Raw genomic sequence first — 72,089 nt, 5'->3', positions numbered from 1 at the left:
AAAATAGCAAAAGCGATAAGAATAAATATAAACTGGCAATAATTTGAATACTATGATAAGACTCTTGGGCACGTGCTTGTTGCTCCTTCAATGGAACCATGTTCTCTGCAGTCTCACATTCCTGGCTGCACTGGGAAGTCATAGCTGACCTCATTGCTGGTGCTTTCCTGGTTTTAAGATGCCAAGAACATGGCATTAGAGCAAGCAAGGGGTGTGATTAGGGGTGCTGGAGGACGTGGGGGAATGACAGTTTGCTTACAGGCCTGGGGGAAGGGAAGAAGGTGAGTTCATGTTTGGGGCTGTAAGTGCCTGCCAGGTCATGGCCAATTCACAGTTAAGAACAATCCACTGATGCAAAGTGGGAAATGGATCTCTAGGCACCACTTAACTGGAAACTTTGAAAGGATGGAGAGAAACGAGTCACAGCAGGGTTCTTATTTGTTCCAGAGAACTTTCTGAGTAAATGTCAGGCCTGCACTGGTCCCACAGGAAAAACAGTTCAGTTTTTCTGGAGAAAGTGAATTTTCAGTTTTGTGAAGCACGTATTATTTTTTGGAGACTACTGAGAAGGAAGTTATCAGAGAGACCAGCTGTCCCGCTCTCTTTCCGTTTTTCCTTACACAACCTGGTCTGGGAGGTCGGAGGCATGAACTTTGAGTGCGTGTGTCACTGGCTTGCAGAGTAAACTTGGGCAAGTTTCTGCCTTTTCTCACCCTCATTTTCCCAGTGGTTAAAGAAAAGTACATTGATTTTATTTGTCTGGAACGTCACAAAAATAGAAAGTGGTCACGGCATTGGTGGCTGACCCTCCGAGAGGAAGCAGCTTTAGTATCCAGAGGTAAAGGTTTGAGGCGCCTTCACCTTCTCTATGCTCTGAACTACATTTGCTGGTGGTCCAAAGTCCACAGGATCAGCTTTGGGAATTAAAGAGAAAGAAAGAGAGAGAGAGAGAACAAAAAGAAAAAAAAAAAAAGAGAGAGAAGAGGGAGGGAGGGAGAGAGAAAGAGAGAGAGAGAGAGAGAGAGAGAGAGAGAGAGAGAGAGAGAGAGAAAGAAAGAAGAGTACCTTCATTTACTTATAGATTGTTTTTAAACTAGAAATTTCAGTTCTGGGGAGATGGCTCAGTGGTTAAGAATGTTTGCTGCTCTCACAGAAGCTGCGAGTTCCATTCCCAGCACCCACGTGATTTACAACTTCATCATTACAACTTAAGTTCCAGGGGATCCGATGCCCTCTTCTGGCCTCCAAGGGCATTAGGCAGCCATGCAGTATACATACACACATGCACACAAAACGCACATATAAAGTAAAATGCAGAAATCTTTAAAAATATCCAGTTTCTTCTTACTGAGGTGTGATTGATGAATAAAAATCACATATAAGTAAGCTATATGATGCTTTACACCATACATACCAATCGACATGTAGATTATCTCACATAGAATTTTATGTGTAGTTTCTTAGCATATTTAGCAACAGATATTAACTATTTAATTATATTAACTAGCTAATTATATTAACTATTAACTATATTAACAACAATATTAACTATTCATCTTATAACTGTAACTTTATGCATTCTGTCCAATATTGCTGTTTGCTACCTACCTTTTATCCCCTATAAGTACCATTAGACTTTGTGACTGTGAACTTGGCTTTTTTTTATTAAATAAAGTATGTGTCACATATAAGTGAGATTACACAGCATTTGCTCACCATTGTGTGTCTGGCCTATTTTGTTATAATATTTTCACAATATGTCCATATTATTTTTTTTTATTAACTTGAATATTTCTTATATACATTTCGAGTGTTATTCCCTTTTCCGGTTTCCGGGCAAACATCCCCTTCCCCCCTCCCCTTCCTTATGGGTGTTCCCCTCCCCACCCTCCCCCCATTGCCGCCCTCCCCCCGACAGTCTAGTTCACTGGGGGTTCAGTCTTAGCAGGACCCAGGGCTTCCCCTTCCACTGGTGCTCTTACTAGGATATTCATTTCTACCTATGAGGTCAGAGTCCAGGGTCAGTCCATGTATAGTCTTTAGGTAGTGGCTTAGTCCCTGGAAGCTCTGGTTGCTTGGCATTGTTGTACATATGGGGTCTCAAGCCCCTTCAAGCTCTTCCAGTTCTTTCTCTGATTCCTTCAACGGGGGTCCTATTCTCAGTTCAGTGGTTTGCTGCTGGCATTCGCCTCTGTATTTGTTGTATTCTGGCTGTGTCTCTCAGGATCGATCTACATCCGGCTCCTGTCGGTCTGCACTTCTTTGCTTCATCCATCTTGTCTAATTGGGTGGCTGTATATGTATGGGCCACATGTGGGGCAGGCTCTGAATGGGTGTTCCTTCAGTCTCTGTTTTAATCTTTGCCTCTCTCTTCCCTGCCAAGGGTATTCTTGTTCCCCCTTTAAAGAAGGAGTGAAGTATTCACATTTTGATCATCCGTCTTGAGTTTCATTTGTTCTAGGCATCTAGGGTAATTCAAGCATTTGGGCTAATAGCCACTTATCAATGAGTGAATACCATGTATGTCTTTCTGTGATTGGGTTAGCTCACTCAGGATGATATTTTCCAGTTCCAACCATTTGCCTACGAATTTCATAAAGTCATTGTTTTTGATAGCTGAGTAATATTCCATTGTGTAGATGTACCACATTTTCTGTATCCATTCCTCTGTTGAAGGGCATCTGGGTTCTTAAGAATACAGTTGTCCTTATTTTTTTAAGGCTGAAAAAAGTTGGTGTACATTCTTTGTCTATGCATGTCTTTGGTGGTTATCAGGCTGCCCCATGAATAGTTCTGCAGTGTTTCCAGAGATATCCATTTGAGCTCCTGCTTGGTTCAATGGCTATAAACTTTGCCCAGAGATCAGCACTCTTTACCCTTGGGTCTGAATGAGTGATTGCCTCTGCTCCCAAGAGATGTGATTTGTTAAGTGCATTTCCCAAGTGCAAACATTTCATGCAAGCCACCGGCATGGATCAAGGACATTCGGATTCTAAGTGTATTTCCCAGTGAAAAGGTCCAGATGGTCTCTTTTCTCCTCCACTTCCAGCCCCAATTCTTAAAACCGAGTGGTGATGGCCAGGAGTTCAAGTTGCTACAAGCTGTTAGGGGCCAGCTCTAGAATCGAGACTTTGAATTTGGCTGTGCTTTGATCCTTTAGCTTTGTATTTCCTGTGGGACCTGGTGTGGGTCACCTGCCTCATTAGCAATGCTCTTATGAATGGACACTGTAGAATGTGTGTGTAGCTCCATTCAGCAGGATGTATGCAAATACACAGGCCCAGAGCTGACTCTCAGAGATTCTGGGTCACATAGGTAAAAAACAAGTTGTGAGTCACTGTTCTGGACCTATGGCAGCTGCAAATCTAATCCTAGATACCTTCCATTGTGTGGTGTGGCGCAACTCACCTACCCATGGAAATATGAGGGAGCCTTGGGCAAGTTTCCTCTTGCATAGGGTTGTCACTAGTTTCTAGGTCTGTCATGCCTAGTGGGCCACAGGTTCTTCTGGAAGTCTTCTACCATAACCAAACATGAGCCCTCTCCTCACCTTTTAGGCTTATGGCATCAATTGGTATCTTTGTATATGGCTGAGAGCTGCTTATCTTCTATCTCAGCTTGGGCTCTGCTGGAGGCAAAAGTTAAGGCAAAGACTGAGATGAGATGCTTCTCTTGATGCTACAGGAGTAGAAGAGTGGGAAAGGATAACTATAAAGAATATGCTGTTAAGTTGGCCATTCTGTGGACTGCAGGGTATTTATTCCCTTTGGGGAGCTTCTGTGAATTCGTGGAGCTTAGTGGGTTCAACCAGGAGTGTTTTAGTGGACAATGTATGGAACTATTTTGGTTGTCAAAACTGGGAGAAGCTATCAGCATGGAGGCCAGGCATTATGGTAAACATCTTCAGAGGGTACAACATAAAAATAACTGGCTACTGTGGCAAGCTGAATGGGCACATAAGTGTGTTAGTCAACCAAGAAGGAGAATGGAATGATGGTATTTGTAGGACAGTGGATGAAACAGGAGGATGTCATGCTGATTTATACAATCCATATACAGAACCAAAAGACAGGTGTTGTACATTTTCTTTCATATGTGGAAGAAAGAGAGAAAAAAGGATGTCCTGAATGTAGAAACATGATTCAGAGGATGGTAACTAGGGGGCAAGAAAGGGAAGAAGCTGAGAGGATCAATGTTAAAAGCATGATATATTTAGGTTTGAGAGTGTCATTAATTTTGGCCTAGGGAGATATCTCAGTGGGCAAAGTATTTGCCACATAACCACCCTTGGACCTGATTGTCAGAATCTATAAAATGCTAGACAAAGTAGCTTGCGTTTGTCATCTGAGTGCTCCTATTGCAAGATGGGAGAGGGAGGCAGGAGATTCCCTGGAGATATATGTAGTATCAAACAAGAGACCCTACCTCAAATAAAGTGGAAGGTTACAACCAACCCCTGCAGTTGTCCTCTGACCAACATGTATGTCCTAGCACATGCTTGCTTCATGTCTAACCCTTCCTCTCCCCCTCACTCTCTTACATACACACAGATATACAGACACACCGCAAGCATACACACAAAAGAGAAAAAAGAGATGCCATTACTTTTCACAGTTACTATACATTAAAATTAGAATGGCATTTTCTGGTCTATAATATCTACTGTGCTAAGTCTGAGAAATCTAGAGAAATTGTCCTCCTGCTTTCCCAGGATCCTTGAGCATCTGTCAAGGCTCACCCACCTTCACACAAGGGTCCACTCTGAGGATGCAGATGCCTGGACACAGCCAGGCTGCACTTACATTAGAGATGATCAGGCTTCTGTGGTCTTGGAAAGCTCACTGAGACAGAAAGCAGAGATGCTATGACACACATCAGTGGGACAACCGCCAAGTGCTTGCGATAGCTATGGCATATACTAAAGTCATGTCTGTGCCAAGTGGGTGTGGCGGGTATAGTTCTTGTAGTTGGGTAATGATTCTGGGATGCTGTAGAGTTTTGGTACAACTGAAGGTCCTGTGGGACAAAGCTAGTTTAATTCTGGCCGTGGATATATTTAAAGGCTGAATATAGGGTGGAGTGGCTATCTGCTGAAACAACTCAAAGCACCATCTCTAGGCCAAGATGAAGTCCTGTCTCTAGTACTTCACTGATGCTTTCACTGAAGTAATGGATCTTTTCTGTCTCTGACTCTCATCATGCAGAAAGTGGTTTCATAATGGTTTTTATCATATAAAGTTCTTATGAGGTGTGTGTGTGTGTGTGTGTGTGTGTGTGATGTAACATTAATAGTGCCTGATATTTAGTGAATATTAATTGACAATGACATCAACTCAGGGCTTTTGTAACATAGGTTGACTTTGTTCTCACCTCCTCACATTGGTGATAGGTGCAGGAGTTTCAATTCGGTTGAAAAATCGTTGTTGAGCTCATATTGTAAGGGGCTGTGGTAGGCTCCTGATCAAGATCTCAGTAATAATAGGAATCTTCTATTTATTTTCCCTGCAATTTCCTCTGTTTACCCACTGTCCTTTTTGTTTTTTATTTTTACGAAATGTAAAGGAATGTGTGTGAGCTTTAATTTTTTCAAAGCCTACTTTCAATGAAAGTTCTTTGTAATTTTAATTTTTATGATGGTTCTTTTTTTTTTTTTTCGGAGCTGGGGACTGAACCCAGGGCCTTGCACTTGCTATGCAAGCGCTCTACCACTGAGCTAAATCCCCAACCCCTTTTATGATGGTTCTTAAATGCTTTAAAATCTCCCTTCTAGCCCACTTCTCACCAAAGGTAGTGAAGAAGGAAAGATACAGGGAAAGTGGACCAGTTTAGAAATTGTTCTTTGGAGCAAATCCCACCTGCATTGTCAGGAAACCTGCAATTCAGATCACAGGAGTCAGCAGCGGCAGCTCGAGCCATTCACAAACACTTCACAGATACAACAGCAGCCAAGTTTAGTAGAGTAGGGATAGCAGCAGCAGGGGCACAACCTAGTCTCAGGCATGAGTCAGCAGGGACATGAGAAGTTCTCAGCTGTGCCTAGCTCAATGGAGGGAAGGCCAGCGAAGACTCGAGACTAAGAAGCATTGCAGAACTAACTCTACCAGCAACCCTCTCTCACAGTCCTCTGAGTCCTATTTATACTCCCTCTGAACATCAAGTGTCCTCCCCAGGTCTTACCTCACGACATGTCTTGCCTCAGCAAGTGAGTCTGTCTTAGCAAAACTCCTCTTGAGTCTGTTATCAACTGACATCACTCTGCCAATCTGCCTGAGGGGCAGCAAGAAGCCATTGGCACACCACCAGAAGCTTTTTGGTGCATTACTCTCTAATGACTCCCTACAAATGGAGCTCAACTATGCAATGTAAGACAGATTTAGCAAAGAATCCCTCATCATATATCCTTTGACATGCTTGCTTTAGCAAAACATTCTTCACCAGTGTCTGGTTCAGCAAAACATTTCATGAGTCTGCCTTAGGGAAACATTTCTTTCACCTGTATCCACTTCAGGAAAACACTCCTTCACGTGTTTGCCCCAGCCAAACACCATATGACACAACCGACTCTCCAAAGAACCCTTACGTTTCCACTTCAGATGTGTATTTGTAACTTCCAACCTTGGAAGGTTGACAAAGGAGGACTGTGAATTCTAAGCAGCTTGGGCCATATGGTAAGACCCTGACTCAAACAAATGACAATTAATAAATAAATATAGGTGGAGAATAAAAAATATAGGGGTTGAAGAGATTAACTTTGTTGTTAAGTGGTTGTAGATTTTGTTTTCCTTTTATGTCTTCACACTTACAGAATGAATGTAATTCACCACTTCACTATGTGGTTTGGGGTATGAGTATATCAACAAATATTCTAAGACTTGATAAGTGAGCCAATTGTTTTATTAAGATTCAATGTTGTAACTCTATGTGGGGTTTTCCTGGGTTCTTTTTACATGATTACTGATGAGCCTGGATCTTGTTCTGTAACCACAATTTATGTTTTATAAGTGTCGTACTCTATGCTTCCAACCATGATGTGAACAGCCTCTACCATGTGCTCCTCCTTCCATGAGCATGGGTTTTCCGCCTTGGGGGATAGAGACCTTCTTAATGAGACAAAATAATTCTGCCCTTCACTGTTTTTTTTTTCTTGTATGATATTATGGTTCCAGTAGCATGATAATGTTTAATATGGAGAAATGTTTAAAGAATCAGTAATTTAAAGAAATGTAGTATTGATACAACCAGATTTGAGAAGCACTAAATTCTGTTGTAAACATAATGAGCAGGGAACATACCTTGCTATGTTTTGCCATCCCAATAGCTAATATATATCCTAATGTAGAATGTGATCAATAAATGTCTATGGATAAATTAAAGGTCAAATACTAAATCAGAGGACATTTACAGCACACAGGAGTCATCCTTTTGCCTTAGGATACATACTTTTATTAGCCCATCTTTCTTGTGTTGAAATGCTTGTTAGTACCTGAAGTATCTGAATTGATTTATACCCATGATTATAAAACCTTGTATTCAGAATAATTTTAAGTGACAACATTTGCCCTTTCTACAAGGTTGTGTTGAAAATAAAGGGAATGCTACATTTAAAAAATTTAGTTACAACTTCAGCATGGTGTAGACATACAAGAAATTAATAGAATTTATAAAAATTCTATATGAGGACAGGAGAATTGAGGCTAGCCTGGACTACATAGTGAGACACATCTGGCCCAGATAGGGTTTGCATTGTTGTGAAGAGAACCATGACCAAGGCGACTCTTATAAAGGAAAACATTTCATTAGGGCTGTCTTACAGTTTCAAAGGTTTAGTTCATTTCATGGTGGGAAACATGGCGGTATGTAGGCAGGCATGGTATTAAAGAAGTAGCTGAGAGTTTTACATCTTGATCAGCAAGCAGACTTGACACTAGGCCTGGCTTGAGCTGCAAGACCCCAAAGATATCCTTCTCCCCCCCCCACACTTTGACCAACAAGGCCACAGATCTTAATAGTGACGCTCCTTATGGGCCAAGTAGTCAAACACATGATTCTGTGGGGGCCATTCCTATTCAAATCACCATACCATCTCAAAAAAACAAAAGAAAAAGAAGTTGATACAACATATTTAGTTAGTCTTTGTAGTCACAGATTTAGAACTTGTGCCACTAACATGATTCAGGGGTCTGACTTAAAAAAAACACACTTATAGACTATATACAGAGAGGCCAGAGGAACAAAAGGTAGGGCATATGGATCATAGTTAATAGCAGAAAGTAAAATTTAAAGCATAATATAATTCTAATGAATAGTTCAGAAGTGACTACTTTATGATTTGCAATGGAATGCACACACAGGTATGCACGGATAAACACAATACCAAAGATAGGAAACAAGAGCTTCAGAAAATTCTAGAAAAATGGATAAGAATCAAAATGTCAGCAAGTAGTTGGGCATATGGCATAGTTCCATTATCCTATCAATCTGTACATTGTCTGTCATATAACCAAACATTGATGAAACTACAATGATGATGAACAGAAAGCAGGAGTTACTAAAGCCAGAATTCTAAAGATACAGCTGTTGGGTTTATATGTTTGGTTGGTTTTGTTTTACTTTTGAGGTCTTATATAAATCACATGACCTTTCCGGGTCTCTTTGATCATCTATAGAATGGGAATAAGAATGCATTGTGTTTGAGGGCTCACAAGCAATGCAAATAAGCTCATGTCCTCCTGGCCATTCCCAGCATAGACAGTGGAAGAGAAAAGTTTAGGATATGAGGGAAGTGGACCTGTTTAGTAATAGTTCTCTGGGGATGAGCTTATGAGCTCAATGTTCTTTGTCAGCAGTTCAGTCCTGCACCAAACACCAAATATGAATCAACAGTTTCAGTCTAGTCTTCTGGGCAGGCAGACACCATACTTAAACCAGCAGCTGTAGTTCAATCCTGAAAAATTCACAAGACTCACCAAGTAGCCTGAGGTGAGGCAGTGAAGCAGCAGGCTACTGCAGGAACCTCATGAGTAGTTAGTTCTTCAGTGAGTTTTTCTCAATTGTGGCATTACCGCAACACTATGCAACCTGAACCAATACATGCGTGCGTTAGCAAAGAATAGCAAGGTGGAGAAAAGCAAACCAATGCTCCTCTCCCACTGCCTGTGGGGTAATATTTGTTATTCCTTCATCATGCGTCCTTTCATGTGTTGGTTCCAGCAAAAACATCATTTTACTTGTGTCTGCTTCAGGCAAAGATTCTTTCACATGTCTTCTTTAGCAAGACACCCTTTCGCCTGTGTGCCCCAGCAAAACATCAGCTGATAGAACTGACTTTCTAAACAAACCAGAAGTTTCCACTGTCACTGTGTGTGTGCGTGCGTGCGTGTGTGTGTGTGTGTGTGTGTGTGTGTGTATTCTTTGCATATGTGTACTTGAGTTCAGATGCCAGAAGAGGGCATCTGATCTTCTGGACCTGGAGTTGCTGGACATGTGGGTGCTGGGAAATCAGATCCTGTTCCTCTGCAACGGTACTTTCAACTGCTGAGTCGTCTCCCCAGCCACTGCATGGTATTTTTGTTGACTAGAACTTCTGTAGGCAATATTCTCTGCAATGCATTATATTTACAAACAATGTAAAAAGTATAATAATCCCCAAATTTCAAGTAGAAATTATACAAAAAGAACAAATTATATTCTGTGTATTTAAAACTTTCTGAGATGAAGGAAAAATCATATTGGCAATGCCAGGCTGTTTAGGGGGTAAATCAGTGTGCTGGTTACTTTTATGTCAACTTGATAAAAGATATCAGAGAGGAGGAAAACTCAATTTAAGAATGCCTCCATATAATTTGGCTGAAGGCATGCCTGGAGGGCATCTTCATAATTAGTGATTGATGAGGAAAGCTCAATCCATTGTTGCTGGTGCCATTCCTGAGCTGGCAGCCCTGGTTTTTATAGAAAGCAGGCAGAACAAGTCATGAAAGCAAACCAATGATCAGCAGCCCTCTATGGCCTCTGCATCAGCTCCTGCCTCCAGGTTTCTGCCCTGTTTGAGTTCCTGGCCTGGCCTCCTTCAATGATGGACTACAATGTGGATGTGTAAACCAAATAAAATCTTCCCTCCCCATCTTGATTTTAGTCATGGCACTTCATTACAGTAATAGAAACCCTAACTTAGACATGTAAGTAATGAAAATTATACATTACAACATAAAATTTGCCTAGAGGAAAATTAAGAGCCCTAATTACTACATAAAAAATACAGAAAATAAAAATTATACTCAAGAAATAAGAGAAATAAAGAATCCACATTTTTAGAGTTCTTTCAGTCAAATTTGGGTAAGGATGTCCCAGAGTTAAATTTCCTCAGTAGCAAATACCTCCTGTAACTCAAAGATGTGAGCTTACTTGCATTGCCTGTGAGCTCTCAAACACAGTGCATTCTTATTCCCATTCTATAGATGATCAAAGGGACATGGTGAGGTCATGTGATTTATATAAGACCTCAAAAACAAACCAAACCAACCAAACATACAAATCCAACAGCTGTATCATTAGAATTCTGGCTTTAGTGGCTCCTACTTCTTCTTGTTCACCATCACTATGGTTTCATTGATGTTTGACTATATTATAGGCAGTCTATGGATTGATAGGATAATGGTTCAGGGTAGGAAAGTTGAGAAGTCCAAATCATTCCGTCAAGCTTGATTTGGTGGGCTCCATGCACTTGCTTTAGTTTCAAGACTAAAGAATGGGGGTGAGGGCAGCAATGAGAGGTATAGACCAGCTTTCCTGGTGTGTAGGTTACTGGCTTCCGTGGAAGAGGGCCAACAATAGTGTGACATGTGGTCATATGTTTGTAAGACTCCATTAAACCTCCTGACTTAAAAAAAAAACAAAAAACAAAAAACCAAAACCAAAACCAAAACAAAAACCTTAAGCGTTAGAGTATCCAAGTAATCCCAAGACTGTCTTCACACTTGAACACTAAGACTTCATTAGTTGCAAATCAGACTCCACTGCTATGTTCTTTCTTCTAAGAGAAAGGGGAAATCCAAAGAAAGTCCACCAAAAATTTATGCTTCAGAATTTTCTGGCGTGTTGAATCTATCTCATGCGTATTTTCTAGGTGCTGGCCCCAGAAGCAGAGTTATCAATAGTATCCCTGTCTTTGGGAGCTATGGGAAGACTGTCAGTTAGTCTTTTACCTAGGTCAATTCAGAAGTACAAACAAGTAGCTTAACTCAAGAATATAAACTCTGGGGATCTCAGGAGACACCCCTTGACCTGCTGTACAAATCCACGAAGAAGAGAGAAAAATAGAATGTCAGTCACACAACTAGGTCTTAAAAGATGTATGGTTTATAGACACTGGAGGCTTCAAGATTTTCTAAAATACTATGCAACTACAACCACTGACTCAGCTACCACCACCAAATTTCTCTTTAATAACAATCATATCTGTAGAGACTTGGGTGCTATGCTGAACACTTCCTGAGTCCAGTGATCATCTAACACTTGGATTGGTTCATATTATCGACTCACTTATCCAGTATTTACCATTTCATTATCTGTCGATATTTTACTAGATGAGACTATATACTTGGCAGTGAAGATGAAAAGGAGGAAACCTGTAAGATGACTTTAGGAGGGAACACTACTGCACTGACTTCTTGCTTGGGTGTTGGGTATTAGTGAAGATGACATTCATGGTTTGGTCAGTAAAGCTGATGGTCATGAAAGTTAGTAAAGAAGGCTTGAAAAAGGGAGGCAAAGGGTAGAAGATCCTAAAGTAATGAGTTATAGAGTTATAGAAACTGAAACTTTGAAATGGCAAGAAGAAAATGTAACAGTACCATTCAGAAGAGAATTATCTGGATTAGAAGGTGATGAAGCAGTTACTGAACATATTGATGTCATCAGGGACCTAATGATTATAAAAACTTTCCAAAGAACCCTAAGTTGGAAAAGAAGAGGGGTCAGGATACTAGTCACATGGATGTTGAAACTGGGAATGCTGAGGACAGCTAAGTCATTGAGAAAAACATCACAATTAGGTGTCTGGAAAAGTCAGGTTATTGTAGGGCTGAGAATGATGTATGTGGAAGTTGAGACTAGAGACTGAGTAATGAGGACAAGGGGTACTCACTGAGTTCTGAGCCATGGAGTGTGTTGGCTGATGATGTGAAGGTTGGTTGGGTAGTGGCATAAAAGCTAGAGTGATTGAGAGTAAAGGGATAACACTGAAGTCCCCCTTTGTTCCACACTTCTATTTATGTTCTGAAGTATTCCACAAAAGTTCTCTCTGCTGTGTACTTTTGTGTGTATATTTTTTAATGAAGTAAGACATAAGTATATCTGAGAATCCATTTCTTCCCATTTAAAAAGTTTTAGTATGACATGCTACATTATGTAAATGAACATTAAGGGAAAGTCTTAAAGTAGGTTTAGCCTCAAAGCACATTGTATTGGGAGGGAAAAGCAGTGGAGTGGTAGGGAAGGAATTAGAAGAGCTGGGTTAGGGAGTTAGTTTGATCTAAATTCATTGATGCAGGTGTGAAATTCTCAAATAATAATAAGAACTTAAGTATGGAAACATACTTATTTATTGATGAGAGTGAATTAGAAAAGGTTAGGGGAAAACCGATCATGTTTCCAGACAGAAATAAAGAAGAAATATGATACAGTTTTTTAGAAGGTAGGGAGGAACCATTGAATGGGGTTTTAAACCTTAAAAGACATTTAATCTTTATTAGGCCCAAAGGACGCTTCCTCTGTCACACAGGTTAAGAGATGGAAGAAATGACCAGATACTGTGGACTTGGGTATGGGAGGTGAGACATTGCATTGTGAGTTTGGTTCTGGTAATGTCTACTTTTCTCAAGTATGAGGCAAGGTCATCAGTTGAAACTAGATGGAGGAGTTGGTGTGAGAAGGGAGGGGAGAGGAAAGTTACTTACTTAGTAAGTGGAAAAAAATAGCTTGCCACAGAAAGATGGCCATCTTTCTGGTGATAGTGAGAGGCCATGGGTCCTTAGAGAATTACGTGACTAGGAAGCGCATCATATTCAGCTGTGGAGTTGTATTCTCTATTTATTTAGCATCATACAGCTGATTTGGGCCAGCCTTAGAGAGAGGGGAAGTGTTGTCGCTGATATTTTCAAGTGCACGTGGTGAGAGGGATATGGATGAAGGGACATGTGTTAGGAAACATTTTACATGATTATAAATGAGATCTGGCAAAGTTCAAGAAGGGAGAAAGAGTCTGGAGAGGCAGAGGGGTGGTGGGAAAATGATGGAGTTTAGAGGGTAAGGTCAAATAATTATAATTAAAATTAAGGGTGGGTGATATCTCGAAGCTTAGAATCGGGACTAATTGGAGATGTTAAGCCAGGAGAGGAAATTAAAGTTGATCCTTCACGGATACTTGTTTTTGTTGGTTGGAAGGTCCAGAATGTTACTGTGAGAGTGGGCATCACAGGATCGGAGGAGGAGACCCTGGAGCAGAGTGCTCAGGATGCTGAGTGTTCGTTTCCTCACGTGAGTGTCAAAGCTTGAGATGTTGAGGATGGGTGTAGGGATGAAGAAGGAAACTGAATCAGGTCTTCAAGATCATTGAGGAATTGTCAGGAAGTCACTAGATTATAGTAAAAGGAGAGTGCTGCCTGACTTTCATACTTTTTCATCTCAGGTAACTCATTTTATTCACCAAAGTTTAGCTTGTCAACTAGTGTATTTTGGGGCAATGCTTACAGGAATGAGTCGAAGGTGGATGTATCAACAAAGGCCCACTCTGAAACACTTATTACTTCCTTTTGATTCTTCCATGACATCCCCTGGGCTATGAAGGAAGATGATAGAGATGTCTGGTTATTTTTCTCCATTTATGGCCATGGCAGGAGTCACTTATTCTCAGGAGTTTGACTGCTTATGAGTCTTTATAGTTAATACTACTCCCTTGTAAAAAAAGGAAGTTTCTCTCCATGACAAAATCTGAAAGTAAGCAGTAATCTGTGAGTATAAACACAAATGTTAGAATGCCATTTGATGGGCATATTGTATCATTTATCATAACTACAGTGTACTCCACCACCGTAGGCTTTTATCTTAGCTCACAGTATCAAATGTGTCTACTCATACAGAATGAGATTTATGTACAATGAGAAAGTCATTGGTTATAATGGTTCTGCTACTCCTTCATCAACAGACATATCTTGCCTCGAATGTTGGTAGTTATGCTGGTTAGTTTTTATTATGTACTGATATAATAACTTACGGTCACCTGGGAAGAGGTAACCTCAAGCAAAGAATTGCTTCGATTAGAATAGCTGGTGGTCATGTCTGTGAAAGTTGTCTTCATGGATGATTGAAGTTGGGGTAGGCAGCCCACTATCCCTAGGGACTTGAGCTATATAAGAAAGCTAGCTGAGCATGAACCCATAAGAAATGTTCTTTTATGGTTTTTGCTTCAGCTTCTGTCCTGACTTTTCTCAGTGATGAATTGTGACTTAGGAATGTACGCCCCATAACTCATCCAAGTTGCTTTTGCTCTGAATATCTTATCGCAACAATAGAATCAATCTAGAACAGTATATAACATACAAGGCCTATAATCTAGCAAAATTGTTAGTGATAATTCTGTCCCTAGCAATGTGCATAGTGCCTTCTGGTACTATGGAATATAGTTAACAAAGGAGGAGTTCAGTTGCAGCCTGAAATTTACATGTGCAAAGTGAGTTGTGTCTTCAACAATATGTCCTTATATTATGTAGTTCTGAAATTTATCAACCACAGTAACAATAGCCTCATGGTTTGGGTGGCTTCACCGACCTCCCCAGCCAAGGGATTTTCCTGAAGGAACCTTCTTTCACCTCACAAATGCCTTCATTTATTAACCTGTGACACCCAAGGCTTAGAATAACATAAAGAAACCTTTTTAGAGAGCGTGAGGAGCTCCTTACAGGGCACTTATGTCTACTTCAAGTAACAGTCATTTGGTCTTGGATGGCTAAGGAGATAATAAAGAAGGATCGTTAGCAAGGTCCAATACACCATGAAAATATCCCATCACTTGTATAAATTGTTTCATCAAGCAAGTAATGTTGGACACAATAGCATGGATGGTGACACTGGCTCATCTAGCAGGCAGTGATCTATAGTCAATATCCATGAGCCAAATGGCCTCCTTATCCTGGAATGCTACTGTTGCCATGGGGATGCTGCATACTCTACTCTTCACAAGAGTCCTGTCTTGATGGTCTTGATGAAACTGGCTTTTACTGTTTGGTCTGGCTTAGGCCCAAAAGGAAGCAAGTGTTTGCTCTGCCTTTTTATACTTGCTATAGGCACTGGTATCCCAGTTCTGACAAGCAGTATGGTGCTTGCCTTTCTATCAGATTCATCTAGATCTTGAAAGTCCTGGTCTGGGTAAACGGTCTCTAGTAGCACTTTATTTTCTTGCAGGGGAGAAAAGTACACAGCTTGCTCTGGGGTAGTAATTACCCACCCCTGGAGTGAGCTTTGTCTTCTGATTTTTGTCTGCTCTGTTTTATCATTTCCATCTTCTGTGAACTGTTGCTTAGGGCTTGGAAACTTCTGAAAGCACACCACAATTACTTTTTGTTTTCTGTTAAATTTCCACCTATAAATCAGCTCAATACAAATCTTGTCACATTTGCCTTCGAATGATACCTTCTCATCATTTTTCCTCTCTAATCTCCTTGTGATTGCTCTATCTATACAAGCCTGATTTAAAAAAATAGTTCTAAATCATTCAGATTTTCCAAAGCCTCTACTGTCTCATAAAGATCCCTCCACAGGGCTCAGCAAAGACACTAAAACTCCATACCAGTTTTGAGGTCCCTGATGAATCAAGTTCTTTTAAAACTCTCCTGTGAGTATGATCCTACCTAGTCCATGGATCATTAAATATTGCCCCTCTCATTCCAAGCTCCCTCAGCAATGTTTGTCATTCCTCTACTGTCTTCCCAGTCTGATGTTTATGAGAATCATAAACATGTATCCCTAGGAACTTGTATAAACGAGTCTATCAGGGCCTGATTTTCCTTACATCTCTGCAGTTTATGCATTCATTGTCTCTAGGGGGCAGAAGTTACATTGATCAGTTTCTCTGCATGCACAACATTCAGTCTAATTTCATCTGTCTCTATGTCCCTTAGCCACATAAGCTAGGGCAATAGGAGGCTCTTTAATTCCTGGGTTAAAAGTCTTTCTCAGTTCAAGAAGTTCAGGTGCTAAAGAATGCCATAGTTTCCTGGACCACACTGTTATTAAGACCCTTTGTCTGCATGCTAAATGCTAGCTCACCTTTCTCTGTTATAGGGGCAGATGGAGTGCATCTAATTTACACTCCATTGTATTTGGCTTTCTGTAAGAAATGGCAAGCCAACACTAGATCTCATTCTCTCTTTCCCACTGCCTCTGAAATCAGAGACCACTGTGGAGGAGAGTGTCTACAGGCCTTTTCCCCATTGCAATCACTCACAAAGGCATTTTCTTTTGGGAAAACTGTAGTGACAATTCTGGAATTTTAGTTTTCCTAAAAAACACCACAGAAATATATTTTCATATTATAATAATGTGTTTTCATTTTGATCCCAGGTGTAGGATATAGGGCTGCTTCAGATTGTCTTCAGAAGATGAGTATGATTTGTCTCATGCTCTAGCAGGGATGTGATTTTTTTCAACTGCAGGTAGTTTCTGTGACCAGGTGACATTTGGAATTCTAGGGACTTTTTAGAGGGCTTATAAATGTTCTAGGGCCTTGAGAAGTTGGGTGGATTGTTGGTGAGTCGTTGGAAGAAAGAAGAAAGAAGATAACATTAGATATTCTGATGGTGAAGATCAAACTTGTCTCAAGGAACTCAATGTCTCAAATCAGCAGGAAGTAACCTAACAATAATCCCCGCCACCCATTTCCAATTTCAGACTTTATGGGTGGATTTCTTTTTGTCCTCTCTATTCTTTTTTCTCTTATCTAGTGTTAAGGGGTTGAAAGGATGGAAGAAAGAGAATAGAGAAAGGCAGAAGAATAATCCATGAAGTAACAAAAGGCAAGCTACAGGAAACAGGCAGCCGTTCCATACCTTATCACCTGGAATAAAGGTCTCACAATTAACCACACAACTTGCTTATAATCCTTTTCTGTCTGTGCTACTTTCAGAGATTGTAATGTATTTTCTAGCCTACTGACAGTTCTGGGGGGATCTCCACACTTTTATGGTGAACATCACTGCATGCCACTCCATAACAAGTAGAAGAACAAGAGGATCCCCACCAAGGATGCTCCACTCTCAGATGGCTTTGTCTTGATCCCATCTGTTGTCATGCATCACCGCACCTCTACAATAAGAATTCACACCACCCTTTACTACATGGGAGAAGCAGCCATCTTGGGTCAATCCACATAAATCAGTGTCCATTACTTGTTTCATAATCCATTGTAGCAGCTATGTAGACACTCTTCCCCAACTCAGCTTTGCTTGTGTTAGCTCCTGTTTGGGTATCAGTTGTGTATAAATAAAATTGCGCATAAATTTAAAAAGTGCCCATTCACTCCAGCTAAGGCACTGATGACAAATGAGATGAGCAATCCTATCTATTTCTGGCTTAGCAAAATGGTGAGTTTCCTGGGGTTACAAACAGGCTAGAGGATAAGGAGTTACTTATGCAGTATGGGTGATCTTAAGACATCTAAATCACTAAAAACATCCATCATTTGTAACATGCGGTTGACTCATGGAAGTTGAATTCCTAGAGCTACTTGCATAATTGTGAGGCAGCTCAGTGGGCCAGAGACTCCTCTCAGCTGCAATTGTTGCTATTTATAGGACTGTGGGGGAGGTTACAAATCTTGTGAATTTCACGTACTTCTCAGACCTTGTGCGTTTCATTTACTTCCTGAGTCTTACAAAGCTCCTTCTTCCCTCCAGGAAGAACTATTTTAATTTGGAGGAAATAGCTGTACAACTGAACGGATGTGAGTTTACAAGAGACTAAGACACCATGACCAAAGCAACTTATAGAAGGAAGTTTATTTTATTTGGGGCTTACAGTTTCAGAGGGTGAGTTTATCATGGAGAGGAGCATAGCAGTAGGCAAGGCAGGCATGGCTGGTGCTAGAGCAGTAGCTAAGAGCTTGCATCTTGAGAACTGAACAGTGAGGATGGGGAAGCACAAGCTGGGAACGCCATGAGCTTTAGAAACCTCAACCTACCCTTAGTGACAAACCTCAGCTAAACCTTCCTAAGTAGTTTCACCCCCTTAGCATGCAAAGTCTACGGGGGCCCTTCTCATTCAAACCACAAAAGAACAGGAGAAAAGGCATGCAAGGAGGACACCACTCCCATCTCAAGTCTTGTGGATACGGGAGTTTGAGAAAACAAAACTCTGAGAAGGCAGTAGCAACAGTAGTGCCTGAGACAGTGGTGAGAGTTCACTGAGGCAACGATGTAGAAAAGAGCTCATGAAACCACACTGAACCGTTCTCCAAAGCAGTTTTCTATGCCCACATCTTGGTATTTGTCCTGGCAATTCCAGCATTTTTGATCTTCTATTAAGGCTTTCAATCCATTTTGAGTTAATTTTGGTGCTGGGAGCAACATAGATACAATTTCATTCTTCTGTGTGTGGCTACAGACCTTTTGTTTAAGAAGCTTTTTCTTTTCCAATGTGTGTTCTTGAGACTTTTGTCAAGTGTGTGTGTGTGTGTGTGTGTGTGTGTGTGTGTGTGTGTGTGTGTGTGTGTGTGTGTGATAGTACCATTCTCCAATTTGCAACAGAGGCAGAGTCATACATAGCAAATAACGGATGAGTGAAGAGACAAAGATGAAGAACCTTTTTTGGGTCAGAATTTGAAATTACAGTTCATCGAGGTATGAAAGCTGTCAGTAGGAGCCCCAGGCAGCTGGCTGCATTGTGTATGCAGTCAGGAAGTTGAGAAAGATTAATGTTAGTACTCAGCTTACTATCTTTTAATTCAGTCAAGGGTCCCAGCCAAGGGGACGGTGCTACCCACAGTGAAAGGTGAGTCTTTACGCGGAAGTTAACCCAGCTCAGAAGCTCCCTTCCCAGGCATTCCAGAGATTTGTCTTTTAGGTGATTACAGACATTGTCAAGTTGACAATCACTATTAACTATCACAAGACTGTGAATGAAACTGTGACAAGCATGCCCCTACCTGTTCTTTGGTGTCCATGTGACCTGCTTTGTTGGTGAAATGAGCCTCGATGTGGAGTAGTTGGATCACAAGGCAAACACGGGTATTGGTTTGGTGGACCCTGTTGGACAGTGCAATGGGATGACTGTACCGCTTTCACTTCCTCCAGCAGTGAATAAGATTTCCAGTTGTTCCACGTCCTCACCACCAAGGGTTGAGTATTGGCAGTAGCTTGATTTCAGTCAGTTGGTGGGAGTGTAGTTACACCACACTGTGGTTTTCATTCCCATTTCCTTGATGTCCTAGTAATACTGTGAGGAAGTTATTAACACCCCAGACACACAGCAATCTCTCTATTGAAGCCTTGTTCAAAGCATTAGCTCACTAGACATTTGAATGGATCCAAAATGTTCGTAAGGAAGATGATTTGTCTTTTCATCTTGGCCACTCGAGGATTTTCAGATTGCGGATGTAAGACTTTTGCCAAATAGCAAGGGTCTCCCCAATCTGTGACTTTTTTCAATTCACTTATATAGTGACAAAACGGTCTTCATTTCAATAACTGCCAGTTAAAAGATTTTATTCTCTTATAGCTCGTATCTTTCATATTTTGTATGCCGTATGCTTGTTCTCTTGATATCATGAAGATATCTATATGTTTTCTTACTGTTTATATCCATGAATATAATCTGATTCTAATTTTATGTATGATATAAACGGCATGAACCAATGATAAATTTTTATGTAGATAACCAATGGTTCTGACACTTTTTACTCAAGAGAATGTTGACAACTTTTTTAATGCTATTCAAATAATCCTCAGTGTTTGATTTCATTCCACTTATCCATTTTTTCTTCCTGTGTTAATATCACATTATTTTAATTTTCTTTGCTTTGTAATAAGTTGATTTCTAATGATAAGTCTCACAGTTTGCCCATTTTCTTCAAAGCCATTTTTCTTGTTTGAAGTTCTATGTATTTCTAAATAGATTTCACAGTTTATCAATTTCTTTTCTTCCACCTTTTTTTTTTTTTTTTGTGGTGCTAGGGATGAGATTCATGGCTTCATACATTCTAGGTCAAAACTTTGCAACAGAAAAGTTGGCACACCTTTAAGCAAATTTGCCATTTTTTTGTTTTCTTTACTTTTGAGAATCTCCTATGTACACATAATGCATGGTGATTATATTAACTTGCATTGCCTGTTAATCTCTCCTTTGATTTACAGCTCTACCCTTCTTTCTACTCAGTCCCCAAGTAGCCATGTTAGAAAAAAATGACATCTCAAATTAGTTCCTTTTCTATTGATGTGACAAAACACCATGACCAGGGAGCTTATGAGAGAAAGTATGCAATTTGTCTTATGGTTCTAAAGGCTTAGAGTCCGTGATGCTGGAGCAAAGGCCGAACAGCACAAATAGTTGAGAGCTCACATTTTGATCTGCAAGTAGGTGGCAGAGAACATTTGGGGAAAGACCTGAGTCTTTGGAAACCTAAGTACGTCCCCAGTGACACAACCCTCCAACAAAGCCATACCTTTTAATCCTTCCCAAAGTTTCCATCAACTAGGCACTAAGTTTTCAAACATATGAGCCTATTGAATTGGGGGCATTTTCATTCAGGCTACTAAGTATCTCCCCTCCACCAGCCGTTAACAACTATTATTTCCTAAGGAAGGTAGGGGACTCATGGGTTCTGCTTTTTTTTTTTTTTAACCATCAGTTTCTCAATTTCTATTAAATATCTCTCTCTCTCTCTCTCTCTCTCTCTGTGTGTGTGTGTGTGTGTGTGTGTGTGTGTGTGTGTGTGTGTGTAAGGTTTTTATCGTTTCTCAGAGCTATTTTAGAGTTGGAAGAATCTTTGCAACTTTCATTAGAATTTACTCTTATATCAGTGAAATTTTGGAGTATATTGTAATTGGTATACTTCCCTGAATCTTATTTTCCAATTCCTTGCTGACAGTTTACAGGATAGAATTTATTTGTAGATATCCAGACAGATTAGTGGGAGGTGAGAAAAGAGTATGGGGGATTAAGATGAACAAATGAGAGGGAAGTAAATATGGTCATAGGACATGATATGCATAGGAACTTTTAAAGATACTCAGTACCATGAACAATGAACAGACACCAATACAATTCTTCATAAATCTATTAATTTTAATCTATTCATATATTATCTCAATTCAAATTCTTATTTCATACCTTTTTTATTCATTTATCTTACCTTTTTATTCTGGCTAGTCCCTCAGTTTGATATTGAATAGAACGGATGATAATGGGAAATCTTCAGTATTTTACCATGGAGTAAAATTCCAGTTATAGGTTGTTATAAATATGGCTCCTTTGTTTCCTGCCATTATTTTAAAGGGCAATGAATGTAGGAAGAACACTCACATTTCTCAGATGTTTCTTTTACACAAATGAAGCAAAATGCATGCTACTTCATGTCTCATTCTTGCTTGGCTCTTATTCATTCTGCCACAGGGACGGTGGGCTCACTTCTCTCTTTGTGCCTATACTGATCAGTTTTATGTTAATTTGACACAAACTGGAGTCATGTGAGGGGAAGGAACCTCAATTGCCCCCAGAAAACATGGCTTGTAGGCAAGCCTGCAGGGAATTTTTTGAGAGATTAGTAGGGAGGACACAGCCCATTATAGATAATGCTATCTCTGGACTTGTGGTCCTAGGTTCTATAAAGAAATAGGGTGAGCAAGACATGAGGAGCAAGTTAGTAAGCAGCACCCTTCTGCATCAGCTCCTTCCTCCAAGTTCCTGCCCTGTTTGAATTTCTGTTCTGATTTCCTTCAGTGATGAACAGTGATGTGGAAGCCAAATGAAACCTTTCTTCCCCAAGTTGTTTCTTGTTATTGAGCTCATGCCAACAATATTAACCCTTTCTAAGCCAGTGACTCTGGGAGCAGTGAGAAGGTTTCTAATTTTCTTGCATTACTTTTCAGTGTTTAAAAATTAAAACGTGGGGGCTGGGGATTTAGCTCAGTGGTAGAGCGCTTACCTAGGAAGCGCAAGGCCCTGGGTTCGGTCCCCAGCTCCGAAAAAAAGAACCAAAAAAAAAAAAAATTAAAACGTTTTATTTGGATTTTGTTATTGTTATCCTTTTTCCTACTATCCTTACTCTTATTACTTGGAGTGTGTGTGTGTGTGTGTGTGTGTGTGTGTGAGAGAGAGAGAGAGAGAGAGAGAGAGAGAGAGAGAGAGAGAGAGGACAATTGTACTGTTGTCTCTATAGTTTCCATGGGTTTTGGGATCCAGTCCAGGTTTCCAAGGAAGTGTCTTTAACCTACTAAGTTTTCTTACCAGTCTCCCTCTAAGTATTTTTAAATAAAATAAGCTTGTCACAAAGAATTTGAAAAATGATTCTGTCTGAGCAAGGTGATCAGAGTATGAGCAAAGTAAGATCTTTATGGGTTATTGAAGTCTCCTTCCTCGTTTTCTGGCCCTTCCACTTTCTCTTCTGTGTTCTTCCTCTTCCAGGTCTCCTCCATCCGTCCTATATCACTACAAAGCTATGGTGGCCCTTCTTTCTTCCACAGCTGATGGGAATCAACAGGGTTGCTTCTTGACTCCTGGCCTAAGCCCCGCCCCTTCATTAGACCCTTCTCAGGGCCTTGGTGGCTTCTTTTGATAACAGGAGCAACCTCACAGAAATAAGATGAAAAGAGCTCTTTAGATGCAAAAGTTCTTTGTCAAGGGCCTGGCTGATATTAAACTCGTTGTACATTGGCTATTGTCATTGGCTGGTACGACATTTGTGGGCTTTAGCATACATCATCAAATACTCTTAGCAGAACGCTTTGTGTACCTGACCTATTTTTAGAATTAGTTTCTGAGCTCCATAAAAACACATCTGGGTCTCACACTCTTTTATTTATATCGTGTTTGTCAAATTTATTAATCATAATAAAAAAGCAATGAATTGAAATTTAGGGATTTTTAAAAACATACTATTTCTGATAATATCATTAGTCCGATTCTTTCTGTAGTTCTAATGTAGGTGACAGCTATGACTGTATGCAGAGCTTTTGTTCTTTTGAGCATTCATGGGGAGAACTGAGGAGAGCTTCTCAAAGAAGTGGAATGCAAATGAATTTGGCCTCTGAAAATCTGGGTTAGAGTGCAGAGGCACGGCTTACTTCTGAGGCGCCGTGTCTCAGCCTTAGCATGGCTGTCTATACACCAGTAAAATGGGAGCATACTGCCTCGTGCCAATGCAGTATTTACCTTTCTCCTATTTCCAGATTTAAAATGTGTGTGTGTGTGTGTGTGTGTGTGTGTGTGTGTGTGTATTTGTGTGTACATTGTCACAAGATTGTTCAATTGACAATTGTGGTAAAGAATGCAGACCAATTAACAAGGACAGTTCTCTACAGAGTTTGCGTGGCATTAAAAACAGACAGAAAATCGTGAAAAGCTATACCATAACCACAGAGCAAAGAAACAGTTTCTATTCTCTAGCCAGTAAATTACATTTTGATGGGTAAGATTTACATGTACTGCCATCAGTTTTCTATGACTTTCTGAATTATAACCATTAAGAGACTATGGAAGATTGACAAGATCTGAATTCATAAAGCAACACTCTCGGTAAACTTCTGCCTCAGAATTTCCTTCTTTACCACATATTTTTGCAAATAGAACATCATTTTTGTTTACCCTTTTTGTAAAAGGAGAAAAGAAAAAAATCAATACAGGAAGTTTTTTTTGTGAGAGCAGCTTTTATTCAAATCACCATGTGATTCAGAGATAGACATTGTTGGCATCTTGTCCTTACTGGTTGTCTACTGTGGCACAGGGATAAGCTTTGGTACATGTTTGAGCAGGTCCTCTTCTCTGATGTAATTTAGAGATCTCAGCAGTGCAATCTAAAACACAGCCACAGAGAGAATCTTATAACTCCATATTGGCTTCTTTAAATACTCCTTACCCGTGTAAATGGAAAAAGTATTTTTATTTCCCTCCAAGTCATTATCTGTTTTCTGCTTTTTAAGTAAGTAGCTACCTGACAAGCAAAATAAAGACCCCATGGACCAAAAAAACCCCCACAATTTTCTTAAAGCATTGCCTTCATTATAATTTCTTTGGAGAGACTTTTATTAAAACCTATTTTTTTTTTAATTTTTTGAGATGAAGCATCATCGTGTGGGCCAGGCTGACCTTGAATTTACTGTTCCTCTAAACTCTTCATCTGCATTGCTTCCCCCAGTGCTGCCATTCTAGCATTTCTTTCTCTCCTTCTTTCTCTCACCTCCCTTCTTGCTTGCTTCCTTCCCTCTCCCCTCCCCCATCCCTCCCTCCCTCATCCCTCCCTCCCTCCCTTCTTCCTTATTCCTTTAGTCCTCACTGCTTTCTTCCTCTCCCTTCTTTCCTTCTTTCCTTCCCTCCCTCCCTCTTTTTCTCCTTTCTTGCCTCCTACTCTTTCAATTCCTTCACATTTTGAGGGTGAATATGACCAAGTCCATGGGGAAGGCCTAAGAATTTCCCCCAACACTCGCTGACATAACTGAAACACTCGGACACAGCCCCTATCACAGCAGGCAGTCTTGAGGGGTTCAGGTAGTAGTGATGGAGTATGAGTCTTTTTGTGGGCAAATTTACAAAGTGTGTGAGTGTTCACTGTGCGTATATCTGAACATACAAGGCACTAACAATACCAGCCGGGGCTGCGGGCTGCTTTCTTTAAAGGGCCCAATAGTCAGCTTTGCAGGCATGTAGGAGCTCTCACATTCTGGGATGGCCACTTTCCTCACCACAGTTGCACAAAACCAGGCATGGATTCTGAGTGATGAGGGATGGAGCTGTAGTCCTTCAATGCTTTATGGCCAGCCATTGGCAGAGGCGGCCTCTTGCTTACTCCTGAATACAGTGTAGTTTTGAGTAAAATAAAAATCAATGCCAGGGTCTCCCAGTTTTTGTCAGTGGACAGTGCTGCTTAGTTCTCTCATCTGTTGCTTGAAATAACGGCTTTGTAAACCCCAAAGTGCTATGCGGGCATGGAAGACAGCACTTGCTCCATCTTCCATTTATTGAAGAAATATACACCAAATACCCACTGTGTGCCAAGAGCTTTCCTAGGATCACAATGATGGTCGATGCAGATGAGTCACATAAAACATGGAAAAAGTACTAATACTGGTGTGCTGGGTGATTGTGAACTTGGACTCATAGCACAAGATGGGATGGAGGTGGGGTTTTACCCCAGATACAGGCACTCATAAAGGGAAGTGGTTTGTCCTGGGCAGGAAATGAGTACACATTGGGATGGGGGTGGTCAAACTTCTTCCTCTCTCTGGAGCCCAGAAAAGTTGTGCCAAGACTCTGAATTGCAGAAAGATCTGTATGATTCTGTATGGGGGTGGGAGCTATTTCCTGGCCACCATGGGGTTGAGTTAGGGCGAATGGTATCAAATTCATAAGTTTCCACTCCTCGGTGTCATTGGCAAAGAGGACAGGTACCCTGTTTCTGGAACAGCCAGAGTCAAGACTCAAAGTTCTGCAGAGGCTCAAAAGAACAAGTGATATTTTGAAGCTCAGAATAGTGTGAATGGGAAGGAGATCAGGCCAGAATAACTAGCAGGAGGAATGGTTTTATGTTTGTAGACATAGGAGGGAGTGTATTCTGCATTTGGATGTCTTTCTCAGAGAACAAGGACTTACACATAGGATGCAGAAAGTGAATGTGTCTTGTGCTGACACCATCAAGGTTCATGGTCTAACTTAGTCAGAGAGTAGCTCCTGAGAAATGAGATCCGATTTGGGATTTTATGAAAGAGGTCAAGTTAACTAAGCTGAAAGCGTAGAGGGGGTGCAAAATCCTTGTGGATGACGCTTGCGCAAGGTCAAGTGGCCTCCTGACTGCTCACCACTCTGTGGGAATAAATGAGGCTCAGGAGCCAGATGGTGAATGTTTATATCTGGTTCTTGAGCTAAGAGGCTGCTTACGCTTGGACAAGCCTTTGCATTTCTTTGAACCCCTGTTTCTCCAATAATCTCATGGGACTATTGGGAACGTGAAAAGGCCTACAGTGTCTGGAAGATTCAGTGTGCTGCCTGGATTCGGTAAGCGTCAGCAATCCTGCTTACGTGCTATAGAGTGGGTTAAGTCAATGCACCATGAATGACATCAGAGGAACCTAGATAGAGGACAGTTGAGGTCTGTGTCTTTGTGACTGTGCATCAGCAGGAACAGAGTCTCCTTCAGCATTTGGCTGCTGCTTCCTCAGCTGCACTGTCCACCCTGGGATAGGCTACGCATTATTTTTCTGACTGTGTGTGGACAGCTAGTAAAAGGGCCGAGTCAGAAGGTCACCACAGTTATGTCATCTGTGGTCCTAGCCATGAGAACGGAAAGGTGAATAACTTAGGCTGGGTTCTCTTGAAGGCAGACTGACCTTCAGCTTAGTGTACCCCAAGACACAATAGTCAATAACTCAGACTGGCCATTCCCTCATTCTACTGATGGTGGAATCTGGTTTCCAGAGTTCGGTTTGTGCCAGACCCCTGTTTCCCTGCTGCTTCCGAGATGGATTCCAGCTTCACTTCTATGCGGACAAGGGGCTCATCTGCAGCGTGTCTGGGGCTACCTCAGTGGAGACTTAAGGAGAGGGTCTTTGATGTTCTGCCTCTGTGGTAGCCTTACCCAAAGAGTTCACCATTTCGTAGGGACTCTAGATAGACTCACACTTTGAGTGTTTGTTTCATGAAGATCTTTGCTGAGCCAATGTCTGCAGAAGGAAAGAACTTTGTGTGTGCATAATGAGCCTTTATTTCTTTCAAACCTGCATTGACTCATTTTCTTCTTCTCTCTCTCCACAAGTCAAGGTCCTTCAGAGAAAGCATCCACAATAAAATACCCCCAGCTGCATATTTTTTAAACCTAGTACATAGGTCCTGGTGGCTTTGGAAAGGATTCTTATCATTCTAAAGCAGAGGAACAAAGAGTCCCTGAGACTTGCTAAGGTCAGAAGGTTAGCAATTGCTTTTATGAGGAATTACACTCACGCATACTGATGTTGTAGTGACTGTCCCTTCCCATTGGCCACCTCTACATGTTTTCTCTCCTTTTTTCTATTACTGGGAAAGTATAACCCTCAGTGGACCATCTGGATGATGTCCAAAGCTTTCACCACAGACTCTTACCCTAGCCCCAGCTCTTTCCCAACAGTCCCAGGGAGAGAGTGGGCAAAAAGGTAAGGTTTAAAAACTGATGGTAATTTCCAATGAATGAAAGCATCATGTTGATAAACTGATGTGTTTGCTAATGTTTATAATAATTTATATAATTTTTATCATAATTTATATAGTACTTATTATTATAAATATTAGAGAACACATTTGCTTAGATACAGAAAGGGGAGGGAGATGCTACTTCCCAAAGGCAGATAGAGTAGGAGGAATGGGAGCAGAGTGGATTCTAAGCCATCGTCCTTACTAGAGAAGCTAGTGTTCTCTAGATAGCATAGTACCTGGGGATATTTTTTCTTAAGATCCTTAAAAAAAACCCACATTCTGCTTCTTTGCTATAAGAGATGCTCCTTTTTATACAAGTTGCCTGGTGATGCCAACACCAGGACATAATTTGAATGTTGAAAATTTAAACAATTAACTTTAAATTTTTTTCATTTATTTTAGCACATATTTAAATTTTATTTAAAAATATTTTTATTTATTTTTACCAAGTGTACATTTAGATACAATGTATCTTGCTCACATCACGGTCTATCTACCTTCATCTCCTGTTAACTGAGTTTAATTAGTTATTAGTGAATGAACATTGGGCAATCTGTACATGTATGTGGGTCCAGTAGGTGCACCCACAAAAGAAAAAGGCACCCCTCAGGTATTAATTGCCAATAGTCCCTCAGCTAGGGGTAGAGGCTCATGAACCCACTCCACTCACCATGCTGAATAAGAACACACTTTTGACTTTTTATCTAAGTCAAAGTGATTTCATAAATCAGGCGATTCCCAGGAAGATACCATCTGATTCTTTAAATGATGCTAAGTATTACTTTATGTTAAAAAATTATGATTGCCTTAGTCATCATCTCTCCAAACAAGAAAGAGACAGGAGAGTCCCAAGCTCTTTGGGTGTGGCTCTTTATATTCTTCTGATAATTTATGGAAATCAGTGTATGGTCTCAGTTACTGGAGTCAGAAACTGGAGTGAGCAGGGGTTGAACTCAGCAGAGTTGTTTTGTTTTTTTTTTTCTTTTTTCTTCTTTTTTCTTTTTTTCGGAGCTGGGGACCGAACCCAGGGCCTTGCGTTTGCTAGGCAAGCGCTCTACCACTGAGCTAAATCCCCAACCCCAGCAGAGTTGTTTCTTAACAGGATCTTTTTTTCTTTCTAAGTCTGGACACTTGGAGTGAGTATGATAACCTCACTTCTTCGTAGTGACTCCTTCCTTCCTGAAATACATACAGAAGACCCAAACAAACAAACAAACAAACAAACAAACCAAACAAAAACAAACACACAAGGGGTACAAAACAGTGTCATACACTGCAAGCTGACCCGTGTAGAGCTTTTCAATTAAAATTTTCATCAGCTCTCTGAGAAATGTGTACAGCTTACTGTAATCATAGTTACTCTCTCCTTTAACTACCTTCAGGTCCATTCCCTTCCCGACCCACCCGACCTTCTGTCCTCCAAGTTCTTTGACTCCTTTTTGAAATTAAATGTTTTATTGACTGAAAATTCCTTTCATGCATAAAGTATAATTTGTATATTCTCGATTCCCTTCTCCAACTCTGCCCTCAAGCCCCTCTACTCTCTCCTGCTGCTTCCTCTTTCCCAGACTTTCCCTCTCTTCATATTTCTCTCTATTTTTTCTTTATAATATCCCACTGGGCCCAGCTTGTGCCACCCAAGTGTACGTGGGCATGGGAGCATATGCTGGAGCACGGGTATCCTATTAGTGGCTATACCCTCAAAGGAAAGTGACTCTTCTCTCCCCATCAACTGAAAATGGTTCCTCAGTTAGAAGTAAGGATTAGTGAATCCCTCCTCCATCTGTGTTGGACTTTTGACTGGCTTGATCTTGTGCAGGCCTTGTGCAGGTAACCACAGTTAGTGAGGTCATAAGCACAACAGCCATGTCCTACCTAGAAGACAGCATTTTACAGCATTTCTCCATGTCCTTTGGCTCCTGTTTTTTTTTTTTTTTCTGTCCCCTCTTTTGCTAAGTATTGGGAAGAGTTTATAGTGCTCTCATTTAGGGCTAAACACTCATAGTCACTTATTTTCAGACCAGTAATGGCTGCTGCCCACTGCAAAGAGAACTTTGCCTGACCAGTGTTGAATGTAGTACAGACCTATGGGCATAAACATAAATATTTAAATGGCAGCTTGATAAGCTGACCTAAATATTTTGTTTCAGCCAAATAACAATAGTTCAACCCTCCCTAGGGCTAATGATCTCCTTGGCCATGCACTTTTGACTATGTTTATAGCATCAGACATGAGTTCTATCCTGTGGAACAGAACCCAAATTCAATCAAAAAACACTTTGCTATCCCCATAACGGTCCTAACCACCATTGCATCAGTGGCCATCTTAGCTACTGTGGTATTGTAGCTTGTAGGACCCATTGTTAGATAAGATCACTGATGTCTTCTCTCTTCCAGTGGCACGTATGGTACTTTTTGGCCCTATGAAAGCTAGCCATTGTACAGAGAGTTTCCTGGTTAATTTGAGATTGAGTTCTCTGTATTGTGCAGCCAAAGTGTGTGGTGTCTTCATTAATCAGACCTTTTCATGTAGTTATAATGGACGCCTAGATAATAGACTGCATTGTTTCAGAGACTTCTGGGGCCTCCCTGACCAATAGCTCATAGACAGATATTCTATTCCTGGCCCTGTGGCTTTTATTTAATAACTCATGTCTTTTGGGAGCAGAATTGCCCACTTCTGTTTAATATCCTTTAAAAATATATTTTGTAATCGCCTTAATTCTCAGTCTTGGTTAATTTACTCCCTAAATCTCCTGACATTCACCCTCCATTATTAACTCTTAAACTTAGTTTAATGTTTGGGAATTTAAAACAATCCTGATGCTTAGATTCTAACCTCAGAGATTATAATTTAATTGCTCTTGTATGTTGCCTGGTATTTTAGGTTTACAAACAGCAATACAGCAATAACCACCACCACCTTTCATTGGATTCTGAAGCACACCAAAAGTTACCGTAAACTCTCTATGGTTAGTATCCTCACTAATTATTTCTAAAATCAATATAATGGAAACAGCAGACAGGTACCTCAGAGTAAAAAGAGGATGCATGCATTATTGTATAGAAAACATACTATGGTTTGTTTAAAAGAGCCTTTCAGTAAAGGCAAAGAGACTGGCCTTTTCCTCTTTAAATTCTCAGGTGAATTTTGTCTTCTGCATATGCCATATTTATTTCATAGATGCCTAATAGAATGCCTAATAATATGAGTACTAAAATTCATTTGTAAGAAAAATATCACATTCAGGCTACATTTCTATATATTGGGTTTATTTTTAACTGTTGAGGTGGTAACCAGATGTCTTAGACAAGGTCCTTTCCGTAAGATGTATTTAGGCTTTAAATGGCTTTCTTTTATAAATATAAAAATATATGAATTTTTAAAAATTCATTTATAAAATATTCAATAAATAGTGGGCTGTGTCTCAGGAACTGTGCTGAACAAGTGCTGCCTTCTGGGGTTTTGATGTCAGTGGAGATGTCCGTTTAGAGAACCAAGGCTCCAGTGTAGAGTGGTGTCACTGAGGATGGGGGAGACCGCAGAAGATCTGGAAGACTCCTATCAGGGAAAACATGGAAATGGAGAATAGAGCAATGGAAAGGAAAATGTGGAAGGAGCTTTTCCTGGGAAGGAAGGCATCAGACACCTGGTGACGGGGAAAACATGGAAGGCTGCAGGAATGGGAAGGAATTAAAGGTGATTTGAGCAAAGGCAGCAGGAGGAGGAGCAGGCAAAAAGTAGACAGACTTGTGGTTCCTTAAACTTTACCATCTACTGGCTGTAAATTGTCGCCTGGGCTACTCCAAGACTTGGATTTTCTGTGTCATTATTGGGAGCATAAGTCTAATGGTGTTTATCTCCTAAGGCTGATTTGCAGATGAAACAAAAGAATATATAAAAAATGCCAAACACGTAAGAGCTTGATAAATGGGTGCTTCGACTCTCGATTATTAATGCTGACTGGAGATGGTTTGTAAAGACTGAGACAACCAGGGATGTGAGCTGGGAAGGATTTTGAATAGTGTGAGTGAGCTGATGGTGGAAGGAATTAGATACTGGAGGAATGGTCAAGTATGAAAGAAGGATCCTGAAAGACTGCCAGGAAGAGAACAACAGCCAATGGCAGTAAGTCTGTCCATACTGAGACTGTGTCTGATAGGAATCCACGAGAGGGGACAGACTTCCTTTTAGCACATTACTGAGACCAACTAGAGATTGACCATAGTACTTTAAAAAAGTACAGATTGAGCCTTTATGTGCAGCCTCTACCCATAGTGAGATGCACAGTGGCAGTCATCCCTTCAATAATCAGGCTATCAGGAGTCTGGTTCTTCCTGAACCACAACACTGCTATCAGAAACCGGAAACCATTGCAATTGGGAGGCTGCCCCACTGCCGTGGGCAATATTGCATTGCCAAAATCATGCTTTCCCAGCTCTTTCTAGCCTCCCTGTGATGTATTGTGTTAGCAACTGAACACTGGAACTTGTGCCAATACCGCTGTGGAGTGAAACCAAGTGCCATTTCACAGCTGTGCTTGCTGACTGAGTGGACAAACATTCCCAAGTCCTGCTCATCTCAACTCAAAAGCACTGGAGTCCTAGTGACTGGGGTAAGGGGAGTATGTTTTAGCTTTGCAATATCTAGATTGCATACTAAGAGATTTGCAACATACAGTGTATAATTAATAGAGTATCATCTAGCCAGGATGGTAACTACAAGTTTTGTTTGCTTTGATTTGTTTAGCTTGGTCCTTGCTGGAAATGTGAAATATTTCTTCTGGGTTGAAAAGATGCAATTCTGGAGAAACTACTGCCCTGGCTGGTGCATGCGAGCCTTCATTATAAAGTCTCAGGAGAGAGCCATGGGTAGAGTCCAATGGCTACTGAAGGTAAATGGCTGGATCTAAGAATAAAATCAAGCTGTGGATGTAGTTTTACAGGAATTGGAAGAAAACTGTCATTCAATTTCACAAAAGTAAATGGTCACCCCATGAGATACTGGGGAAGATGGGGGGAAAAGCAACCTGGACCAGACACAAAGAATCTACACAATTGATCTTGGTTCAAGAACCTTTCTCTGGGATGTTTCATCGTCCCTGTGCATGCTGATATTTTTTAATAACTCTCCAGAAGAAGAAAAAAAAAGAACCAAATCTAGAAAAGATCCAGAGTACCTTAGAAAGGCATTGGTGCAAATTCACTTGCCATGATTGTTCACATTGGTACCTTCCATGAGGCTTGTGGCACACTGGAGCTCAGGACAGAAGTGTTGAGTGAGTGGACAGAGAAAAGCAGTTCTCACAAGAGAGAGAAAGACACTCCAGATCCACAGGACTAAGTTCCCATCCTCAAATGTGGTCACTGAGTCTCTAAGCCTTCATTGACCACAGTGAAGCCAGCAGTCACAGAGAACCTCTGCTTTCTTTTGTATAGAGAACTGACAGTGTGAGATGAGAACTCCCCAAGAGAAGAGAAAGTCTATTTCATCAATACGTGAAATAAATAGTTGAACCTGAAAGTGAATCCAACATTTGTCTTTATGAGAATGGGCAGAGATACATTACAACAACGAAATCAGCATCCCATGTTTAACTGAATGAACTAGATTGAAGCTTTTTTTCCCCATCTGAGTAAATCTTAACACTTTGGTATTACATAAAACATTGCAAGTCATGAAATGTCATGTAAAGTATATCTTTTATTAAAAAATTTAAAAGGCACACAAAATTGTTCCATATATTCTTATTTAGAAAACCAATGTGAGTTTATGTAAATGATAAGCAGGCACAGATTTCCAGACAGCAGTTATGACTCCTCGGAGAGGGAGTAGGGGATGGAAGAGTGTGGCTAAGCTCTATCTCCATTTTTTTTAAAAAAATGAAGCAGATGGAAATCTGGAAAAATATTAATAATAATTAAATAAGCTGATGAAGCCTAGGAAAAATATTATTTTCACTTCTTAATTAAAAATAAATATAAGCATATACAAGCTTTGAAATTCCCAATTCCCTGAACTAGACTAAGCAGATGATATGTAAAACATGACTGGAAAAATATACACACACACACATGCACATATGTGCATATACACACACACATGTACACCTATATATGTATAGGTTCAAACTAAACAGTCAGTTTTATTATTTTTAATCTAAAAATAGTATTGGCTTGATCCTATACTCCTTTGGTTCTGAGGGTTGTAACACAGCTCTTGCCCTCTTCTGTGACTCAGTTATGGGCCAAATCTACAGAAGATGGAGATGAAGTGGCTGGGGGACATAGAGGAGGGCAGAGGACTGCCTTGGTGCGGGGGCTGTTTCAGTGTGGGGCTGGAGAGATGTGTCCTGAAGCCTTTCATAAAAGCCATAGGAAGTCCAAGAAAGTCTGATGAGAAAGAGCGGAGCTGGGGTCAGGGGCTGGATGAAGTCCTTGAGGACTGGATAGGGACTGGCGTTCTCTGGATTTCTACACAATGGGAAACCCACCAGGGCTAACTGACCTCACACCAGAGGTGGAAGATTTCATCAACTAAAACAAGCTTTTCAAAGACAAATTTCTTCAAGTTTGTGAGTGCATGGCATATAAATTCACTGAATTTTCACTAAGCAAATATGGGTTTTAGGTAGCCTAAGCATCCAGTTAGAAAAATGATGTGCTTGCATGTATGTGGTGATAATTAATCTTCATTGTCAAGTTGACAGGATTTGGAATCTACTGGGACACACATGCCTGGCTGATTTTGTGATAGTGTCTCTTGAGAGATTCAACCACGCGTTGTAGACCTATTCTGAAGGTGGGCAGCACCGTCTTGTTGACTAGAATCGCAGACTGAATAAATGGAGAAAAGGGGGAAGAGAGATGCATACCAATGTCCATCTCTCTCTACCTCATGACTGCGGACCCAGTGTGACCATTCCCCCACATTCCTGCTGCCTTGCCTTCTAGCCATTGTAGACTGTAGCTTTTCTTAAAGTGTGAGTCAAAATAAATATTTTTCTTCAGTTGTATCTATCAAGCACTCTGTCACATCAATGAAAAATATATTATTACAGATATGCCAGAAAGTCCCACGGGGGGCAAGCTAATCCTCAAAAATATCATAGTTTAGTTTTAAACACCTGGACTGTCCACTTCTTATGTCCACTCCAGTTGACTTATTAATAATTGTTGGCTATATTTGTTTCCATTTTGCTACATTTTTTAAATGAAGTGACCCTATCTTCAGTGGTTGGCTTTCTGAGCACAGCGTGACAGAGACTGTTATTAGGAAAAGATCAAACCATAGTACAAAAGGCAGGTACTTCTACCTAGAGGACAGCCTAAGAAAAATGAACTGGAGTCTTTCTTGACTTCGAATCTGAAAGGGGAGAACATTTGCTTGGTTCCCATATAGGTTCCTCGGGCCTTTTCTAGAATGCATGTAACCTCAGAATCACTTGCCCCTCAATTGAGTACAACACACATATGACAGGTCTCCTTAGTCTCCAGCATGGCGGTCTCCACACCTGATTCTATTTGACCACGCAAGAACCTGACCTGTACCAGGCAACTACTTTTCCAATAATCAGAGAGGAGGACACCTAAGCGGAGGTTGACAAGAGTTACTCTTCGTTTTCAGTTTTGTTTCTCTGGGTTCCTCTCACATCAGAAAAGCTGTATTTTCTTCTTTTCCTTTTAAATATTTCGAGCCTCTTTTTGAACCATTGTTTTTCTCCTTTCCTTCAGAAGAGCTCCTATTTTACTCCATCCTCTCATGCAGCACTGACAGGACTTGCTTTCCTCAGTGAAGTATAACTCCCAGGGGTCCACATATCAGATGATTTGTCAGAAGTCTGTCTCCCACAATGCTGTAGAAACTGCAACCTTGACGAGGCTAGGAGAACTGCATGGCCTCTTTGGTCAGGAGAAGCTGTTAATGTTTGCTATTCAGGAGTTCTTCCCACTTTCAAGGTTCACATTGTCAACAAATTTTGGGTGGGGGGTGTTACTTAAAAACTGCACATAGAATGTATTTGAGGCAGAAAATGCCACCACGTACATCTCAGGAGATGGCAGAAGCTACTCCCCTAGGTGAGAGACAGGATTACCTGGCCCATTACAAAGAGGTTGGAGTATCACTTTACACGGCAGCATGGAAATCCTTATGACTTGCTGAGATGACCGGCAGACAGACATTACTGGTTCATCAGTTTCCTCATGCCATGGGAGGCTTTTTGATCTCTTGAGAAGCTCAGCTCAACAGTCTTATCTTCTAAGTTGAAGAAGAAAGTGTGGGGGAAATGTAAATCCCATCTCCTACTTTTTCAGATTCAGACCCCGAGTTCCAGGGGGAGGAAAAATGGCTCAAGGTCAGTGAATTAGTGGTTATACTGAGACAACTTGACCCCTTCTAGTGCCTATGTAGGTCTCTGTCCACACACTGCACTCCTGCCTGGCTGTGCATCTGATGCAGACCTCGCCTTCTAAACCTTGGGCTTGTGTCTTTCCATAGGACAGAAGGAGAAGTACACTAACTCACATGCTTAGTTTGAGTTGTCCTGATATTTTCTTTGTCCAATGTTTGGACAGATGAAGTACTGTATGGTAGACAGCATTTTCATAAAGGTTAAGAGTAGCTATTCAGTCTGAGCTACTATATAGGAAGACGGACAGCACGTTATCAAGAGGGAAAGTGTTTGTATCCACATACTGGAAATTATCCACCCGGACAGATATGGTAGAGTTGACCTGTAGGTAATGCAGCAAGAACTGAGAGAGATTGTGGTAGATGTTCTTGCCTTGAACTCCAGACTCACACACTGTTACCAGTGCCTGCTTTTTGATCTTGGAATTGATGACGAGCTGCAGTGTCAGGTCCATGGAATGATTTGAGCACTGCACGAGAAATTGCAGTTGACAAATGATGAAGTACCAGCCTGGGAATTGGACCACCAGGTTCCCATCCTGGTATATGAGTCCGTGGATGGTACCATCTTGGTTCCATGACAGTTTGGCACTGTTGAGATGTTTCGACACTGGAAAGATAGAATTATTACTCACATGTTAGGTACATGTTGGAAACCTCTTTCGCAAGGCTCCCACTCAGCATCTCTGTTTTCTAGATGGGTGCTTATCATCCCAAATATTTAAACATCTTCTGAAGTACTCTTTCTAGAATATTCTCCCATAGCTGATTTTACTTAGGAAGTCACAGGAAGAAAACCATGCTCTCTTTTGTTCAATGCTCAAACTACAGGGTTGGATCACACACAACACTGCATTGGAAAACAAAAAACCTCATAGAAGAGTTTTCTAATGGAGGGCAGCTCCTGCAGATGACTTTCTTTTAATTATTATCATATGATATGTCACATCATATGATAGTTGTTAATATTTTCTTTTTACCTTTGTTCAGTGTGTATGTGTGTGTGTGTATATGTTTTTGTGTTAGACTCAGGCATGTGTACAGGTGGAGGTGTAGGTGTCTGTGTACATGTGTGTGTTTAGCCCAGAAGACAACCTTGGGTATCAGTCTTTACACAGTACCAGTATAGACAGTATTGCTTTACCATCTGTCTTGTTTCTGTTTTTTAAAACAAAGGCTTATTTTTATTATTATTTTTATTATTATTTTTATTATTATTTTTATTTCTGTGTATTTGTCTCTATGAGTATATGCAATGTGAATGTGTTTTGTGTCTACAGAGGCCAGGAGAGGGCATCAGATACCCTGGAGATGGAACTATAGGCAGTTTTGAGACACATGATGTGAATGTTGGGAAACAAATTTGGGTCTTCTGGAAGAGAAAGTGCTCTTAACTGCTGAGCCATTTCTCCAGCTCCATAACTTTGTTTTTGATACAGGGATTTTCACCATCCAGACTCTTGCCCAGTAGGCAAGCTGGTCAGCCAGCATGCTCCAGGGATTCCTTTGCCTTTGCCGTGGTAGTACTGGCATTGCAAGCACGAGGGACCATGTTTGGATTTTAAAAAGCAGAGTCCTGGACTCCAGCTCAGATCTTCATGCTTAAAATTCGATCACTTGACTGCCAACACCATTTCCCTAGCTCCTCGATCTTTTAGACCACACCCACCTAGGCTGTATTTTGCACAAGGTCTATGCTATTGTGTTATTTCTCAGTGAATGGTCATTTCATATTTTGATAGGCATTGCAGCTGCTGTCAGAGCTGTGACATTTAATACTGTTCAATTTCAGTATTGAGTTTTTCAAGAGACTCTCTATTAACTTTCAAATTTAAGATAAAATAAAAGCATGTTATGCGCATGCATAAAATATCAACAATGAAACTTATTATCACCGGCAATTAATATGTACTGATAAAAAAAAACCAAGATATACCCTTTAATATGGGCTGAAGATTGGAATGTCTCCTTTCTTTAAAGGGCAATCAAACATCCTTGCATGGGCCCCTCATGCGCACAGCAAGGGACCCAGCATGTAGGATTATAGAAAAGCAGAGAATTAACAGCCTCTAAGCAAAACTGTTTGTGTGAAAGCCAAGTCTCCAAGTCCTAACAAATGAAAGCACTGACTGGTAAAGGTGCTTCAGAATTAGGAGGCTGGCATGCTGGTTTTAATTGATTCAGTGCTTTCTCTTCAATCCTTGTTGCAATTCAATGGAAAGGCAAGGACTAATGTAACTGCAAAATGGGATTTTTTTTTTTTTTAATGAGCAAAATGGCTATTGGGAGAATCTTGGCCACCTCTTCCATGGCTCATTCTTTCGAGTTCTAAGTGCCTCTTACTGTTTCACTTACAAAAGACTCTTACCTGAAGCACACTGCAATATGCAAACAGGCCCTGTGCCAAGGAGCTCATTAAGCTGTCAATCTGGGGACCAGGCGATTTTGTAGTTCCCCTGTGAATAACTTCATAGGGGCCAAGATGGAGCCATTCTTTCTTTGCATTAGGAAAAAGATTGCATTTGGCCCAAACTAGTAAGCTAGTGCGTGGTCGTGGGGGTAGTGGAAGAAGGAGGATGTGATGTAGTCAAGGGATAAAAGTGTCTTCAAAGGACAGATAGGAAACCTAAAGGAGTGAATGAAGTGGTTCCCATCTGCTGAGGGAGCAGTTAAACACCTGTCCATCTGGCCAACATGGCCCCTAACGTAACTCCCTCAATGCGCTTGGTTTTTTATTTTTTAACTGTGCCGTTTCTAACCAAACTCTTTTCCCCCCATCAAATGAGGGCTGAGAGAAGAGCCTTGTAGATTTGGAGAAAAGTACTCTCATCTTCTTATTCTAAGACATTGAAATTCAATTTATAAAAAGTATGATATAGGCTAAGAACATATTTACATGTCACTTTCAGTCAGAGGACTCTAGCTGGGACCTCTGGATTAGAAGTTGGCATAAGACATCTCTAACTTTGGCTACTGACCTTGGAGGTAGGCCCATGACTTCTTGGATGGAGTCCTTTTCAGGGTACATAAGAGGTCCTCTGAGCAATTTCCTAAAACAAGATCAGATGTGAGTTGTCTCTGGGGACTGCAGACAACCACATCTTTTTCTGTGACCCATTGAGATGAAATTGACTAGTCTGTTCCTGTTCTTGAGGTTAAATTAAACACACACACACACACACACACACACACACACACACACACACACACACACACACCCACTAACAACACCAACACCAACAATAACAACAATCCCCAAACTTGTTCTCATTTTTCTGTTAAATAATCTAGGATTTTCACAGTTCTAAGGTTTTCTTCTGCTTGGACTGTTACAGAATACTGTAGAAGTTAGCCAGATGTGATCTAGTTCCCATAGCATGCTGGGCACCATTCTTGACAGTTCTCATGAAAGGTGTTATTGAATGCCTCCAATAGGTTGAATGACACCTATGTCCTTCAGCCTGAACACTTGTGTCTCCAACAGCGGCACTGATGCAGGTTTTGCTACCCAGCATCCTCAGACTCTGCTTTTACCAGCATCAGCTAATCTGATTCTCAGACTAACCCAGGGCCAACTTTTATGCTTGAAGACACTCAAGGACATACTCAGGGTTAAGTGTCCATGTAGAAATGTGAGGATTCCCTATATCTGCCTCGCCTAGACAGCAAAGATAAAAACATCCCCTTCAATTTTAAGAGGACAAAACACTAATGACATCTTAGTAGGAAGCCTCCCTTCTGGAGCTTCTTAATAGAGACAAACACACTATTTGTGTCATTATAGCATTAGAGAAATAAAAATATTTTTAATATCACCACTGATGATGATAGCTCTTTCTTATTATAACAAGCTCTTTTGTATGCAAAGAACCAAATTATACATTTCTTGCAGTGACTCATGAATTCAATGTATTTGGAGCAAATCATTGGGATGTGGTTCCCCTATCTGGAGAACTGGAAGCTCTCCAAAATGACATTGATATATTTTGATGATGTCACCACAGATGATCACTCAGTCCATCCTTCAGAGACTAACAGCTCTAAGCTCATGTAAGAGGAGCCATGCCCTGCCTACTGTCTCTGAATAGTATGTCCTGAGCTCCCAGTCACTTTCTTTATCCCATTGCTCAGATTCGAGAAAGCCCCTGGGGCCTGAGAATGGCTAAAAGCTGAGTGAAGGGTTCCCTCTGCTGTCTGAGCAAGCTCACTACTAGAGGAACCCCCAGCAGAAGCAGGGCTATTCACCTCTAGCTGCCCTAGCTGCACAAAGGGTTTCTGGCCCATCAAAGGCTGAAGGCCAGCTCCTACTCTCTAGATCTTATCCCATAATGATCACCTAAGCAGAGTTTGTGAGGCTTGCTGCTACCTTGCACATACTCATAGGGTGTATGCAATCAGACCTCTGATCCTGAAGTGAACTGTGACTCTTGTCCAGCCTCATCTTTGAGACTAGGACATCAACCAGAAGAAACCAGAGAGATGCAACTCTGACCTACTCTTTGCTGGGAATCACTTTCTGATTTATGTTCCCTACAGATCCTACGGGCTTTTGACTTCTCCCAATCTCTCTGGTCTTAGCCCACACCTTCCCTCATCTCATTTTATTCTGTGTCTTAATCAATGTCACCACCACTACTGCCTTCTTAACTAATGTTGACTATTTCTGTGACATTTTGCTGAGTGTGCTACAGCCATGATTTCATTTTTCCAGTATTTACAACCATCCCATAAGAGATTTAATTTTTACAACCATCCCATGAGCGACAGTTTACAGTTATCTCTGTTATATATCCTAGAAACCCTAGGTTTTCAAAGTTTAACTGGGGAACCAAGATGGAGCAGAGACTGAAGGAATGGCCAAGAAATAACTGCTCAACTTGAGACCTATTCCTTGGGCAAACGCTAATCCCTGACACTATTGGTGATATCTTGTGCTTGCAGACAGGAGCCTAGCATAACTGTCCTCTGAGATGCTCTACCCAGCTGCTCACTGAAACAGATGAAGATACCCACTGTCAAACATTAGACTGAGGCCAGGGACCCTTATGGGAGAGTTGGGGAAAGGTTAAAGGCCCTAAAGGGGATAGGAACTCCCCAGAAAGACCAACAGTGTCAACTAACATGGACCCCTGGGAGCTCTTACAGACTGAGCCACCATCAAAGAGCATATATGGGCTGGACAGAGATCTCCAGCACATATGTATCAGAGGTCTGCTTTATCCAGCCTCAGTGGGAGAGCATGTGCTTAATCCTGCAAAGATTTGGTGCTCCAGGATGACAGGGAATACTGGGGATGGCATCCTTCTAGAAGCAGAGGGGGGTATGGGAAGAGGAACTCGGTGAGGGGTGCAGGAAGGAGGCAGCATTTGGGATGTAAATACATAAATGGAAAGGTTAACTGGACTCTTTTTAGCCACATGTCTAGTTGCTGGTAGAGTGGAGATTAAAACTCAATCAGTGTGACTCTAATGCCCAAACTGATTTATCCCCCGACTCTACTCAAGTTTGGAGGTTTGTAGTTCCAGCTCACAGCCATATGAATGTGCTTCTACCCAAACACCTCTGGTTCCTGCCACATGACATCCCCTACCTCTATCAAGCCAGTTGTCCTTTGAAACACATCCTGGCACAGACTACTGTTTAGTCTCTTCTACTGATCATCCAAGAAGATGCATCTGCGGAATGGAGTCAACTAGTCCATCTCTCCTATTTCCTTCTGTTGTTCTGGCCAACCCAGTACTAAGGGCATCAGTGTAGAGAGTAGTGTGCTCGGCTTGTTTTTCCCCCCTGACAGGAAGAACATTGGCCTTACTCTCACAGATTCTGTCAAATTAGTTAGGAAAATAGGATTCATGCCCTTGACCAAAGCCAGGCTGTCACAACAAAGACAGGCTCTATCTCTCTGGTCCAAAGGTCCCTCTGTATCAGATGGCTTGTGGTGATAACTGCAAGAGCTGAGCATCTACAAACAGATGGTGGCAGGGGTACAAGCCCAGGCTTGTCTCTCCCACATGCAGGCATTTTTTTCTTCTGTTTTTCCCCTTTGGTCTTCATGTGTATAGTGGGGTGACCTCAGTTGTAATTCTGAGAAAGCCAATAATGGAAAAAGTCTATCTTATTTTGAAGCATTTGCATTTCCTGAAGTCAAATGGCAGGCATACTTTAGTTTTTCTTAAAGAATTGATTAGATGGTTTCGTGCTAAAGAAGAAGCATGGGCTTCTTCTTCTAAGAATGGCATTGTTGGAGATGGTTCAAGGAGGAGCTGGTTAGTGAGAGAGTGACACTGTCGAACTTGAAGAAGACACTGGAGGAGGCACCCTCTCTGTTACTTCACATTTGGAGGTGTCAGCAGAAGCAGAGTGAAGGATGCTTGTTAGGGTTGAAAAAATCAAGAGTCTCAGTGGCGTTTTGAAGGCTTAAAAAGCTCTCAGCTAACAAATAGCACCACTCTGACCTCCCTTTCTCCCACATGGTACCGGGGCAGACCTACAAAATGTCCTAAGTTAGAACTCAAGTCACAGAGATGGAAGCATGGCTATTTGGCCGGTCAAGTTGTTCAAGGAGTGGGTTGGTCACTTTGAAAATCTCAGGGCTCTTGCTAAGACCTAGACAATATTGTGTGGGGTGTCAATCATGTACCTCAAGTCTCTTCAGCTTGAGGACCCTGATAAGATAGTCTATTGTGGATATGAAGACCTGTGTAGGGGACCCCTAACAGTAGGGATCCTGCCATAGCCCCAGAGCTTTGTGGACTGAGCATCCAGACTGTGGACTGTATCTCTGCTCTCTGTCTCCCCAGTTACTGAGTCTGGAGGGGCTTAGTATGAGAGATGGGATATGAAAGCGCTCTGAAGATGGAGGCTAAGTTGATGTTTGGATGTTGGGATTCTGTAATATTCCCTTTCAGATCTTAGCGTTCCTCTTTAGATGGAAAATGTTGTTGATTAAGATGTAGCAGTGCCTTTCTAGATCATTCTAGAACAGCGAGGGTTAAATGGAGGAGAAATGAGTCTGTAGCCATTTCTCACAGTGAATCTGAAACCTCAAGACACAGCTGGAGGGTATCCCTGAGAAGGCAGCCCCAGTGAGCCTTCCTGATCCTCTAGTCTGGGAGAAAGTCAGAGTCAAGTCACATGTCGGGAAATTGGGATTTCGAGTCAGATGATTTGTGAGCTAAATCCTAGTCAACTTCTTCAGAACCTCCTATAAGGACCAGGCAGATGGTGCTTCTCAGAGAGCATGTGGTTCTCCTGAAGGTGTTGGACCCGTCATTTCCCTTCTCAGTGAAGTAAGCACAATCCACACCGATGTGTAGCTAATGTGACATAAATCAAAATTACAGACGTCAAGTAACTAGTACAACACATGGTTGGTCGTGGTTCTGAAAATGTGAGGTCGCTTTTCTTCTTGTCTCTTTTTCTTGCTTTCTTGGCACAGCTCTGGGATGCCACGCAGAGAAGATTGGATAATGAGATGCTCATTAAAACAAAACACTGTATTACCTGTCAGAGTAGACTTTCTCACTTCTCTACACAATTGTTTGAGTCTCTCTGATTTTTTGGGGGGTGGGTGGGCATGGAGACATCTTGGAAATATTTTTATCTTTGAAGAGACAGAGAGCTCTTTAATTTCTCTTCCCTTGGAGAACACTCAGGAAAGTCCCAACAGCGCCATCTAGAGGAATCTTCATTCCTGGCAGCATTTGGGCTCAATGTGGTGGGCATTGTGCAAAGGATCAGTTCACAGACATTCCTTCAGATCTAACTATTTCCTTGATGCTACCAGACCAAGGTCATTTCTGATAATAGACAGAAATCTCAAGAGAAGTCATATGTAAAAGGGAGACTCTGGATTCACAACAGTCCTTGAAAAAAAAATCCCTGATAGATAGCATGCTTACTGTTGAACCCAGAGAAAGCAATGAATAAAAATGGGTTGAAATCAAATTAGGTTTCACATCAATACTATGAAGACTCTTGGGAGCTGTAAGTCCATCAAGTGCTGACCTGTTGTGTTATGTAAGGTAAACACATCTGGCTCTAGGGTACTTCATTGTAGTTAATGCATACTAAAGGCTGATTGATGGACCTGGCAGTGTTGGGGGCGGGGTGCGGTTTAAGAAACATCTTAAAATCCTTCTAACATTCTAAATGGCCTTTACTATACCATGGCCTATTTGCAATGTGGAAATACAGAAATACTCTCGGGCTGTTAGGTTTTAGCTGAGACACATGTGAGTTCAAATCTCACCCTGGCTACTTACTGGTTGTATGGTTTAGCACCAGTACGTGAGAGCCTATGAGCTGTTCTTTCTTCCTCAAAGTGAAAAATAATGTACACCTCCACAGCTTGTGAGAGGATTAAGTGGAATAATATGCAACACCGAGCCTACTGTATACCACATAAACAATATCAAATAGTTGGCTCCTCTGCTCTGGTCTGGAGCCTGGGCTAATTGGCTGGCAGAGAATCAAGACCACGGATGTTGTGTCTGGGGCTTGAACAGAATATAAAAAGGAACCAGTTTGAGGTCTAGTACTATCTACCCTTCTCCCCTTCCTCCTCCATCCTCTGCCCTCTTAAAGTGCTAGGATGGTAGGGACGTTGGTATATTCTCTGGAGCTAGAGACTGGGGGTTGTATCTGGCAACTCCAGCATCAAATCAAAACCTCTTCATCTTTGTGTTCTCTGCTATTCCCTGTACCTCACATCTTCTCCTGCCTTCTCATTCTTTGGGGGGTGGGGTGAAAATTGAGAGTGGTGGCTTTAGAACGCTAGCTTGCCTATCCAGGACTCCATTCCACTTCAGTCTGAAGGGCTCACTTCCTGGGCATTTTTCGACAGAGAGATTCCTGATTCCTGTTAGCTCTACCCCAAGCAAAAGAATGTAGGTTTAAGAGCGGGTTTTATTGAGTGTGTTCAGATTGATTGGAGGAACAAATAGGTTCCTTGTGGCAAGTGAAGTGAATGACTGTCTGAAAAGCAATTTATCCCCACGGGGAAGCATCATATGATGCTGAAAAAGGGGAAGAAGAAAAATGGAAACCAGGAGTAACAAATTGGAGACTTGGGCATTCTGGATCCAGCTCCATCCCTCTCACAGAGTGGGACTCTGCCAGCCAGTGTTTATTCTCCTGAGGGAAGGGGTTGTGAGGACAAGAAGGCTGTCACTCCTTGTGCCATATCTTTGCCATCAGTGTGACTTCTATATGGCGCATGGCCATAGACCATTTGGGTCAGTGAAAAACCAGGGAAAAATTAGTCTCCCTGGCTGTTCAGTTTTCTCATCCTCAGTATTTCTTTATTATATAGCCTACCTCATTTCATGTCTTTTGATGCCCTTTTTCTCCTCTTAGCTTTGGAGGATATGAATTTGGAGGGTATTTAGGACATACATCCAGGACCTCTGGGTACCATGGGCCACGTAACATTTGCAGGAAAGAAACAAAATAAAACAAAACAAAACCCAACTTTCTAATGACAGGATATGGAATCACTCTAGGTTACATGATCCCCTCAAGCCAGTGCCAAAGCACCAGTAGCCCTCTCTGTTCCAGAACTTAGTGATAGAGTATGCTAGACTTTGAGAAGTTTCTAATGGCTGGAATAGCTTCAGTTTTTACAAGACAGAGCCCTCCTAGAAGTCTTCACCACATACTGGGAGACACTGTACTATACCATACTTCCATGAGAGTATTTCTATAAGTCTTACACCCTTTCATAGATACTGCTATACAAAGGTTCGAGGTTTTGTTGGGTGTGAGGCTGGAAATCAGGGGAGCTGGTCCAGAGCAAGAGTGAAGTTGAGTTGTGTCCAAACCCTGAAAATCTTGTCCTGAGAATGGCAGTAGTAGGACTGCTTCCTCCTTGCTCTGGGGCTGCATGTCCAGGCACATGTAAGCGTTACCACCCCCACCTCCACCTTGAGGGAGTCAGTCACAAAGCCTGCTGTCCAGATCATAGGTTAAACTTCATCTCACCATATAAGGACATGTCCTACAAGCACCTGGAGTTCCTCTTTATGCAAACGAAGCATTCCACAGCACCTCAGCCCCAGCCAAAGATGTACACTCGTCCCTTCAAGCCCCTACCCATTCCCCAACGGTTATATAGCCCTTGATTTTCCTCAATAAAGGGAGCCACTACACTTAGAACTGTCTCTGCAGAAGGCTGTTTCTCCTAAACTCACTTAGACTGAGACCCTGCCTAACCTACCAGCCCTGGCTAAGTTTCACTCCTACCAGAGCAGCTCCACGTGCAATGGTGCCTGGTGGGGTCTGCAGGGGGAAAAGTAGACTCAGGGCACCAGTTGGAACTCCTAGGAAATCCAGGGAAGAGGGCTGTAATCTGAGATTTGGACAAATGAACCCAGAGCATGAGTAACATTAGAGAGTCAAAGTTCAGTGGCAGCAAAACATTAGAGTAAGAAATGACGAGAGGATGCAGGAACCTTGGCTCCAAGCTGCATGTGGAGGAGGTAGATCATTCCATAGAAGATGGAAGAATAAAATGGACCAGGTGGATAATGCTCTGAGGTCCAGCCAAGTGGGAAAATGAAGGTATAATTTTGTTCCATTTCATGTTCCTGTGGCTCCCTGCAGGAGGCATGTTACCTCTCTCTGCTAGAAGAGAGAATAAAACCCAGCAGGAAGCAGACTGGACAGGCTTGCCTCCCAGCCTTCCCGCTTGTCCATGGATCCCACCGAATGGCTAACAAGTCTCGAGGATAGTGGAGTGAGTGCAAGTTGGCAGTTGACAGGCCTATTCTGGCCAGGAATGACAGGTTTGTGACAGGTTTGTGTTAGAGCTCATTGCTAACATGGGTGTGGTTTGCTGTGGTTTCCCTGTAGCTAAGGATATCCTGTGCTGGGCTACTACCTCGGCATGTGTGCAGAGCCCTGCATCCCAGGCTCTGGTCAGTGCTGGCTTCCTGGTTACAACAGCTGTCATGGCACAGGGCTCCCATCCTGGTGGCTTCTGCCCTTGTGACAAATCTCATGTCCCCCACCCCCACCCAGGACTTTCTCCCAGGAATTTCTGGAAAGTAGGTTTGCCCTACCTGGGATGTCTTGCAACAGTGTTCTTGCTTTCCCTGCCTGCTTCTTTCCTTTTCCAAAAGGACAATTTGTTTCTTGTGTTGACTTAGGATTAGTTTGCGGCTTCAGAATTTCTTCAGACAATTGTCAGGCTATTTCTTTCTGTCTTTATATAGAGGGCAAGAGAACTCTACTCTCAGGAAGTGTCAAAGAACTCTGCTGTAGATAGATAGATAGATAGATAGATAGATAGATAGATAGATAGATAGATAGATAGATAGTGTGTGTGTGTACATGTATTTATACGTGTTCATGTGTGTTTATGTGTGTCAGAGGTCAACATAGGGTGTCTTCTTCAATTGCTTGCTATATTTCTTAACCTGTTTTTGTTGTTGTTGTTGTTATTTGGTCTTTTCTTTTTCTTCGGAGCTGAGGACTGAATCCAGGGCCTTGTACTTCCTAGGCAAGCATTGTACCACTGAGCTAAATCCCCAATCTCCACTATCTTATTTCTTAAGACAAGGTTTCTTACTGAACCCAGAGCCTTCCAGTTTGGTTAGGCTGCCTGGCCACTGAGAGCCAGAGGTCTTTCTGTTTCTGTGTTCTCAATGCTTGTATTATTGGTATACACAGCTGCTCCTGAGTTTTTTGTGTGGGTGACGGGGATCTGACTCAGGCTCTTATGCTGCACAGGAAGCATTCGCCTACTTACAAGCTTGTGAAAGAAGCACTCTTTCTAGCCCCAACTCTAACTCATTTAGTATGTTTAGTCCAGTGTGATTGGAGAGGAGAGATCTTCCTAAAGAGACCTAGCCTGCTGGTGTGGGGACCAGGTTTTGGCCTCAGATGTTATTTTTCTCCCTCGCTCTATTGCAGGGCCCCCAGTTTGTGGAGTGAAGGCAAGTATAGATGTGTGATAGAAGTCAGAGTGAGGCCATGCACAACAAGGTGTTGGCTCCTTGAAGCTCAAGTAGGGGTGACAGAGTAAACATTGGAGTCTCATATTTGCACTACTGTTGTTTCCTGTAGAGCCCCTAGCAAGTCCCTCTGACTCTTGGATCTCAGAAACTTACGGGCAAATGGAATGTTAATGGGAACATCCTATCCCTTCACCCCTGTACTGCTAACTCTCAGGGCTGGTCCTCAGACCAACCCAAAGGAAGTAGGACCAAATTTAATATTTGCAGTGAGGAGTATTATCAGCATTGACAAATAGAATCTGGTTGTAGAAACCCTGAATTAAAAACAGAGGTTATTTTGTTGTTGTTGTTGTTGTTGTTGTTGTTAGTTCTTGTTCTGATATTCCTAGTCAAGGGCCAGGTGAGGAGATGACTGGTAAATGGTCAAATCCATAGTTCCCCAAATTGGGGATTTCATGAACTAAAGAAGTTTTTCCCGTAAATGAAAAACTGGGAAGTAACTCGGAGAGTTTATTTTATTTTGCCTCTTATGATCATTAAAACAGAATAAATGACATTCGTATCATTTTCTTCCTGTGATGGGAGGGGCTAACGCCAAACCACAGGGGGATGCACTTTCCTGGAGTGTTTTCACCTTAAGTGTAACTGATTGGTTGGCAAAAGGACAACTTTGTTCTTTATTTTTTATTCCATGTAATCTGGGGCTAACTGTAACCCATTGGTTAGAGCTTTATGCTTGATGAACTTTGATTGGAGTGCTCTACAACCAAGAAAGAACAGCTAGTTGGTATGGCTAGGGTCCTGATACCTAATCAAGGCTATCTTCACTATAGACATTTTGTCCATGGGAGGTGGTTACTGCCCCTTGCCAAATGAAAACTTCCACTCTTATTCAGAAAACTCTAAGTGGAGGTGGTGGCAGGACAATGGAAGCAGAGATAGAGGAATTATGTTTAATAAGTATGAACTGTTCCTTGCAGAGCTCCACAGGAACATACGCAACAAGCTAGCAAGGATCTCTAACTCCAAAGCCCATACTGCCTGTACCACACAAGTCTGCTATTCCAGTCTATGGGCCAAGTCCAAGTACTACTTATTCTGTAAATAATGTCTAGGGGTATGTAGTCATTCTCATAGATTCGTGTGTTTTCAGGCTCTCCTAATTATGGTAACTGCATGACTGATTTCAGCCAAGGCACCCAAAGCCTAGAATATTTACTATCCAAATCCTTGCAGACAGTGTCTGTGACCTACGCTTTTCCTTGTTCTTTTATTGCGTAACTGGTTATCTACACAAGTGAAGAGATAAGACCAAATACTAGGCTCTAAGTGATTTTGGCCAATAATGAGATTATTCATTAATCTTAAAAGATTCGGAAGGCTGCTGTCCGCCTAGGGCTCCTTGCCTGAACATTCTAAGTCTTCAGTAGGATGCCCTGAAGGAAAGAAGCTACAAATGTGTTGCTGCTGTGAGGAGCTGCGTCAGTTTTTCTATATCCTCTGAACCCAAAGATGCCCAGCACCTCTACCCTAGTGTCCATGAAGGTCGATCCACCCATCCCATCTTCTTTCCTTTCCTTGCCTACTTCTGTGGTTAGGCAGCTGTACTTGGTACCTGGACTCTGAAAATTGTGAGTGGAGCTAAGGTGGGGATTAATATTTTGAATAGAATACACTGAGTCAGGGTCAAGGACCTTTTGGTTTAGCCTGTATGATCAAAGCAAGACACTTTGTCTCTCTGTCTGAGTTTTCCTTCTTTGAGCCATGAAAAAACTAGTCAGATGACCTTGGGTTTGATCTTCAACATTAACTGAACTCTGCATATATCCCCTTAGGAACTAGTAGGGGAAATAAGTTAAAGCTCCTGTGACTGGTAATGTAGAGGGAAGAAGTCTGTTTTCATAGGCCTTAAATTTCATTAGGTATTTTGTCTGGTTGACCAGTTATTTGACCATTGGTTTATGCTGGTTGTCATGCTACACAGTTATGACCTGGCCCTGATTAGCTCATCTAGAACCACAATGATCGTGTTTAATGAATGTGTAACAGAGACTTCTGTGTGGAAAATGGTATCAAGATTCATAGGCAAATTTGTTCAGGTTAGGGCTTCTGGCTCAAAATTCAAGGCTATCAAGGTCCACAGCTTGGCTACGGCAATGGTGTTGTTAGTGAGAGTGTGACAAGCAGGAGGGAGGTTTGTGTGCATTAGCACAGTGATCAGGGGTTACCCAGATGAGCCAGAGGCATCAGCTTGTCTCATTCAGCCCCAGCTTCCCTCTGCCCCACTCTGGTTGGAAAGAGTGACAGCGTTTCTGTTTGATAAATAGGCATCACACACTGTGGTGTCATCTGCATGATTCACTACACAGTCATTCCTAAAGCTGAGCTCTTACCTCCTTTAAGGGGGACCGACTCAGTTGTTTTTGGAGTGGAGTCCTGAAAGGGAATAGAAAAAAGGGCAGAGTGAGGGCACCACTGAGGTACAACAACTTATCTTCCTTTTCACCTTGGGAGTCCTCAGAGCACTGTGCAATTTAGAACCCACCCACCCTTAGACCCTTAAAGCTTGAATATTCATTCATTAATCGATGATAGTGTGCTTCCTATCCATGCCAGCTTACCTGTCTACCAGAAACATGAGATAGGTGTTACCATCCACATCTCACAAACAAGAAACAAGACGAGATGACTTGTCCACGGATACACAACAAGCTCATGTAGCTCGCAACCACGGCTGGAGCTTCCGCATTCCAGTCAAGAGCTTTCTTACTCTCCACACATAGTATTTTTTTCCCCTCTTTAGTTGACATATGAGCCAATGAAGTGAATAAATATACACACTTCCTTCTTTACACATTTGGTTCATCTAAAAGTGTTGTAAACATACCTGGAAGACATCCTTCTACCTTGCTTGTGGTTGGAAACTGTGAATTTTTTTATTAGTGTTTATATTCCAAACATTGTATGGTATCATAAGTAAACAGGCGGGGTTGGGGATTTAGCTCAGTGGTAGAGCGCTTGCCTAGTAAGTGCAAGGCCCTGGGTTCGGTCCCCAGCTCCGAAAAAAAGAACCAAAAAAAAAAAAAATAAGTAAACAGGCCTCTGACCTCATGGATTTATCATAAGCTTATAGCCAGATATAATTTGCAAATATTCATAAATATGTAGCACAAAGGTGTATTTGTTTAGTCACATGATATTCCATAAGATTTATATAATAATTATAAATGTCTACATAGACTTTTATGTAAATGAGTAAGAGATTGATAGAAGCATTATCTGCTAAAGAGGAAACTGTGCTGGGAGTCAGAGGGGATTAAAGAGAAAAGTAGTTAGTGTGTTCTGTGAAGGTGGCCATAGAGATGGAGGGGCACTGGTTTCCAAAAGATTCCTCAGAGACTAGCTTTCCACTGTCCCTTACTTCACACATCAGCTTAGAGAGGCATGTAAGTGGCCTTCTACAAGGAATAGAATGCCACATTTGCCTTTTGGCCTGTATAAGTCACAGTCACCTCTGGTACACTTAATTGAGATAAATATAAACACTAGAAAAGGGTGAATATTTTCATGGGAAAAGTAGTTTCCTAATGTCTACCAAGGCTGAAAGTTGACAACTAACCATATCTGACTTTTTTAGTGTTCAGTGCAAGAGCTGATGACTATCCGGAGGTATCATTTTAAGTTATTTTCCCAAGAGCTCTGTCATTCTCCTTCTGTGGACATTGTTATCTGTGAAATAGGTATTTTTTTTTGCAACCCAAGAGGTGGCATTCACGAATACAGCTCCGAAGGCCCTGAGAATATAAGCTTTGGTGTCACACTAATCTGGAGAAAGTCTATGTTTGGGCCTCAGTTTTTAGGGTTTCCCCTAAAAAACTGAGAAATTAATTTGGAAGATACTTTCCCCTCTGCTTGTTTTCCCACTGTGTTGCCTTATTTCCTGAATATTCTAAACGTGTGTAATGGTGCTTTACATCTATGATTGAATGATTACCATATGATTCTTAGGAAAACCTGACATCACAAAATTCCCCTTTATGTTGCTTCTGTGAGACAACAGCCAGCACTTCAAGAACGTATTAAGCAGCTGTCTTAATGCCAAGCGTGACTTTCGATTAGCATGATGTACAAACACACAAAGAAAGGCATTCCCATTTAGATGAAGTCTAACAGGATTGAATGTACCAAGAGACCCATATCTACTCAAACATCAGAGTGACTAGCAGAAGAGCAACACCAGTGAAGCCATCCCAGTGGCAGAAATGCTAGAGAATTACTCATTCAGCCTTGGATCATCTATAACGTGCATTGTGTCACTCATTAAAAGATATGCAGTGGACCTGGTCCGTTAAAACAGCCATTTAAAGACCACAAATAAATATGGAATCAGAAAAGTGAGTATAGCATACACCATGAAAGAATCACAGTGCTTAAAGAGAGAATTTCTGAAGCTTGAATGCTGAGGGTCTCAGGCTGCAGCAGGTTTGGGTAGAGCTTGGGTTGCCATTATCTCTCACAGGTTCTCAGGTGATGGTGATACTCCTGGCTTCCAGAAAACCTTTGACCATTAAGGATAGAAGAGGTATCTATCCTTATCTGGGAGGACAACTTAAGTATATGTAATGGGGTGGGGTCATAGAAGGGAAAGCCTTGGTTTTGCCTGTCAACTGAGAGTTCTATCTCTCCAGTGCCAAAAGCACTGGCAGCAGATCCAGCAGCTTCATCTTCTATGTACAGTCCAGGGTATTCAGGATGGAAGTCTGACTGTTCCTATGTTGAAGAACGCGAAGTCTTATAGACCATCCATCAAGTTGATGGTTTTGTAAGGAAGGATGCCAAGACACTAGAGTCTAGGGCCAATTCTTGACTAAAATTCTTCAGTGAACTTTCCACTTGGCCAAGGACAGAGCAGTTCATTGTCAAACAGCCCTTGAATTTGAGAATGGAGAAGCAAGTCCTAAGGACATGATGACTGCTTGCATTTATGAGACACGATGATGACGGTTAGAATTTGTCAGATTGTTTTGACCCGAGGCACTATACTGAGTGCTGTCTGTAAACTGTTTTAATAAACCTTGCTGGGGGAATTTGAGACCTTGGCTGGGCAAAATGAGAACTATCCTGTTCAATGACTTGGCTTTGAGTAAGGTAGGACACAGGCTTGACCTAGATGCAAACAAATGGCTTCCCTCAGGCTGTCATATCATCTCCATAGTAGCTCTGGAAAAACAATCACCATGGTTACCAAACCCTGCTTCATTTCCTTAAGTATACTTTCTCTTTCTTTCAGTCTCTATGGACATCTGATGAACATTCCAACAGTATTGGAGTTCTTTCTGTGTAATGAAAAGAATGGCCGTGTGTGGTCTGTTTTTCTCCAGGTTAAATGACCCCCAACCCAATCATTAGCCTAGAACTGTATTTTTCTCTCCCTTAATTACTACAAGTAGAGCTCTGGCCAACAATTCCTACTCTGGGCTGTTGCAGTCGTAACAAGATATGGCATGTAAATGACATACCCTTGTTTGAAAATAGTAGCTATTTGACACGGACTGCTTTGGGCCCTATAATGTGTTTAGTTTGTCATAATTCCCCGAAAGGTTTGTTTGCTTTCAGAGCAATGATGCGGAGGATACGGAACAAGTGTGTGTAAGTTCCCATATTTGCTTTTCAGACAAAGTCCTCTGTTACTAACAACTAAAGTGTGGAACATCTATGGAGAATTCTTATCTATTCTTAGAAGATGGCTCATGGCACATGGAGATCTCTATTATCTTTAAGCTAAGATGATTAAACACTTAATTCAAGTTACCTTGGGCCTTACTGTATTGGTCTTTAAATGGACTTCAAGAATTAAGAGTTGTCTAAAACACAGAGAAATAATTTAATCATTACAAAAGATCCCAGAGATAAGAAAGTTGGCCATACTATCTGTGAAGGCCAATGACTCCGTAGCATTGTCTCTTTAGATTAAAGTAAACAAAACAGCAGTATGTTCTCTCAAGGCACAAATGGAAGAGGGAATGGCAGCCATATGAGACCCCCAGGGAAAGTATATTTATTAGGAACTCCTGGTCTGGCAGGTCTGGGATTTGGAGAACAGTGGTGTAAACAGTTGTTGCTTCTCTCACTTGGAAAAAAAAATATATATGTCAGTCTTCTGGCCATGACATCATGTCTGGTTCACCAACTATTCTTTGAATAGCACTGGCTTCAAGACATAATGCAAAAGGCAAGTAGGTCTATAGTCTTGGAAGGTCGCTGCAGGAAGCTCTTGTCAGATGTGAGATTAAGAACTCTTCCTGCTCTAAAGATGGATTTGGTACTTTGTCTTCTGGACCTCCTATATCAGTGAATGTTGTCATCTAGTCTCACTTCCTGGTATGTCTTGGTCTGCTCTGGTATATGACCCTAGACCCCCAAATAATGATTTAAAAAACACAGCCACAGAAGACATGGGGAAATGAAACACGGACTGTATGTGATTGTATGTTATTAGGCAATATTGTTGAGTTACTGTGAACTCTCGGCTATAGTAACAGTGTTGTGGTGGATAGAGATGGACAGCAGAGTATGGATGAGTGAAGCCATACTGCCTACACTTGCCTTTATATATACACAGAGGCAGCATGAATGTGAAGGATACTTGACCGATTTAGAGGAAGGTTATATGGGCTTTATCATATCATTTTTTTTAAAACTTAAAATGCAGTTTCTAGATTTTCTCAGATTCAGCTTACATTCTAGTTACTCCCTCAAACTCTTCCTACCCTAACCAGAGGTGGCTCATTCTCCTATCTTCCTGAAGCTCAGTTTCATGGGCTTCACTTTCTTAAGTTGGGAGAGCTCCCAGAATGGGTCCCACACAATGCATGTGAGTCTTTCCTTCAAAGCCCTGCAGAGTGCTTGCTCCTTAGTAAAAAAAAATCTCAGTTCTTTGGGAAAACGTAATTCATTAGATTAATTAATTGAACAAATTATTAAATATAATGAACTCCAGACCCAGGGAGTCCCTTAAGAAGAGGACAGTGACCCAGGCTCCTCCTAAACAGCTTCGATCCTATACTATCCTTACCAGCAGACAGAGAAAGGTAGGCTCTGTTTTCTCTTTCTAGAAATGGTTTCAATATTTGAAAATCAAGCAAGCTGAGACCTTGCTATACCACTGTGGGCTGTGTTTGTGTCCATTCCTAGGCCTCGGTAAGCCCAGCGTCCTTGCTTAGGAAGCCAAGACATGACTATGGTTGAGGGCCCAGAGCCTTCCTGATAGTGCAAACACTTCTCTGTGAACACAGTGCCTGGGAAACCAGGGGCATCATGGATTCTCCTTTCCCAGGGTGGGATAAGAGAAGCTCTATTATATTTTTTCCTTTCACTTTGCTCTGCATGCAGACTGTTCATCATTACAGTCTTTCCAAAGCTATGGGGAAAGTGTGTACGTGCTTGAGTTACTCAACCTTTCTTTCTTCCCATAGTGACCTGAAGAGCTGTGCCTTTGATGGTAGACTTTCCCTGCCTCAAGATGGTACCATCTCTTTGGAGGCTGATAGACAGCATTCATTCAAGTGAAACGATGCACATTCTATTCCCATTTCTAGGGCTTCATATGCACATACCTATTTGTAAACATGCACAAAGGGTAAAATGTCCTAGAGAGAAATATAACAGGGTTCCTACAAGGCACAGGTAAATCATAAGGCATCGGCACAAAAGAATCAGATAGGACTCTACAGTGGCACAAAGCAGACTTCTACAGACAGACAAGGAAGGATCTCTATGCTACAGCACTCTTAACGCGGACGTAATAGTGAAATCTGGGCACTATGGATTTGTAGACACTCAGATTTATATAAGAACACACAGGAATCAGTTCACAGTGACCTTCTCAGTAAATTCAGGCTGTTGCTGGGAGGACAAGACATGAAGTCCCCTTATTTGTTGGTTTGTTTTGCCAAACAATGTAAACATATTTCATACTAAATATTGTTGCTTTAAATGTAAACAAAAATATTTTATCTCAGAAGGCTTTAAAGACATCACTAGAGAGCTATATAAATAACTCAAGGGTGGGGGGATTTGGCTCAAAATTTTGGTTAGGGTTATATATGAGTGCCTATAACAGTAAATGATACCTCAGTTTCCCTTTTGTCTCCACTATGGAGTTTTCACTTTGGAGTTATTTGTTCCTCTAGTCAGTCTCAAGGATCCTGGCTGACTTTCCTCACATGATTAACTGTTCCTTCTCTTATCTCTTTTCTCATCTCTGTGGTTTTCCAGTGGGGACTTTTCTTCTCATCTCTTCCATTTCTTGAAAAATTATTCCTATTTCTCACTAGGACCAGATACTGTAGTTTCCAGTGATGTTTTTCTGCAGTCTGCTGGGGAAACACTTCTTCACAGTGGTCTCAAGGTGGTCCTACATCGGGCAGTAGGGTAAATCTCACAGTTCCCCACCGGATCCCGGTGGTACATGGAGGATGCCACGTTTTCATTGCCCTTTCCAGTGTTAAACTAAGATGTGAGTCTGAGCTCCTCAGACCTTTCCTTTGGGTTCTTTGACAGATTCCCACCGAACCTCTTCAGTTGCTAAGTTCACCTGCTTGTAGCAGTCCCCATCTCTCTTCCTACAGGATGTACTCTGGATAACCCAGGCCCAGGGGACTCACATCTCCCCAGTTCTTGACACAGTTAATGCCTGATAATGTACTAGAAAAGATATGTGAAGAGCATTAGATTCTTAATAGCATAGCTATTAAAATGGAAAGCCCTAGCTGGAGAGCAAGTATCGGACAAAGAAATCACAGCTCAGAGACAGACTGTGCACCATTCTATACCCAGGCACTGAGGTAAGCCAGATCAACAGATACAAGAGGACAAATCTCTGAGAGAATGGGAGCTAAGGTTCTCCATGCTTCTGCTACCATCAGGGCAAGCGAAGGAGAAGGGAACAGCCTTCTCACAGAGTATCCAAGAGCCACTAAGCATCCCTCCACTGTACAACTTGCTCAAGGTGCTTGACCTCAAGCCCTGTCCCCTGCCTGCACCTCATTTTCTGTATCTGCAGAAACAGGGCAGAAGCCTGTCCAGGTTTCCCGGGAGGAATCATTTCAACAACGGATTTGAATTGGTTCTACATGGTGCCATCATCAACCCTCCCCATCTTGGCTTCTCTCCCACACCCAACAGTTCTGCCTGTGTCCTTCAACTGACAAGGCCACTCCAATCTTCCTTATCTGGCCATTGCTGCAAAACAGCACATTTCTGGTGCATGGCAAAATCACAGTGACAGAGAAAAGTAGAGAGAAGGTGCCCAAAGTTTTGCCTAAGAGTCATTCGCAGCAGATGCAAATCATCCATTGAATGTTGAGTCCCATGAGCTCTGAAGGCCAAGTGTGAATAACTTCCTTCACCACTCCCCAGGAGGAAGAGGCTTCAGAGCTTTATTTAAATGTCAATACTTGATGATACTTGTAAGACTCTAGCTTTCTCTCAGCAACTAGTAAGCTGCAGAGCCTGTGGTCTAGGGCAACTGAAAGAAAGCCAAGAAAGAAGAAGAAGAAGAAAAAAAAAAAAAACCCTGAGTGATAATAATATGGCTTGTGAGAATTATGAAACAAAAGTAGGCCTGTTCGCACTTGGGCAGGGTGTTGGGTGCGTTTCATACGGTGTCCAAATCACCATGCCTGGATCTCATCCTGAGCTTGTGAGTCATGCGAGCTGACCGTACAGTGCTTTCCAGACAGCGTGTGAGAGTTCTCTCTCTCAACGATTGCTTTCCTAAACCAGTTTGGCTTTCTCCTCCAACCCTTCCATCTTAACCCCGTTTCAAACAAAGTCACTCTCCCCAGACGGTGTGGCCTCGCATGTCAGGTGTGCCTCTCAGAGGGTAGAGCTGACAAAAACATTGCTACTTTTTCAACACCCTGAGCTCTTCAAAGTCAGTGGCTTGTGAGGAAGCTTTCGATTTCTTTTGTGGGTTTTAACCTTGAAATACCAGAGCTCTGGGAAGCCTTGGCTTCTCTCTCTCTCTCTCTCTCTCTCTCTCTCTCTCTCAAATATCACAGTTTTTAAAAAGTAGTCCCTCACTAAAAACAAGCCAACAAACAACAAACAAACAAACAAACAAACAAACAAACAACAACAACAGACTTGTTAATAGAGAGGCCTCAGAAACCCTGGGAGTGGGGATGGAGGACATAGCCTTAGAATTGCGCTGAGTGCCTTCCCGAGCTGGTAACTACTTATTCTAGCAGGGCTCCCTATGTCGTCTTCCCTCCATACCGTGAGGCTGGGACCCATCTGGGCTTAAATCTTAATTTCTCAAGATCAGTAGTTCCTCACTTCTCTTTTGGCTCAAGTACATCTGGAAAATTTTGAGCTCATGTCCGTTTATAGTACTCTTAAAAAAAATTCTAAATTAGTACACAAAGTTCATTTTTATTTCTCCTCTCCCCGTTTCTCTGATATAATATCTCTATATATGCATAGTTTTACTTATTTTCATTTTTTAAATGTTTTTTTGCTTCCAGTTAACTTATTCATTAGCTCCCAGAGCTGTTCCTCTAGAGGATGTAAATTATAAATAAGAGAAGGAAAGCAGAGAAAAGATGTTTACTCACCTTTTTCTGGACTACCAGGACCAGAATGATAGCCAGTGCCACGACAAGGCACACCAGTGCGATGGTGCTGAGGTAGAAGTAGCTGCGGCTTCTCCAGGGCCTCGTGCTTCTCCAGAGGCTGTCTGCCGAGCCGGGCGGCACCTGCATGGCTGGGTCAGGGGAAGGGGCCCCACGGCTGCGTGCTTGTTGCAGCCCTGGCTCCATGCTTTATATAGTCTGTCCCACATCACACCTTATCTCTCCTCATCTGATTCGATTCTGCACCCAGCTCTGTTCCAAGAAGGATTTTCCCCTGCATCCTGGATCATGTGACTTGGAAAAAAGCCTTCACCAGTTGCCGGATGGAGAAACTCTTCTCTGGGGGCGTGAGGCGAAGGGTGGCTGCAAGGGTGGGGGAGAGGTTCATTTTTCATCGTCCGGGATTAATTTGAGTGCAGAGAAATTGTAGCAAGAGACGAAGGTTGATGTCAGAGGGTGGTAGGAAGGAGACAGTTCCGCATGTGTGTACACCAACCACTTCTGTTTCCTTTAGCTTCAGCCACAGAACGCCTTCCCGCGGGGACCCTGCACACTGCATGATCCGTGCTGGTGGCCCCGAAAGCTTCCAGATTAGTCTCTTTGCTGGGTTCCCGGAGACGGCAGTCGTTTTTCAGCAGTACAATGACTGTTGGGGTTGTCAGACAATCACAGCCTGCTCTAAACTGGAAATACACCCATTCTTGGGCAAGAAGAGCCTACTATGTGGGCATTTACTTACCTGGAGACAAGGTTGTGGCACTAGGAAATTTGAGGACAGTTTCAAAGACATGGTGAGAGAACTGGAATTTGGAAATAATTTGCTTCTGAACTAAAGCTCCTAAATCACTTACAGTGTGATTTCAGGGGCTGTTAAATTGGCTGAAGAGAGACTGTCTTGTCATAAAGTTCATACCAGGGGAAGAAATTAGTGAGGGAGGGGAGGCCGAGTGCTGAGGAAGGTGCGTGTGAAGTGTCTGTAGGGTGTGTGGGTGAGCAAATAGTGCTCCAGGTATTTGTGATGAAACCAACATTCAGGCTCAGGTACAGTCTTGGGAACTTGGCCTAGAGGCTGACTTTACACTCATCACCAGCCTCAGAGGCAAGTAATATTTCTCCTTTTCAGTATAGGAAAACGAGGCCCAGCAAGCATAAAACCGTTCTCAGTCAAATCTTCGTTTGCTAATCTAGTGGAAGAACTTGGTGGTGTATCCAAACCAGCCTGGCTCCGAAAGCCAGCAGGACTCTTCCCTGACAGGCTGAAAAACCTCATGCTCCGTCTTAGCCATCGTCTTCTCAGCTTTGCTCCTTGAATCAGTCAACACAGCCCTTGCTTTAACCCCCCTTTGCCTTGCAGTCATGGGGAAGATCAAACAGGATGACGTAAGAGGGCTTCCTGAATGGGAATAGGCTTGGCAGCTGTTGTCGGACAATTCCTGTTAAACAGCTCAAGTTGCCCTCTGGGCCACGTCTGGAATTTCATATAATAAATAGATCCCTGGGACCCAGAGCCGGATCATAGCTGTGAATGTGAATGATCTTTATTTGAGAATACCTCTATAAGCACTTATCGCTGCTGTGTGGCTGTCACCAGATGTGGCCTTCAAAACCTTGTCTGCTATTTCCCCTGAGATTGACAGCACCCTTCTCTGTTGGCTGTAGTCTATCTCTGCAGGTCATAGGAGATGCCAGAAGCTCCAGCAAAATGCCACATCCAAAGCCAAGCTTGGATTATTCACCTTTCTGGATCTGTGTAGCTCTCTATTTGAGTATCCGGCAAGGCAGCTTAGACTTAGGAGATGGTCTAGAGGCCCTCTTTGGTGAGTTCATAAAATGAAAATCCACAGAGGTGGGAGAGGCGGTGGGGGATGAACTGGTGAATATCTTCTTTGAAGGCAGTGTCTCCATCTGGTTGTCAAGGAAGCTGAGTCTGGGGTTTGGAAGACAGATTTGTTGTTATTCCCTTGTCCTGCTGGTTTAGATAGGGCGAGGCAAGCTAGTGTTTTGGTGGGTACACTTGTTTGACTCGGGGAGAAGGCCTTGTCCTTTGCTGGGTAAGGACAAGGAGTGGGTGGCAATCTACCCAGAGCTGCTGAGAACCGGCTGCTACCTTGGCCCTCTCTATTTAGCCCCTTTGATCAAAGTGGAAAACTTGTGATTGCTGAATGGAAGCTGTGGGTGTTGAAAAATAAAAAGGCTTCGCTTAAAGTTCAGGTCTTCCTGAAGTCCCGTGGGGCTGAGGAGTCAGTGGAAAAAAATGTTTGTCTTATACTTATAGTTTTGCATAATGTACATTGTCCTAGGAGGGAGGGCTGACAAGGGGGAAAATCACCCTTTGTTCTTAGAACCTTCTGAACAGTTGAGATTTTCAGATCAGTCAGTAACAGTTTGTGGGCCCAACTTCACTTTGTTTGCGGTTGCATCCTCTGCTTGTGAAATTTTGGAGGCGCCCTATTCCCTACTCCCATTGTCCTCAACTCCTCTATGGTTTTTGTGTTCTTCAAGATCTGGTCCAGACAACTGAGTAGCCAACTCCTTGGGATAGTGGGCTCCCTTCTATTTCTACTTAAGTCACACGAGGTGCAAATGAAAGGATCCTACGGGTTCCTTATTGAGTTATTTTCCAATCCTTCTTGGACGTTAAACTGGACAAGAAATTTAACATGCAAAAAAAAAAAAAAAAAAGAAAAAAAGAAAATGCAGAACTTGGCTAGAATGGAGAAAGGCCCAGTAGAAAGGCTCAGTCTAGCTGATTGCTTTATAAGGCCCAGAAATTTGATACACGAAATAGGAAGCCTTGTGATTTTTTAGCCCACACTATTTATTTCACAAGGAAGTAAATGAAGACATTGAAATGACGTGACAATTGAAATGAAGACAATGAAATGAAGGGTTTGAGAACTCACTCAGTGATCAAGCATGAGGAACTAAGTGTGTTCTCCAAAGCCCATATATAAATGCTGGGTGCTGTAGCGTGTGTTCGGGAGACAAGGACAGGTAGATTTGCTGATCAGTCAATGTAGCCTAATTAGGGAGTTTCGAGATTGCTGAGAGACTCTATCTCAAGAAACAAGGGCAGTGGATCTTGAGGGATAACACTAGAAGTCGACTAGTAGCCTCCATTGTACACACACACACACACACACACACACACACACACACACACACACACACCCCTTTCTCAAAATCAAAATAGAATGATGATTTTTGCTCATAAGGGAAGGGACAGAAGCAGGATTCTTCTTCCTTCTGTCTGTTCTCTAGCTCTCTTTGCTGATACTATGCTAAACCCATTCATGCTTCTTTGAATGTTTCTCTCACCTTGATATGCCTCTGTCTGTCTTTCAAATCTCTCTGAACTGTGGCTATCTGGCTCCATCTTCTCAGCAAAACCTGCCTCTGTCTTGCAGCCTGCTAACACACTCTCTAGATTCCAGGCCACATCACCTAATGATTTAATTATCTGCCTGAATCTACTTACTGACAAGTGCATGAGCATATGTGAGATGCTAGAGTCCTAAAGCCATTCCTTATGTTCTTGCTTTCCTCATCTTTACATCCTATTCACATGATTTAAGTCTAGGTCCATAAATAACCGAGCCTCAGTAATTGATCAACTTGATCTGGTGGCTATGGAGCAAGAAAGTTCTAGAAGGCTGGGTATACAAAAGAATTGTGTGATGGCATTTCTGTCTCTTTTGCTTTTCCTATGGCATCTTCCTTGCTTAACTGCCTAGCAGCACTCCGTTCTAGCATGTCTTAGTGAGATTGTCCATTGGTTTCCTTTAATGTAGTGTTAGTTGCTAAGATGTGGTTCCAGTACATGATAGTGTTTTAAACCAAGCTAATTTCCCATCCTTTGATGAGTAAAACTCATTTTGAAATAGAGAGTTGTATCTTCCCTACCTTTCATTACCTCCTAATAGTATGAGCTTGGAAAACTCCATCATACAACGTGGGAGCTTTTAGGGGGTGGTTTCTAACTCAGCACCATCGGCATCAGCATCACTAGGAGAAGAGTAAACTTTAAAACCTTCAAAGGCTGCTGAAGCAGATGCTCAGGTTGGCATCAGGAAAGCCATGTTTGGAAAAGCACTTCAGAGTATCTTGGTAGCATTTGACAAACTGGTATAATGACTAAGAAAGAACATCCTAGGTATCCTTGGGTAGCAATCCTACTGTTGTACTATGCAGATGCGCAAAGAGAAGAGGAATAAAGTAGTCTATAGCATCATGTGATTGGGAAGTGCTGGTTTGAGGACTATTTTTCTGGTGCCTTGCCTGAGCCATCTATCTAAGCTCAGTTACGACTGTGAGATCTAAAGTCACTACTGGTTATGAGGATACAAATAGATCTAGAATAAAATGAAGATGATTTAGTATCTATAATTGTCTTGAATTGCTAATGTGTAATAAAAAGCTGTTGCTGTTTTATTTAAATATGGTGTACTTGAGAGGAGTCAACAAAAGACTGAACTAAGCTACCTTTTGAGGAGAGACCGTCTGTCCCCTTAACTCAAGAGACTTCAGTTTTGCTGGGGCTAACTTCATGAACTTCATGGACATTAGACTTCAGTCACAACGTGACATTTTGCTAAGACGACACAGTAAAAGGCTGATAGGCTTGGAGCAAGATTGCTGAAATATGGCCCAGGGTTAAATCTGGCAATCTCCTATTTTAGTCAGTGTTTTATTGAAATGACCACGAACATTGGCTCATGTAGCTGTTTTCTATAAGGGTAGAAATGAGTAGCTTCAGTAAGCACATCATAGTTCATACAGTCTAACATTCTTTACTACTTATAGAGTCTTAAACTCTTTTATTATAGAGTTTATAGTCCTTGTGGACTTTTCTGATCCATAATTTAGAATACTAAAATGAACTCAAGGCAAAACAATCACGAAGACTTGGGGGAATAACAGAGACAGGTTTAGGCTTCCTGTATAAAATCCTTGTGAGTGTTTATGTTGCTAATCCATACTTTCATCTAAGAAGACCTTTTTTTGAGCTGTGTGCTTGGCATATTACGAAGGCTGACTGTTGGAAAGAATGAAGCATCTGAGGGAAAGGTTGGGTAGAGAACATTTCGGAGATACAAAGATGCTCTCAGCATTCCATGCATGTGTTTATAAATTGCATGTGGAAGTTTTAAGACAATTTAAAGTAAACTTACAGGTATTAATGGAAATGATTAACATAAAGCCAGAGATCTGAAGCGAAGGAGTAAGGTTAACGTATTGAGAAATGTTTGACAGTTAGATTTGCAGGTGTCCTGGTCATCATGGCAAAGAAGGAAGAATATTAGGTTATATCAGTCTCTTTGCTCATGACAGCAGAGGTACTCAAAAATAGATGCATAATTTGGTGGTTTTAAAGACACTTTGAAATATATAACATTTTGAAATTATTGAGGATTACTGAAAACATACCATTCTGAAGAATTAGTATATCAGGCAACCTTAACAAGTGGAAATACTGGGGCATTTAAAAACAAATAGAGTTTCAGCCAAAACCTGACAGGGCATGCATGCAGTCCTAGCACTTGGAAGACAAGGTCAGGAGGACCCCGAGTTTGGGGCTAGTCTAGAGTATCTGTTGAGAACTTCCCTCAATAAAGAAATGTCACAGAATTAATGAAAAAAGTGAGAGAGCCAAATATAGACACAAGATATCAAATGTATACCCTCTTCCAGTGTAGAGTTAGAAAACTCAGTGGTTGAAACTGTCCTTCAGAAAGCTATTGACACTGCGCTCGTAGCTTAGCTGAGGAAAGGGTATTCCATGATGATAAGTCATGGTACAGGGAGAGGCATCATCATTGAACATGGAGAGTCTATCAAGGGACACTATCAAGGTAACAAGAAGGTAGGCAAGCATCATCTCATTGTCAAGCGAACAATGTGAGAGGCAAGCATTATATTTCCTTGCATGGAGTTTATGAATAGGCTGGTATGATGCTGATTTAAAGAAGTAGTTGTAACAAGATGGTACAACTAACTGTTGATTCAGAGTGCTGTGGGCACACAGGGGGAACTCATGCTGATACACCATCTTTTTTGGATAATTTTGTGGGAAAAGGCAGTATTTTTTTGGCTTCTGTATTAGTTCAACAAGAAGGAATTCACCACGAACTCTAATAAGCCATTCAACTCCCTTCTGGGTTGAAATCTGTCAGCATCTGATATTGCTTGCACTGTCCTGGCTACATCATTTTTGCAAGGCTTCTCTTACCTCCCTCTAGGTCTCATTTTCATCTTCTGATCCTATAGAATCCTTCCCTTACTACAGATACATTGCTTTATTTTGAACCATATACCTGCTAACCTCCTCTGACTCATCTTTTTTTAAGGCCAGTATCCTTCTTGCAACATTAGAGGCTCTTTTTTTTGCATCTCTTGAAGCTCACAGTTTGTATTATTTAATTTTTTGAAAATTCATTCAAAGGCATGGCTTCTTCTTTAAAAAACAATTAATGTGTTAATTTTATTATTTATATGTAGAAGTATTTTGCCTGCACCTATGTCATTGCACTACGTATGTAACTGGTACCTGAGGAAGTCAGAAGATGCATCAGATTAACTCAGACTGAATTTGCAGATGGTCATAAACCAAAAAGTGCATGCTGAAAATTGAAACCAGGACTTCTGTAAGAGCAACAAATGCTCTTAAACACGAGGAAATCTTTCCAACCCTGGGGACTTTTCCTTTTCCTTTTTTAAACACACACAATAACAAGCACATGCACATGCTCATGCTCACACACATACACATGAATATATATATATATATATATATATTCTTAAATAAAGAGATACAACCTGCTCAGTCCATGTAATGTTATTTGTATGTACATGTTTTAAGTTGCTGCTCAAATATTGTCTATTTTTCAACCTTCACTTCCAATTAACAATAAACTTCTCTCCTTTGTTAGTTTTTATAGCATTTTTCCTCTGATTAGAGTAATTATTTTATGATTCAGCAACTTCTCTGCATTGTGTTGAACTCCAATTTTATATTATTTACTCATGAGTATCTTTGTTCACTGTTTTGCTAATTTTACAACAACTCCCTTAGTGAGAGCTTTTATATATGTTTTCCAGTGCTGTCTCTCACCATGGCAGTCCTTCCTTTATATGTAAGCAAAGATGCATGTCTTCTAAATAGAACAGACAGAAACTATCACACTTCTGGGAAAATGGAAGCCTGTGAAAAGAGTTTTGATAGTCAAGTGCCATTTCCATAAGGGAGGTAGTGAAGAGGTAGTGAAGGAAGAGCTAAGTACATTTTGAAAGCTCAGAATCTGAGGATTATTACTACTGAGGATTATTTATCTTTAAATTTACTTATTTCTATTATGTTTTAGGCAGGATTCACTTATTCACTTTGTAGTTTAGGCTGGCCTAAAACTCATGATCCTCCTGCCTCAGCTACCTGAGGGTTAGGATCATAGGCTTCTATACCATACCTAGTAGAATTCTGCTTTGTTTTGTTTTGTTTCAGGAAAATAGATCATTTATGAACTCACTAATAAAATATTTCATGTGAACAATCTGGACTGAATATTGTACTAGATGTGTGGAGGATTATGGGAGGTCAGAAGAGACACCCATGTCCTACAGTAATGTTTTCAAATGCAAGCAGAATCAGGAAGTGACATTTTTCTCTTTAAAGTGGGCTAAATTTTCTTCTTTCAATTTCTAGGAAATATGTAAGCTCAGCAGTCATGACTTTGAAGTAAAAATCAATTTATCTCCAGATGGTTAGGGCAACCCAGTAAACCCTTGGTTGACTGCCTTAGCTGTGCAGGGGCACATGTTTTCACTTGGGAACAGACAAGCCAGGGAGAAACAGGTGAACCACAACAGATGACACCAATGCATTTTGCACAGTAATTATTTTTACTGAGAACAAAAACAACCTGGCCTAACTTTGCCTCTTTAATATTGAGCTTTAACCTTTTGATTCAGGGAGCACTGGCAGGCTAAACATGCTCAAGTGTACATATCCATTTGAACCTGTGTGACACGGAGCTATATATATCATTTTGTGGGGGCTCAAATTGGAAAAGTTGGGTGGAGTGTCTCACTGAGATATCCTGCCTTGATGAAGTGATAGAAAATGGTGGATATTTAAAAACAAGTCACACTTCCTTCTATGGGCAACTATGCTCAGAGCAGAGCCTGCACTCTGCATCCCCGCCCACTCAGCTCACATGCGGTTCTAGCTTGACCCCCTAGGTGTTCTGCCACACTCAGGATCAGAGGCGAGACCCCAAAACCCTGCCCCCAATACCTGGTATAACCAGGACCCCAGATACCCAGTCATAGTCTCATGCTCCTTCCAGTTTGCACCTGTGCCCAGAGTGGAGACTGTGCTCTGCATCAATACCCACTCAGCCCACACAGATGCAGCTTCATCCTCAGGAGTTCTGACACATCCAGGATCACAGGAGCACAGAAACATAGGATCACAGCATCACAGGCTCGCAGGAAGGACAGGCTCCAGTGAGGCCAGTGACCACTAGAGATGACCAGATGGTGAGAGGCAAGTGCAAGAACATAAGCAACAGAAACCAATACTACTTGGCAACACCAGAACTCAGTTCTCCCACCACAGCAAGCCCTGGATACCCCAACACACCTGAAAAGCAAGATTGAGACTCATCTTATGAAGATAATAGAGGATGTTAAGAGGACATAAATAAATCCCTTAAAGAAATACACAGGTAAACAAGTAGAGGACCTTAAAAAAGAAACACAAATCCTTTAAAAAATACAGAAAACATAATCAAACAGGTGAAGGAATTGAACAAAACCATCCAGGATATAAAAATGGAAACAGAAACATTAAAGAAGACACAAAGGGAAACAACCCAGGAGATGGAAAACTTAGGAAAGAGAGTAGGCGTCACAGATGCAAGCATCACCAACAATACAGGAGATGGAAGAGAGAATCTCAGGTGTAGAAGATGCCAGAGAAGACATTGACAGAGAGTCAAAGAAAATACAAGAGCAAAAAGTTCCTAACACAAAGCATTCAAGAAATCCAGGACATAATGAAAAGATCAAACCTAAGAATAATAAGTATAGAAGAGAGTGAAGACTCCCAACTCAAAGTGTCAGCAACATCTTCAACAAAATTATAGAAGAAAACTTCCCTAACCTAAAGAAAGAGATGCCCATAAACATAGAAGAAGCTTACAGAACACAAAACAGATTGGACCAGAAAAGAAATTCCTCCCATAATATAATAATTAAAAGAACAAAGAATAGAATATTGAAAGGGTAAGGGAAAAAGGTCAAATAACATATAAAGGCAGACATATCAGAATTACACCAGACTTCTCAACAGGGACTCTAAAAACCAGAGGATCTTGGGCAGATGTCATACACATCCTAAGAGAATCACAATGCCATTCCAGGCTACTATACCTAACAAAAATCTCAATTACTTCAAATGGAGAAACCAGGGTATTTCAAAACAAAACCAAATTTAAAAAATATCTTTCTACTAATCCATCCCTACAGAGGCTAATAAAAGGAAAAGTCCAACCAAGGAATGGAAACTACACCCAAGAAAAAGCAAGAAAGTAATCTTTGAAACCAAAGGAAGATAACCACACAAACATAATTCCACATCTAACAGCAATAATAACAATCATTGATCCCTAATATCTCTCAACATCAATGGTCTCAATTCCCCAATAAGAAGATATAGGATAACAGACTGATACATAAACAAAAGTAGACACTTTGTGCATACAGGAAACACACCTCAGGACAAAGACAGACACTACCTCAAAGTAAATGGGTAGAAAAAAATTTTTCAAGCAAATGGTCCCAAGAAACAAACTAGAGTAGCCATTCTAATTTCGGATAAAATAGACTTTCAACCAAAAGTTATTTAAAAAAAAGATGGGGAAGGACACTACATACTCATCAAAGGAAAAATCCAACAAGATGAACTCTCAAATTTGAACATCTATGCCCCAAATGTAAGGACACCCACATTTGTAAAAGAAATATTACTGAAACTCAAAGCACATTGACCCACACACAATAATAGTAGGAGAATTCAACACTCCACTCTCACCAATGGACAGATCACAGAAACAGAAGCTAAACAGAGACAAAATGAAACTAATAGAACTTATGAACTAAATATATTTAACAGATATCTACAGAACATTTCACCCTAAAACTAAAGAATATACTTTTCTCTCAGTACCTCATAGTACATTCTCAAAAATTGGAAATAGACTAAGGCTGGTCTTCAGTAACAACAAAAATGACAGAAAACCCACATACACATGGAAGCTGAACAATGCTCTACTCAATGACAACTTGGTCAAGGTAGAAATAAAGAAAGAAATTATAGACTTTTTATAATTAATAAAAACAAAGGCACAACATACCCAAACTTATGGGACACGATGAAAGCAATGTTAAGAGGAAAACTCATAGCTCCGAGGGCCTCCAAAAAAAAAAAAAACTGGAAAGAACATACACTAGCAGCTTCACAGCACACCTTAAAGCTCTAGAACAAAAAAGAAGCAAATACACCCAAGAGGAGTAGATGGCAGGAAATAATAAAACCCAGGGCTGAAATCAACAAAGTAGAAACAAAAAGAACTATACAAAGAATCAACAAAACTAGGAGCTGATTCTTTGAGAAAATCAACAAGATAGATAAACCCTTAGCCAGACTAACCAGAGGTCACAGAGAGTGTGTCCAAATTAACAAAATGAGAAAAGAAAAGGGAGAAATAACAACAGAAACTGAGAAAATTCAAAATCTCAGATCCTACTACAAAAGCCTATATTCAACAAAACTGGAAAATGTGGAGGAAATGTACAATTTTCTAGACAGATAACAGGTACCAAAGTTAAATCAGGAACAAATAAACCATCTAAACAACCACATAACTCTTAAATAAATAGAAGCCATCATTAAAAGTTTCTAACCAAAAAAGCTCAGGACCAGATGGGTTTAGTGCAGAAGTCTATCAGACCTTCATAGAAGACCTAATACCAATACTGCCCAAACTATTCTACAAAATAGAAACAGAAGGAACACTACCCAATTCCTTCTATGAAGCCACAATTATGCTTATACCTAAACCATACAAAGACCCAACAAAGAAAGAGAACTTCAGAACAATTTCCCTTATGAATATTGACACAAATACTCTCAATAAAATTCTTGCAAACTGAGTCCAAGAACACATCCAAATAATCATCCATCATGATCAAGTAGGCCTCATGGCAAGGATGCAGGGATGGTTTAATATACAGAAATCCATCAACGAAATTCACCATATAAACAAACTCAAAGGAAAAAACCACAGGTCATCTCATTAGATGCTGAGAAAGCATTTGACAAACATCCCATCATGTTAAGTCTTTGAAAGATCAGGATTCAAGGCCCATACCTAAACATGGTAAAAGCAATATACAGCAAATCAGTAGCCAACATCAAATTAAATGGAGAGAAACCTGAGGCAATCTCACTAAAAGCATGGACTAGACAGACTACCCTCTCCCTCTCTACCTATTCAAATAGTATTCAAAGTCCTAGCTAGAGCAATCAGACAACAAAAGGAAGTCAAAGGTATACAAATTGGAAAGGAAGAAGTCAAAATATCACTATTTGCAGATGATATGATAGTATACTTAAGGTACTCCAAAAATTCCACCAGAGAACATCTAAACCTGATAAACAACTTCAGCAAAGTTGCTGGATATAAAATTAACTCAAATAAATAGCCTTCCTCTACTCAGAGGATAAACAGGCTGAGAAAGAAATTAGGAAAAGGACACCCTTCACAATAGTCACAAATAATATAAAATACGTTGGTGTGACTCTGATCAACAAGTCAAAGATCTGTATGAGAAGAACTTCAAGTCCCTGAAGAAAGAAATTGAAAAAGATCTCAGAAGATGGAAAGATCTCCCATGTTCATGGATTGGCAGGATTCATATAGTAAAAATGACCATCATACAAAAAAAAAAAAAAAAAAAAAAAAAAAAAGCAACTATACAGATTCAATTCCAAACCAATTCTTCATAGAGTTAGAACGAACAATTTGCAAATTCATTTGGAATAACAAAAACCCAGGAGAGGGTAAACTATCCTCAACAATAAAAAATCTGGGGGAATCACCATCCCTGATTTCAAGCTGTATTACAGAGCAATAGTGATAAAAAGGTACAGAGACAGGCAGGTAAATCAGTGGAATAGGATTGAAAAGTCAGAAATGAACCCACATATCTATGGTCACTTGATCTTTGGCAAAAGAGCTAAAACCATCCAGTGGGAAAAAGATAGCATCTTCAACAAATGGTGCTGGTTCAACTGGAGGTCATCATATAGAAGCATGCAATTTGATCCATTCTTATTTTCTAATACAAAGCTCAAGTCCAAGTGGATCAAGGACTTCCACATAGAACCAGATACACTTAAACTAATGGAAGAAAAAGTGGAGCGTTGTACAGAGGGTCAGGAAATTGAATAAAAATGTGTAGCAGTGGAAGATGAGCAACTCCACATAGCGACTGGAGGGTCCCAGACACCAGGGAAGTGAGAGGCTCCCAGGACCCAATGGGGATGACTTTAGCTGAAATGCACAAAGACCACCTCCAGTAGATAGGCATGGTCCCCAGCCGAGGGATGGGGCCACCCACCTATCTCAAAGTTTTTAACCCAGAAATATTCCTGTCCAAAGGCAAGACAGGGACAAAAATGTGAAGCAGAGACTGAAGGAAGCAACATCTGGTGACCGCCCCATCTGAGGATCCATGTTGTCTGCGGACAGGAAGCCCGGACACTGTTGCCGCTGTGGAGAGGTGCTTGCTGAAGTCAACCTGGTGTGAATTGGGAGGTTCTGCCAGCAACTGACCAATGTAGATGTGGATGCTTGGAGCCAGCTATCAGACTGAGCTGGGGACCCTGGTGGGGGAGCCAGTGGAAGGACTGGAGGAGTGGAGAGGGATTGTAACTCCATAGGAATAACAATGTCAGGGGCCAGACAACCTAGTGCTCCCAGGGACTAGATTACCAATCAAGGAGTGTACAGGGAGGGATACGTGGCTCCAGATACATATGTAGCAGAGGATGGCCTTGTCAGACATCAATGAGAGGGGACGCCCTCGGTCCTATGGAGGTTTGATGGCCCAGCGTAGGTGGAATGCTGTAGCAGTGGGGCAAGAGTGGATGGGCGGGTAGGGGAGCACCCTCATAGAGGCAAAGGGAAGGGGGAAAAGGACAAATAGTGGGATGGAGAATCCTTGGGATGCTTCCAGGTACAAATTGGGTCTACAGGTTTTGCAATGTTCCCGAAGTTTTCTTTAGTTGATTTGAAGTGTTACACACCATGTGAACAAATCACCACACCTAGACCCCATATCTAAACAGCTAAAGCCCTTCCCCCTCCTCTCTTTCTAGTTGGACCACAGAGATGTCATTTTCTCTTTTCCTCTCGCTTCCTTCTCTGTTCCCATGCTCTTCCCCTTTTGCCCTTTCTTAATCTTTATCTCACTCCCTTCTGGTTCTTTTATCCTGCTGTTGGCTAACTCATAAACCACAATTTTACCAAGTGTACTTATGACTTTTTTTTATTGCATTTTATCCAAAGTATTTGTAATGACTACTTGTTGCTTTTTATG

At 41.4% G+C, this 72,089-nt stretch overlaps 1 protein-coding gene across 1 annotated transcript; it reads right to left on the bottom strand.

The window, feature by feature from the left end:
• Nucleotides 1-36,048: 36,048 nt before the first annotated feature.
• Tnfsf8 (TNF superfamily member 8) lies at nucleotides 36,049-58,613 on the bottom strand. The gene is made up of 4 exons (XM_032889652.1): nucleotides 58,410-58,613; nucleotides 50,184-50,226; nucleotides 38,812-38,883; nucleotides 36,049-36,443 (listed from the first exon to the last, which is right to left on the bottom strand). Exons 1-4 carry the CDS (start codon nucleotides 58,611-58,613, stop codon nucleotides 36,049-36,051), a joined length of 714 nt encoding a protein of 237 aa, XP_032745543.1.
• Between the last annotated feature and the right edge of the window lie 13,476 nt (nucleotides 58,614-72,089).

This window comes from Rattus rattus, chromosome 1 (assembly GCF_011064425.1).
Source record: "Rattus rattus isolate New Zealand chromosome 1, Rrattus_CSIRO_v1, whole genome shotgun sequence".
NCBI classification, from domain to species: domain Eukaryota; kingdom Metazoa; phylum Chordata; class Mammalia; order Rodentia; family Muridae; genus Rattus; species Rattus rattus.
The sequence above is the reverse complement of the archived record's forward strand: the minus strand, read 5'-3'. Positions and strand labels throughout refer to the sequence as shown.

What these genes read in the sequence shown, in the direction of transcription:
- Tnfsf8 (XM_032889652.1), bottom strand. Translation starts at nt 58,613, where the DNA reads ATGGAGCCAGGGCTGCAACAAGCACGCAGCCGTGGGGCCCCTTCCCCT. An exon ending in GTCGGTCCCCCTTAAAGGAG is followed by an intron (nt 38,884 to 50,183) that starts GTAAGAGCTCAG and finishes ATCTTGTTTTAG; the next exon opens with GAAATTGCTCAGAGGACCTC. An exon ending in GTCATGGGCCTACCTCCAAG is followed by an intron (nt 36,444 to 38,811) that starts GTCAGTAGCCAA and finishes CTATCTTTCCAG; the next exon opens with TGTCGAAACATCTCAACAGT.